The sequence below is a fragment of the Phodopus roborovskii genome, unplaced genomic scaffold, assembly GCF_943737965.1.
Source record: "Phodopus roborovskii unplaced genomic scaffold, PHOROB, whole genome shotgun sequence".
NCBI lineage: Eukaryota > Metazoa > Chordata > Mammalia > Rodentia > Cricetidae > Phodopus > Phodopus roborovskii.
Window position 1 is genome coordinate 49,417,263 of NW_026126480.1, and position 60,729 is coordinate 49,477,991.

At 46.9% G+C, this 60,729-nt stretch overlaps 1 protein-coding gene across 2 annotated transcripts; it reads right to left on the bottom strand.

Annotated features, from left to right (window-relative positions):
* Positions 1-3,668: 3,668 nt before the first annotated feature.
* On the bottom strand, positions 3,669-54,930 carry Mob2 (MOB kinase activator 2). Of its 2 annotated transcripts, none has more exons than XM_051193429.1 (5): positions 54,820-54,930; positions 9,943-10,103; positions 9,676-9,769; positions 4,867-4,991; positions 3,669-4,219 (listed from the first exon to the last, which is right to left on the bottom strand). In XM_051193429.1, the coding sequence occupies exons 1-5, from the start codon at positions 54,834-54,836 to the stop codon at positions 3,909-3,911; spliced, it is 708 nt and encodes a 235-aa protein (XP_051049386.1). In that variant the 5' UTR covers positions 54,837-54,930; the 3' UTR covers positions 3,669-3,908. The 2 variants fall into 2 exon arrangements, with proteins under 2 accessions (XP_051049386.1, XP_051049385.1); XM_051193428.1 differs by lacking the exon at positions 54,820-54,930 and adding an exon at positions 18,042-18,202.
* Between the last annotated feature and the right edge of the window lie 5,799 nt (positions 54,931-60,729).

The window sequence follows — 60,729 nt, forward strand, 5'->3', positions numbered from 1 at the left end:
GCACCCTCAGGAAGAGATGTTCCTCTACTTTGATGAGCCATCTCCGGCTTCATGCTGCCTTCAGCTGAGCATGGCACAATTCCTTGAAGAGAGGGTAGGGCCTCAGAAGTCCTACAGGCCACTTGCAGGTCAGGCTGTTGTACAGCCCTGCCAGCACTTCAATGCCAGCTCACTATAGATGGCCAGCCTGGCTGATGGCTCCTTGTCAAGCATCCCATTCTCCTGTGACCCAATGCCCACTCCTCTACTGACACCATTCCATACCCACTAGCCTAGTCTCCTGGAAAGAGCAAACAGCAGCAGAGTGCCAGGGGATGGTGGTGGCCACCAAGGGTGTGATGCTGGAGAAAGACAAACTGACAGGTGAGGGAAGAGTGCTCCTACCTGGGGAGGCAACCCAGGAACTCCAGGCTGAGTCTATTCTACTGGCTGTTGTCCCTTCAACTGTTATGGACATTGTTTCAATCAGAGCCTGGGTCACCTCCATGACCATATTAGATGATTACAAACTTCATTCTACCTGTAACTCTATATCCTCTCAGTGCTAACATTCACAGGTTCCAGGGGGGAGGACCTGGGCATGTTTGATGTGCTAGGCATTGTTTTATCTCAGCCTGCCCATGGGCTACACTTAAACTTCCATCTCATATGCAAAATACTCATCACACCCCAAAGTCCTAATACCACAGTATCAAGTCAGGCCACAGACCTCATCTTCTTTGAACTCAGAAGCCTCAAATTACATTCTCTAAGTCAAAGCAGGGTGTTGTGTGTGATCCTATAGAAGCGTGTGCTCTATCCTAGGAATAATCTTTCTACACCTGCAGACCAATGAGCCAGACAAAGGCACTCCCAGCCGCAGAAGGGCAAACAGGTAGCCATGGCAGGGATCCTCTATGGCTTAGGGGTCTATCCCTGTGCCCCACCCAGTTTGTAGGGAAAGCAACATCCACTCCTTACTGCACTAGTTAGCTTCCCACCTGAGAACTTCCTGACTCAATAGCCTTTTGTTTCATCCCATCTCAGGACTTCTGATGAGATGCACTGTTCTCAAGAACCTCACTGGCCTTCTAAGTCTATCACAGACTCAATCCCTAAGACAAAAGCCTTGTCCACAAGTCCTTCTTTTGGCTTTTGGCCAGGGGGCTGACCAAAGGTGTCAGTAGCTGCAAACAGGCCACGCTAACCTTTCTGCCTTGCTGAGGTCCAAACAGGACCTCCCAGATTCATCTGAGCCCTATCTCTGGAGCATATTTTCCTGACAGTGAAGCCTGAGTGTCATTTGTCATTCACATAGCCTTAGTACTTCCCAGTTACTGTTAGCTCCCTGGTGGGCTACAGCTCTTCTGTCTTCTTTCCCTCAGAATACATATTGGCCTTTCATGCTGTTTGGAAACCTCTACCAGATACTCAAGTTGCCTGCTTCCAAATCCTGTTTCCCACACAGCTGTGCAATAGCCCAGCTACCTTCTGCCACATCTTATCTTTCATTCCCAGTGGCATGTCTTTATCCTGAGCCCTCACTAGCAGTACTGCTCACATTTGTATTTCTATTTATGAACAAGTCATAGCAAATGGAGTGGGTTTTCTTGGCTGCACCCTTTCCTTCCCTTCCCAACTCTCACTTGGTGGGTAGCACCACTGACAGCCATACTTCTGCTACCATTTAGGGAACCTCTGGGCATTCCACATGTGCCTTTCTATCAGCAGTCAGCCTTTGTCTGTTGCCCCAGGTTGGTTCAGTTCAACTTCACCAAATGTTGAATCCAAGATCCTGCCTCAAAGATCCACTCCCTGTACAGGTGAGAACACTACAGCAGGGACAAGGAGGCAGCAGAAGCCATCCACATGGTGGAGAGAGAGCACACAGAACTGCTCTGTGCCTAAGAGCATGGAAGCTGGACCCCAGCATACAGCCCAGCAGGTTGGCCGCCCTCACTTCATGGACAGCCTTCCAAAGGCTGTGATAACACCATGTGCTTGGAGGTCCTGCCATGCCTTCCTAGCAGACCAACACATACCAGATGCAAACCCCACTACTATCACAAGGAGAGGTGGAGGCATGCTCCACACAGCAGCTTCAGCTAGAAACCCATCTTCCTAGCAGCCAGCCATAAATCCTGTCTGCACTGGGCACCCTCCCCTCCACTGGGTGGCCAGGGCTACGGTAGCTTTGTTTCCCTGGGGAGCTCTAGTCCAGCTTCCTGCACCTGGGAGCTGAGGACAAGGAATTCTTACAGGGCCAAGCTCCACTGTGCCTCTATTGTCACTCCCCCCCCCCCAGGAACCCTCACTGGCACTTTCAGCCAGCTGAGGTCCAACCACAAGCTTCTTTAAGTCCTAGACATACAGTTGCATGAGCACCCTGTGGTTTCCACTTCAGGAGTCTGTGCTGAGACAGATGTAGTGGGCAACACCCAAGGGGCAGAGGCTCAGGTAGCTGGTGGGCTCCACTCCCAGGAACTAAGACAAAAGGCTTGGTCCAGGGAGAGGTATTTGTTCGCTTGTTTGAAACAGGAGCTCCCATGTGTAGCCCTAGGCTGGCCTCAAACTTACAATCTTCCTGCCTCAGGTCTAGGAAAGGCCTATGGAGAGGGAGTAGGACCAGGCTGAAGTCTCCATGTAGCCTGGAATTTTCTGGTAACCATCAGACAGGGAAGATGGTTGCTGAGAATGCCAGGAGAGGGCAGATGGGGTTGGTCCAGGTGTTCACAGGAACTAAGTTAATACGAGAGCCTCCAGTCTCAAGTTCAGCCTCCAGGGGCCACTGATGGTGCAGTAAGTGAAGAGCCAGAGGCCAGGCGAACACCAAAACCCAGGGAGGCCCCACAAGTTAAAGGAAACCTGTCTGGCAGAGCATCCCAGTTGTCAGCAGGCACAGCAAGTAGGCCGCCAGGATCCAAAGGCCTGAGTTTGTTGTCTGTGAGGACCAAGCCATAACCATGCCTGTCTCCTGGCCCCTATCCCTTTCAGTCCACTTGGGGCCAGGACCAGCTTGAGGCTTGAGCTTAGGCCTCATCCCCATTGAGGCAGCAGTCTGCCTCCTCCTGGACCCCCAATGTTAAGCCTCAGCAACAGGTCTGAAGGCCTCCATCCTCACTAAAGGAGTGAGAACAAGGTGCTTGCATTCTTCCCTTCCCAGGAACCTCAGGGAGACTCAGAAGAGCGATATGGAACAGCAGGCTGAGAGGACACAGGCGCTGACCTGAGTTCGTTTATTATGACTCAACAGATGAACTAAAGCAGGTTCTGCCTTTCACTGACAGCCCTGTTTCCACACAGGGCCTCAGCCAGGTCCTGGTGCTGCCCTGGCCCCTATGCACAAATGGGACCTCCGTGGGCACTGAGGAGGCAGCAAGAAGGGGTGACAGGGGCAAGCAGCAGGTATGGGCCCTCATGGGTCACCCCAGGCCTCTCTACCCCAGGGACTCCGAGCCAAGATCCAGGCAAGGGCTAGGGAGGGAAGCTGCGGGGCAGGCCTCTATAAAAGCCCATCCCCAAAGCACAGCAGAACTCCAGGTCTACAGAGCAAACCCCATAAGGGGAGACACCTCTCACAAGGTGCTTCTTTCGCCGCAGAGGTCCCCTGAGAGGGGGAAGGGGAGGGCAAGAGCCACATGGAAGACCCAAGAAAGGAAAATCCCACAGAAGAAAAATCAAAACATCAGTCCAATAAATGTTTGTTGAATGAATGAATGACTCCAAAGGCTCTTCACTACAAATAGCACTCATCCATCCAACAGGGAAGTCAGGAAACACGCCTTGACTCCAGCGGCATCCATGGAGCCCACACTCTGCGCAGCCCAGGGACCTCAGACCTTGCCACCAGCACGCCCCGGGGCATGTGTGCGCACACACAGACACACAGTTGTCTCTTTGCACATGTGCACCCATCTGGCCCTGGAGGCTCATCTCTCCTTCACATGGTTCTGTGCTCCAGAAGCTCCACTGCTGGCCCCATCCCCAGTGGCACCACTGTTACCCGGGCTGCTGCACAGCACCTCAGTGAGGTCGTCCATGACTGCGGTTTCTTTGGGGTCAAGCAGATTGAACTCTCTGGCAAAGAGGATGAAGTGCACGTACAGTGTGTTCAAGTGTCCGTGCAGCTCGAGGGCCAGGGTCTCCTTGAAGTGGGCCCAGTAGATGTGGCCCAACACATGAAACAGATACTTGCAGATCTTCTTCACCAAGGACTCGAACGAGCTGGGGAATTCTCTGCCTAGGGGGAGGCCACATGTCATAGACCTGCAAGGAGGTCAGGCTCCTACAACTAGGCTTTCTTGGATGGGCCTGAAATGCTCACACCTGCTACCATTCCTCCACAGAGTTCCCAGCAATCTGTCCCCCAGAGTGGCATGTGCCCAGAGTGGCAGGCACTGGCTAAGCTATGCTGGTCACCTGCACAGTAAATGGGCCCTCAGGTTCCATGCTTCCTCCAGCAGATACCCCAGGGCTATCTGTAGACAAAGTAGAGGAGCAATAACAAGTACATAGGAATCCCTGTAGGTCAGTGCTGGCCTTTTGCTGTCCAGGTTTAGTTTTGAGCCCCCATCAGGACCTTGACAGGTCTGGAAACACTAACCCCAGCAAGATGGACTGTGATGGCCTCATTGTGCAGAGCTGGTAGCAGGGACCAAATGGGGTTCCAGAGTGTAGGTGCGTATTTAACCGTAGCTGGGCTGAACCCTGCATGAGAACCTCCCTCCCTCATTAGCCCAGGTCCCTCTTGCTAAGCGGGAGCCAGAGTTCCAAAGTTGTGGCCCTTCTAGACTCACTTGCAATCATACCCCAGAGACTCTCTAGCCCAGTGCTGAAGAACCTCCTGGCTTTGCATAAGGATTTGGGTACAAGCTGCAAGAAACATACCGTATTTTGTAGGGAACACATCTTCATCAGTTACCAGCTTCTGCACAGAGCTCATGACAAAGTCAACATACTGGGGGGCGGTGCACTTGACCTTCTTCCCCCGCTCGTCATACCAGTAGTATTGTCTGTAGGGACAGAGACTTTGGTCAGGGTGCCAACCCTGCCAAATACCCGCCCCAATTCAGGCTCCCACTCATACAACACAAACGCAAATGCGGTAGAGTGAGGCAAGCTACATACAACTATTCCAATGGGACACACAAAGCACTCAGAATAGCATCTGAGGAGAGCAAGGGCCTCATGTACAGAATTGAGAATGAAGGGAGCCCAATGTGACACCTTCATTTTGCTTAGTTCTGCAGATTCTATTTCTTCTAAATAAATCTGTATTTATTTTAAATAAATCCCTTAAAATTAATCAGGCATGGGTATCTGTCTAGGAGATGGCCTGAAACTAGTCAGAGAGCCTAGATCCTTGGTGGTGTCCTAGTCCCAGAATCAGAAATCACTCTTTCCCCATGGGGAGTAGTGAATACTTAATCAATGAAGTGACCTGACCCTGGAACACCCACCCCGAACTCTTTAGCCTGTGCATGGGGTAGCCAATCCTCATAAGAATGCCAGTTCCTAGAAGACCAGCATCAGGGATGAGGAGATACTGGGTATATAGAGTCCCTGGGTCTTAACCATGTGCAGAATTACAGTCACTGTGTTCTTCCAAGAGGAGCTGGTGCTACACTTGGTGCACTGACTGCTGCCTCCTCAGGCATCTTCTTGGGAGAGCTTAGATGAAGGACTCATGCATCTCTCACAAGCCTCTGGTATCTGGTCTACTGTGGGGATGTCACACCACCTAGGTGCTCTGGATTCAAGAGCACAGCATGCTCTTCCAAGCTCCTGCTGAGGGCCTGTGATTCCTTCCAAATAGAGACAATTATAGACCACATTGTTACATATGTTCCCATGGTGAGGGTAGGGAGGGGTGTTCTGTGTAAACACAAGTTTTCATGTCTCTAAAGCAAAAGCCAAGAACAGGTTTATGATCACAGCAGGTCTGTGCATCATTTCATGAGAATGTGCCACCTGTACCTCACCAGTATGACATGTGCCTCCCAGCTCCTAGCATTCTGCAATATCCCATGTGGGTTTCATTTGCGCTTCTGTAACACCCCAGTGCTGGGTATCTTCTTAGTGGCTCACTGCCGTACTGTCACTGTGCAACCAGTCCTTCCCCATTCTTGTCAATCAAATGTCTACTTGTATGCTGCTGCACTGAGAGTTCTCTGCATGTCCTGGATACTAGTTCTCATGTATCAGATACCTCCCAGATGTTTCCATATAGTCTGTGTGTGTTCTTTCTCCTCATAGTTGTCTTTCTTAGAGTGACAGTTATGGATCATCATAAAGTCCAATAGGCTGAGTCCTTTTCATCAGTGGGCTGCTCCCTTGCCGTAATGTCCAATAGCCTAATGCTAGGTCAGATAAAAGCCTTGTATTTTCCCATTTCTGCATCAGGTGTGAGGCTTAAAGTTGAGGTACTTTTCTTTTCCTCTGTGTAAAGTTGCACTTCACAGCAGCAGTTATTGAGAAACAAAACAAAATTTCAAAGTACATACATAGCTTTTCATGTTCAAACTTTCTCCACTCAGTTTCATTGGCCACATCAAAGACTGTGCTTGAGTTTCCTTCTGGACTCTGCTCTGACCCACTAACTTTTGTCTCACCTCTGGGCAACACAACACTGTCCTGTCACTGTGGATTTTCAAATTGTGGGCCCCCTCCAACTACCCACTTCCATATAAATTCCAGAACACACTAGTCCAGTAGCTAATAGCTCTGAGGAGTTTTAATTGGGGATACATTAAACCACAAATTCGTTCAGCATAAATCTGTACATTCAGCTTATTGTTTTCCAATTCAATGTGGCTGTTCATGTGCTGTCTTTGACTCATGTCCTAGACTTCTGTGGTCTCCAGAAACAGAGCCCTGTGAATGCTAACTTTATACCTAAGCATTCTGTTGCTTCTGGAGCTATTGTAAATGGTTCTGGTTAGTTAGGCTTTCAATCACACACAGCTAGCATGCAGACCTGTGACTGTTTCTGTGTGCTTATCTTGCAATATTTATTTTGTTGCTGGACTCCTTCAGGGTCTCACCCCCCCCCCCAGAAGCCTAATTCCTAATACCATGACCTTGGGAGTGAGTATTCATTAAGTATTTGAGGATACACACACACACATACACACCAAAGTGTTTATTTGGATTGATTGGTGAGTGGCTAATTAATTTATGCTGAAATTCAACATTATGCGTGCTAGCAACTGCTCTGCTACTGAGCCACATCCCCAGCCCTGTTTAAAATCTTGTGAGACAGAATTCTGCCATGCTGTACAACCTAGAGGTGATCAATCCAGAGTAGCAGAGCTCCCATGGCCAGTACTCATGCGCTTCAAAAAGAGCTGCTCTTCATGAACCAAGAAGCTCTTCTCAGAACCACGAGAAATATACCAATGCTGTTAGTAGCCTCCATTACCAGCATTTGGCTATGGCAGTACAGACTGATAATGGTGAGTGTTTCTCACAGTGAGGCTCAGATTTAGTTCTACAAGAGTATGTTTATAAAAATCTCTTGGAAACTCTTATGCTCACATTGTAGTAGTCATTCATCTACTGGATTTACATTACCATTATTGGTTTTCTGCTTGCTCTGTTTTTATCTTTATACATCTATGGTCTTGTTGTATATGGGGCTATACCTCCCCACCCCCGACCTTTTTAACTATTCCATTTCAATTTACCCATTATGGTTCTGACTGTATGCTTTCATATCACTTTTGGAGTTGCTTAAAGAATTTCAAAGTACATACATAGCTTTTCATGTTCAAAATTTCACTCTGAATGTGGTATCAGCTGGGGAAATTGGTCACGAACAGGGAGTAGGCACCTCTCCCCTCTCACCACCACTGCTCGCACGTCCCTTCTCTGAACCTGAGAATGTATCACACTATACTTCCTTTCACCCTCAAATAACTTCTGAGAAAGAGCCCCAGAAAAAACTCTGTATTTCTCCTCCTCTTGCTGATTCTTCTTTTATGCTGTCACACAGCTCAAGAACTGGTTGGAACTCTTCTGCAGTAGATCATATACCTTGCAGTGGTCCATTCACTTGTGCTTCTGAAGGGCATGGCTGCTGGATGTGAAATAATGTGGAGTAATGCCTCTTCCCTGTGCCATGTGAAACATGGGATGCTTCCCCAAGTCCCACACAGCACTGCCTTGGATGCCACAGGGCCCTTACAGTGCTTGGTGTCTGAGCTATTTCACAGGAGTCCTTAAGGGTTCACTGAGCTCTGTCAATTTAAGAGTGTCTCTGAGGGACCTGTTTGGCCATGTTTCTAAATGTGTCCTGGCTCCCTAGATCCCAATGCCGGCCTTTTGGGGTTGTCCTGCAAGTGCTGCAAGAACAGAAATGAGATCTAGCCTAATGCAGATCCTCTCCAACCTAGGCTGGTGCACAGCAAGGAGTTCTGTGGATTTCTGACTAACCCACTTTCCCTTTTAAACTGATTGTGAGTTCTCAAAATCCCTTGGTCTCACATGATTCCTGCAAAGGGATTATAATAGGAATTATTAAGTGATTCTGAAAAGTGAGCAAATGGCAAACTTAGCTGCCCAGGTTCTCCAGCATGCACTGAATGCAGGTCTGTACAACACTAGCTCCTATGTTCTCAAGAAAGCTTTTCCCAAACAAATTCAGTTCTGAGAGGCACATGGGAGAAGCTGGGGAGGGTACCATGCTGTTTGATACTATTTAGGCTATGCACATGCTCTCATGTGCTATCTCAGAATCTGACATGGGTCTGTCCTTCAGAGGCCACACCTCTGTTAAACACACACACCAAGTTTGTTTCCAGCAAGGCTTCTCACCTTCCCTGGCAATGCTTAGCTGACACCTGGCCCTCCTGCGGAAGAGAGCTGGCTTTATTCCCCCTACCTTGCCACAAACTGAGCTATAGCCACTAGAGCTGTGTGAGCAGGCCTGAGACAGAGGGACTCCTGTCACCTGCTATACCAGGACTTACAGCAGACTCCTGAAAGCAGAGCTGTTATCTGGAGAAATCTGTACCTACTGGGAGGACTGTTTGAGTGTACACACACACACACACACACACACACACACACGTAAGTATACATGCGCATTTACCTGTGTCCACAGCATCTCATTTACCTGTGTCCACAGCACCTCGAGAAGTCATCATGAAAGATCTTCCACCTCCTTGATCACATTCACCCTAGGCTGAGCCCTGCCAAACTCAGCCTTCTGCCTGCATTAGCACAGCCACTCTTACCATCAACCCAGAACTGCTGGCAAATGTGTGCCTCCCAATGGCTTTCCTATGCACAAAGCAAGGTGAGTTTTCTTGGAGACCCTGAAGAAACCTGTATACTACAGCACTGAATGTACATATATATCCAGAAGAGAGCTGTAAGCACTAGACCTATTCAGAAGTTGTCAATAGACACCTCTACTAATTAAATAAGCCTGCTCACTTAGCTGTGTAGCTCCTAGGACACTGTGCACTCTGCAGGCTCAGGGACCATCTAAGCATGGTCTGCCTCTGGCCTCTGATGGCTCTTAGCATCTTTTATGTCCCAGCAGAGATACTCATGCTGGGCACCTGCCTAGCCTGAGATTGTGCAGGGATTCCAGTTAAGAATGGAGTCCAAGAAGCTAATAGCCAGGACAGCAAGGTCAACCAGAACCCATCCCACACTCCCAACTGGTGCTATGGCCAAGCTGCTACTCACGTGTTGCACACAGCCATTGTCTGACACGTCTCTCCTGTGCAAAATTCTGAGATTGTGCTATACTGCAGGTTGATGTGGTGAAAAAATGTTGTTGCTGGAAGAGAAGCAAAGGGCCAGGTGAGTAAACACCCCTGCTCCAGCTGGCATGACAGGGAGTGGGTTCAGCTGAGTTCAGCCTGTCCATGGACCACTGCTCTGGGGGTACTTGGAGATGGGGGAGGCTCCCTGCCCTGCAGCTGCTGCACCCTCCTCCCCACCCACACGCACTGTTGCTGGCCAGCCACTCGTTGAGGTCGATCTCCCGGGGCAGCACTACCAGCTCCTTGAACTCAAAATCAGTGATCCTGGACTTGGTATGCTCTGGCTCCAGGTACACTTTCTTCTCCTCTGAAGCAGTTTTCTTGCCGTTTGGCTTAGCTTTAGATTTCCTGCCAAGAAAGAAAGGATGTCATGGATGACAGAGAGACTGAGGAAGGACCTGCACATTGGGCTAATTAAGTCAGATGCAGGCAAGGAGAGTGACCACGAAAGGCCAAACTGCTCAGGGCTATTGGGTAGCCAATCCAAATGGTCATGACTTTATAAACATCCTGGGAGAAAGCACCATAGATGTGGGCTACAACATGGGTGTGACAGCAGGGGGCAGCACCTGATGCCTAAACCATAAACCTCTTTCAAAATCTGCTCTTTCAAGGTTCTTAAGAAAGTTCTGAATGTATAAGGAAGTGATTTAAGGTAATGAAAAAATGCTCCAGATTTCTCTCCCCCTCTATGCTATTGTTATATTAAGATTTCAAAGGTTCAGGAAACCTATACCCAACAGGTCAACCAGACTACTGGAGACTGTTCACTAGCAGGCTTCCAAAAGGAGATACTTTTCCCTATAATACCTAAATCAATTTCTAAAGCACTTGTCTTCTGTGCTTGTTTTCTCTATGATTAAACTAGAGATTACTGTCGACACTGGCCAGATACTTAGGGAGACTGGCTTTATTGGTCCTGTAGGAGACATGATGCATATTCAGAATTCGGAATCTTTTATATGTTAATTAAGAACACATGGCACCCTAGATGGGGGTCACTGGTAAACTTTACTATAGTATTTATCACAGCTGTTCATCAGGCACCATCAAAATACAGAGGGTACACACCCCACTCTCAACCCATAGGTATAAACATAGTAGAAGAAACAGTTCAAAGGTCCTCAAAGGTCCTTATATCCCTAATATCACCTCCCTTAGACAATACTGATCCCACCTTCCTGTCACACTAGCTTTTGTTTCACACCTTAATCTAAATTATCAGCTACTGAATAACACTCTATCTGACAGCTTTGAAGAATGTTAGCTGTGTGTCCCTCCTGGGTCAAACTCACAACCACCATTTGTGGCCTTGCCCATTGTCTTATTAGACACTCTCACTTTGCCACTCATGAACTGCTCTAAGCCAAATATTTCTACCACATCCCTAACATCACAGATTTAACTCCTCAGGAAGACACTGGATTCCTCAGAGTGCAGTTATATCTTAACCCTTTGCACTACCACCCAGACCCTATGCCCAAAAATATCTTGATTATCTGCAGCATTCAAGTTTCCTACCCTCTGGGGTTGTCTGGGAATTGAGCCCTTGCTTCTTTTTTCCAAAACTAGGGGTGGTAGTACCCAGTGAAGAACCTTTGCCAGTTCACATCGCAGGGAGTGATTCAGGTCCTATGCTTTCTCAAGTCCTGGGTATAACTACTGGCACTGCCACTGAGGGTGGTGGGAGTGACTACTTTCCTAGCTATTTACCATCAGTTTTCCCCTAAAGTTATCCCATTATCTCTATTGAGTGGCTCAAACCATCCTTACCCTCCAGGGCCACTGTAGTGCTACAAAACTGGCAAGGGTTAGATTTACTAACTTCAGAGAGAAGTGGTCTTTGTCCCTTCCTCAGGAAGGAATATTGCTTCTATGTCAACCAGTTGGGTATAGTAAAAAATAAGATCTGGCAACTCCAGATGGATCTCCAAAGCTGTAAGAAACAGCTCGATGCCTCTAGCTAATAAATCATTAACAGTCCAATATGGAATTGGACACTACTCTTTTTAACCTCCTTTTCTTAATCATGCCTTATAAACTTCTTGTCTAGATTTCAGCAGATCCAAAAAATTTCTAATCAGTCTTTGAGTCAGTTGCTATTACAAGATTACTGGCCCCTAGCTACAGAGCTAGAGGCCTACAACTCCTGATTATACTCTGATGGTGAAGATCAAGCTTGCCCAAGGACTTAGATGCCCCCATTCAACAGGAAGTAGTCTAATAATGTTAGGCCCCTTCCTGACCCGTTTATCAATTGTAAACAAAGAAAAGGGATATGTAAGCCCCTTGAGGTACATGAGTGCCAGGTCCTGCCCTTGTGGATCTCCAATAACTAGGCCCCACACCAAAGAATACTCTAAGGGCTGAGCCCAGCCCCTGAGATCCTCCAACCAACAGGTTCTGCCCAAAGAACACTCTAATTGCCATGATGGCTTGACCTGAACCCTATAAATGTAGGTGGCCAAGCTTATTCCTATAGAGTAAAAAGCCCAAATTCAGGGCTTGAAATCCCACCAATCCCTGAGCTTTCACCAAGCTCAGAACTTGAAATCCCACCATTCTTCACCTTGAAAAGTTCTGTTCCCCCAAGAAACACAATATCAATAGTTGCCAACCTTCCTAATGCTATGAACCTTTAATAAAGTTCCTCATACTGTGGTGAACCCAACCATAACATTATTTTCATTGCTACTTCATAACTGTAATTTTGCTACTGCTATGAATCATAATCTGATGTGCAGGATATCTGACATGCAACCCCTGTAGAGATTGTGGCAGCAATGAGTCTGTGTGCCTTTGGTTATCGGTGAACAAGCTTCTAGGTAGACACTGGGATAAGGTGTGCCCCATTGGCAATGACTACCTGGCAGAAGACAGATGTTTCTGCTGAAACCTAGTTAAGTCCATGCCTAATCAGAAAGGCTCCCTGGTGAGTTCCTCAAAGAGTCTGTAGCTGTTCCTGACCGGCCATGTCAGACCAGCACACTGGACGTCAGGTGAGCACTGACCACACAATGCTAGAAACAAAGGAGCCTCTAAGATCTCTGAACTGCCAGCTGGCACCCACACATGTCTGACATGTTCAGGCTCAGGATGAGAGTACTGGGTGAGAAGTCTGAGAAGCACAATGACTGTTCCCACAGCAAAGCTTAGTCTTGTCCTCACATAATCAAAAGAATTCTTCAGTGGTGAACATTCTGACTTTTAAAATGTAAGCAGTAAATTGATACTGGCATGAACTCTTATGATCAGAAAAGGGTGCTTTGGATCAGAAACTTTCAATATGGGATTCAGTGGGAGGATCAAGGACAGGAACACAAGCCTTCTTTAGTAAGAAGGAGCACTGGGCTATACAGGGCCTACAACAGACCAGGGGATTAAGGGGAGGAACAGATACAGCAGAGGGGTCCTCTGTCCCAGAAGCAGTCTCCTTAGAAGTGCCCATCCTGCTCCAAGGGAAGAGGGGAGCAGCCAGAGCACCCAGCAGGAAAGAATAGTGTGTTAAAGGTATAACTCTAGGGTCATGGCCTCCTAGCAAACAGGAGGACTGGTAGGGGTGTGTGCAGGAGTTGGCCTCTGGCTTAGATTCCTACCATGCCCACTCCAGGTTAGCCCTGCCTGTCCAGATGCAATACAATGTAGGCTCCTAGCCAGGATACCTCTTAGATACCTTTCTTTTTGACTTGAGAACATAGGCAATTAGGCCAGCTACCATGCATGGCATCAGGAGGCAGCCTGGCTTGGCTCTGAATCCTGTCTTCCACAGCCCTGGGAGGCTAGATGGGGGTGGGGTGAAAGGTCTTTCTAACTGGCTGTGACCTATTTTTTCCTTTCTTTGCTGATGGTTTATTTAAGAGAAAGAGGAAAGAAAAATGTTCCCTGAATGCCAGGGAAATGTTTTCCTTTCAGCTTCTCATGGCAGAGCTTGGCCTTAAAAGGCGATGTGAGCTTGGCCTCCGGGGCAGGGCCAAGAGCAGCCAGAACCAGGCAGTGGACAGGGCAGGGCACAGCTCAGCCTTGAGGCTCCAAGCACAGCACAAGTTCTAAGAGAAACAGCATGGAAGTCTGTTAGGGCTGAAACACAGGTGTGGATGTAACATACGGAAAGTGGGCACTTCAAGCCCCTCTGGCATGGGTTTTCTGAGCTTTGTAGCCCAGCAGTGTAAGTTCCTGCCTCTCTAGAAGTTGTGGACAAACCCCAGGAGGGGCTCTGACATTGTCTCTGGGACATAGCCACTCTTGTCCTTGACCTTTCTCTGAACCCTCATCTTCCCTACAGATGTGTGCTGAGTTCACCAGCTATTCAATCAGACAGCAGAGTTGGGCTTCTCTAATGCTGAATCAGGCCTGTAGTGTCCTCAAAGGTTAGGTTTTCCTCAAGACTACCTTCTGTCGTCTGTGTACCCTGTCCTGGAAGCTAAGACTACAAAGAAAGGGGCTGGTGAAAGCACCAAGCTGTCAAGCCACTTCCATGTTTTGTGTCTTGAATGATCACCTGCAAGCTAAAGGGAATGAAAACAGACAACTAGGAAGAGCTACTGATAGGAAACAGCCATCACCATGGCTCCTGAGCACAGTTCAGGACCCATTCAGGGAGGGTGTCTTCTAATAGCATCCTGCCCTCACTCCCACTCACAGTCACAAGGGAGCAGATAGTTCTTTCATGCAGAAGCTACTCCCCAACCCTCATAGGGAAAAGAGTTCCTGAAAGGTCTGCCTCATTTTGTAATGGGCCACAGGGGCTTACAATGAAGTCACAAGGCGGCAAACAGACACAAGCATGTGTGCACCAGGCCCTACACCTTCTCTATTTCAGTCACATCCCCCATTTAGCTGCTGTCCCCATCACAAAGGGCCAACCTGGGCCCAAGCATAGTGCACTCTGGCACACTCTTGCCAACCTAAGTTCCTCAGTCCTAGTCAAGAGGCAGCCCAGGGCCCAGGTTCTGCTTGAGGAAGAATGTGGTAGATGCTAGTGGAAGGGCTTCTACAGGACATCAAACTCCCCTTTCCCTAAATGAGTGGGGCTTTAGCCAGGGCACTAGACTCTTCTAGATGACCAGTTCTAGGTCCTTTGACAGTGTTTATGTTTTCACCTGGTAGGATGAGCAAACAAACATCTGGGCTCTGAAGCAAGCTAAAGACACCATGGCATCAGTGGCTGGCCATGCCTGCATACTAGCTTGAGGCTCTTCCTGTTTCTCTTATAACACTCACCACTGTTACTCACTCATGTGTAGGGAGAACTACACAGAAAAGACCTTGAGTGTGGGCAGCACAGAAATTATTACAGGAACTAGGAAGTCCAGGCATCACCATATCCACAGAGCTGCTATGAGCTTCTGGGAAGACATCCCCAAACCCCCTCAAAAGTGAGGCTTAGGCTGGTCTCCAATGAGCAGGGGGGCTACTCATAAAATATATAACCCATATTTTATCCTTGTCCTGTGCATCATAATCTGTATATCATTAATATCTACTTTAGAGGTATCCAGGCTCTACCAGACTCATACACCTGGTCCTAGTTGGCAGTCTGACCTCTGAGAAGCAATAGAAACTTGGAGATGGGGGGGGGGGGAGGGAGAGGGACAGAGAGAGAGGGGAGAAGAGAGAGAAGGAGAAAGAGAGAGAGAGAGAGAGAGAGAGAGAGAGAGAGAGAGAGAACACAACCTCTGCGACACCTGTGGTGCCAAGCATGAGGCTGGGGTGGTTGTGAGTGTTAGAGTGGGAGCCAGGCTAGCAGCATCTTTCTGGGACCAGGATGGTAAGATGCTATGTCTCTTGCCCTTAAGTGAGGCTTAGCCCCCATTTGGCATGCCATCCAGGTTTCCCCAGCCTCTACCTCAACATAGACGCTCACAAAGTAAAGTGCTTCAGGAAAAGGATGCTCAGACTTGGGAGAGGCATACATAGCAAGGCAAGAGGATGGTGGGAAAGGGATACAAGAGTCTTATGGCAAAGTGCATCATTCTAAGGAAGTAAGAAACATTAAGTGGATATCTCAGACCTCTAGGGAAATTGAGGACGTTTTTGTTTCCCACCCTGCCACCTGACCAGTCCCAGCTGGGTTAACATTGAGGAGCTAGAGAGAGTGAAGATTTAGCAATGAGGGACCAGAAGTTAAGATCTAGAGGCCTGTGATCAACATTAAGGAAGGAGATGCTAACACTGAGGGCTAGGCAATAACATCAGAGAAGAGGATAGCAAGGGAGGAAGGGCATGAGGAACTTGAAGATAACAAGCCCTCCCAGGCCAGGACTGAGAAACATTACTATTAAGGCAGAGTGCAGCTTGATGCTAAGATGAGAGTAGTTTGACTGGGCACTCCCACACTCCTGGTCATGGCAAATGTCCGTGCTAAAACCTACTCAAAACACCAACTCCAAGCCTATAATGATAACTTTTCCCATCACTGTAGAGCCCCTCACAGCCAAGCCAAATACCCCCAGGCTTTCCCCAGCCCCTCAACAGCTGGTCCCTTACCACTGGACTGTGAGTATAGGAAGAATACTCACCCCCTGAATGCCATCTCTTCTGCAGCATCTATCTGGGCCTAGGTCTCTGCGGGACCGGAAAATTTCATTTCTAATATTGGGAAGCTCATATGTGGACCAAGTCCTCACTAATTCCACTGCACAACACTTGGCTTCAGAAACCAAGATGGGAAGACCCTCCCAGTCCCATCTTAATCCCTTAGCACCACCTCACTACACAGGTTGGGCTAGGGTCAGGGAAAACATCCCTGGAGCTCTTTCTTAAAGAATATTTGTGTCCCCTATCCAGAAAGGTTAGTACCCCTAGACAAGGCACACTTTCACTAGTGTCCTTGACCCAGTAAAAGACCCACTCACTTGGAGAAGGCAGAAGAGAGACAGACACATCAGGGCTAATGTATGCCTAGACAGTACCTACTTATCCTACTGAATTCAGTGTGATCCTCAGGAAAGTCAGGCTAAGATGTCTCCCAATGGGACCTTCTCCAGTGTAGGCAGCCAGGAGTCACTGGCAGGTGAGTGACATTCTTTAGCCTCCCCTGGAGCCGATGGTGGTATCTGCTATCCACACACATTAACATGTACATGGCTCTCCATGTACTGTCAAAGTCAATAACATTCTAAATTAGGGCAAATGATGCCACCACTTTGCTGACATTCCTGTTCAGATACTCAGGTAATGATGTGGTGGCAATGGCCCAGGGGAGCAGGTAGGGTCAGAGATGACCAGGGGAAGGCAGGTCACACAGGCATCCCAAAACTCATCAGCCACTTGAAAGGAGCCACCATAGGCTGGATTCATGTCAAAAGCCTCATCAAGAGTTCTGCTTTGGGAGCTCACAGTTAAAGTAGGCACTGGAAAAACAAATGCTATTTACTTTCATTTTAAATAATTTAACAGCCCTACTTGGCATGGCAGCACACATCTTTAATCCCAGCACTCAGTAGGCAGGGACAGGCAGATCTCTGTGAGTTCAAAGCTAGCAGGTCTTCATAGAGAGTTCCAGGATAGCCAAGGCTATATATTAAGACCTTTTCTCAAAGAAAGGATAGGAGGGAGGGAGGCAGGGAGGGAAGAGAAAAGGGGGGATGATCTATTGACTTAAGAGGTAGACGTAAGATTTCTGCACTGAATGAAAACTGATTGGACCCTAAAAAGGAATGCCTCTTCCCTTGTGGCTGGGGAATAGCCTCAAACTGCCTTGAAACTGTCACTCCACCAACAACTTGCGCACACACCCTCTCACCCATCCACTCGCATTACACACACACCCCAGGCTTGGGGAAAGTATACCACTGCAGGTCAGAAGGCTGAAAAGTTTCCTGGCAACACCAGTAGCAGCTAACATACAGCAGGCACCTGGGGTATATACCATGTCACTTCTCTTGACACTCAAGGACAGGCTCCAGGAAATCCTCGCTTGAGTAGACAAGGCCCATGCTCAAGAGACAGCCCTGGCCAAAAAGACACAAGCCCAGCCAGACACACTTGCTGGTGATAAAGGCCACTTATTGTCCAGCACTCTCCAGATGAAGCAAGGCAGAACTCCAGTCTAACACCAAGAAAGCCACACATAGCAAAAGTCTAATGCAAACAGCTGCTCCTGGGCAGCATTCAGTAAGCTCAGTTGCTAGGCTGGCCAGGCTACATCAACTACCCCAGCACCAGGCCCAAGGGCAGCACACCCACCCCATTGCAGGCTCAGCACAGCAGGCTGCTTTGCTGAAAAGGCAATCAGGGACACAGCCAACTGCCTCCCAGGCAAACTGCCTTTGGGCTGGCTGTTACCTGAGCACTTTGCTGACAGCCTGAAGCACCATTTTGCAGCGGAGTCCAGTTTTTGGGGGGTGGCTGAGCAGAGTTTGCTCTGAAGGGAGACTGCAGTGCTCTCCAAACATGATGTGGGGAGTGCAGAGCTGGTGAGGGAAAGTGAAGGCCAGGCAATGCAGCTCTGGGCTCCCTCCCTCGGAAGTGCCCTCCGCCCTTGCTCTAGGCCAATGAGGACCACAGTAGAGACAAACAGCTGCTCCCTTTACACAGCAAGGGCCGCCCAGGCTGGCGAAATAGGGGAGTGCCTGAACTTTCAAAGTGGTAAAGAGCTGGCTGGGCAGGGTGGGATCAGCAAAGCCAGAAGGGAGGAGACAGGGCAGACACAGCAGTGGGAAGGGCCTTTCAGAGAGACACCTGGAGGACCTCCCTTGCCACCTAGGCCTAGGGCTGAACACAGCCCTGATGAGTGAAGCCTGGAAACTAGCAGGCAGGCAAGGCTTCTTCAGCAAGCACATGCAGGGCAGGGATCAACAGGCCATTAGGCTTCCTCCAGAGTAGGCACTACTGTTTCTACTCTGCAGGTGAGTTCCAGACAAGTTTTTTTTTTTTTTGGATAGGGCTGCTCCTTAGGCCAGGACCACTGACTATGGCATCAAAAATATCTGGAACGTTTCATGGGTACCCAAATTGTGTAGCCAAAGCCTTCTTTATGGCTGTTCTGTACATAGGAGACTGCCAAGCCTTAGAAATCAAATACCTGGGAGTGGTACTCCCACCCCATCTCATCCTGGATTCCACTGCAGTGTCAGAGTAGTCAATATGGACTGATAGGAAGGTTCTGCTCCACAAGCTCCACTATGGTTTGGGTATGGGCCAAGCTCCCATGCTCCTGCCAATCAAGACAAGGGCACTATACAACTTTTCCACATCGGTGACAGGTATGAACCAGACTTGAGTGTTTTATGTTTCCCCCAGTGCTAGACAGAGGCTGTGGGATGAGAAAGGAATACGGCCCTCTCTTAACCTCCCACCAAGGGTACCTACATGACCTGTCTCTGAGCCAGGAGCTCTGGCTGTCTTGGCTGGGATCCCTGCAAGGTCTCCACTGCACAGCATCTCCCTCAGGAAGGAAGAGGCCATAGGTGAGTAGGTGATTGCTGAGAAGCTTGATCCTCCTTCCTGGAGGGTGGTCTGGTTACAAAAGGCTGAGCTGTTGAATAATACACTTCCTGGGAGTAGTATAAAAAAGTGCTGGATATGTAAAGAAGCAGAAAAACAAACCATGACCAGAAAAGAAAGCCAGTGCAGACTCAGAGATGCCAAGGATAGTGAATAACTAAACCCCATAAGCAGGTTATGTGTAGATTTTTAAAATTTAAAAACAATATCCAAATGAACAAGAACACACAACATGTAAGTCAAACAAACGGTCACACTGAAATGAGACCCTAGTGACACTGAGAAGGCAGGGCAAGCCAGTCAACTAGCTAAAGAGCAGACAGAAGGCCAGAACCCAAAGGGGCATCCATGGTATGTAATAATGAAGACATGAAAGAGGATGGGCCAATGGTGCAAGGCTTAAAGTCCTGGGAGGGGATTGGGATAGAAAAGCATCAAAAGATTTACTCAGGGTAGTGACATGATCCAATCTATGCTCCTCACAGGTTTCTCTGGTTCTCTGGTGGCATACTAAATGGGGATAGAACAAGAAATCGGGGCTAGCAGATTCTGCAAACATTGAGGATCGTGGGGTGGCTAGAAGCACTTGCCCAACATGCTCTGGAGATAGCACCAGGGCCTGACAGTAAGCTTGGTATAGATAATGGAAGAGATGGCATCCAGTATGGCTTCTAGCAACCTGTATCACTTTATTCTGTCTTACTACTAATAATAAACTGAAGTTGGGTAATCTTTTTTTTTAACTTTTTTTTATTTATTCTTTGTGTCTTTCATGTCACACATCCCGATCCCACCCATTTCCTGTCCCCTCACATCTGTTTTCTATTCCTACAACCTCCCCCTCCCAAATAAAAAATAAAATTTAAGATAAAAAGGGGGGAAAACCGAAGAAGAGGAAAATCTCATCATGGAAACTGTAGTGTGACACAGTGAAATGCACAGTAAGTCCCTTTATCCATACATCTTTACATGCAGGTATTCATTACAAAGACTCATTGGTTTGGTCCGAGGCCCCTGTTCTCTACTACATTATTGACACTGGGCCCTAACTGGGACTCTTCCTGGACATCCTGTTGCTGCCCTGTATCATGAAGATCCTGTAGCCCTGGGTGTCCAGGACCCCAACACCTACGCTCCAACAGTCCAGCAGATCAGATAGGATGGATATTGGGGTAGGCCAACACTTAACTCTAGTTCCAGGCCTAGGTAGTTGCAGGGTTGGACAGTCTGAAAACTAGGTAATCTTAAAAAGAGGGTTTGTTTAGTTTACAGTTCTGAAGTTCAACAGCCCCCCATTTGGCAACTGCCTAAAAATAAAAAACCTAAAATATTCCTTTTTATTTTTATTACTTTTTTGTATGAGTGTTTATCTATATGTATGTCTGTACCATGTGTTTATCTGGTACCCATGGAGGCCGAAAAAAGGCATATGGTTCCCTGGAACTGAAGTTACAGATGGTTGTGAACTGCCATGTGCTGGGAACCAAACTCTAGTGTTCTGAAAGAGTAACCAGTGCTCATAACCACTGAGCCATTTCTCCAGCTTCATATCAACAACCTTTTTACTGACTGAAGCCCAAGGTGTCATAGGGTATCACATGGCAGGAAATGGGGAGAGTATGTCAGTGTGGCTTCTATTCTTATTTAGTCAGTAGAACTGTATCCTAGGGTTCCAATCTGAGAGATTTCTCTAATTCTAATTACCAACTGAAGCTCCTATCTCTGAACACCATGGTAAGAATCAAATCTCCACTGATGAACATCTCACAATGGAGATTGAAGTCAACATATAGGCTCCTGGGGGGCATACTCAAACCATATGCAAACTACAGCAGTATCTATCAGAATGGCTAAAACAAAGTTCTGGTATACCAGGCCCAGTCTGTTGGGACACACCTGGTCAGGCTGTAGGAGCTATTTCTCACAAATCGCATGCCTGGGGAAATGACCTTCTTAGAAAGAAATCCAGAGTAACCAACAGCAGTATCCTATTATCCTCTGCTCAGTCCTGCTGGCTTCAATAGCTCCCCATTCCTTCCTGAGTTATGAGAGCCTGCAGAATTGGAGGCAACTCCCAAGCAGTGCATCCAGAGCGCCAAAACTGGGCAGAAGGAGCACTGCCTGCCCATTGCCAGAGAGCAAGAGCTCCTGGGGGAGTGTGTTGTCCCAGTCTCCTGGCAGGCACTCCTCCAGAACCCAGGCGCTCGAAGCAGTGAGTAAAGATGAGTGTCCGTTCTGCTTACTTCCAGAACAAACTTTCAGTGTTATGCCACAAGGTACAAAACTACCACAGGGGGCTGTACCTTTCCTGCTGGGGAAGGAGGGCTCCCTAAGACCCCCACTCAGCCTCCTCTATGCCTCCAACCTCACCTTCATGCAAGTACTTCATCTACCCTATGTGACTATAGTGAGAGATTCTGTATAGCAGACCATCCCACTCAGGGGCTTGGTCTGTCAGCTCTCATTAGGGGGAATGGGTAGCCTGAGTAAATGGAAGGGTGGAGGTAGCCAAGATGACTACAGCAGTAACTGGAGACCCCCATGGAACTTCAGGATATAGGGCTTCACACCTGCTCTGCTAAATGGTATCCTTTAGATAGAGGGTATTGGGCCAGACCCAAATCCTGCTGCCAACTAGTTGCCAATACCAGAGTAACTTTAGGCTGGACTGTGTAGGAAAGCAATGCTCTCTGTAGGGGTCAGGAAAGGACACCAAGCAGTTGCTTTCTGACAACTTTATACAAACTGCAGGTTGAAGTTCTAGGAAAGGGGCAGAAAGCCACTCCTTGGGACCCCTTCATATGACTGGCAGCACAAGAATTGGCACAAGGATTAAGAGATGGCTTAGCAGTTAAAAGCATTTGTTTTTACAGAGGACTTGAGTTCAATTCCTAGGACCCACATGGTAGTTCACAGCTGCCTGTAACTCTAGTTCCAAGGAAATCCAAGGCCCTCTTCTGATCTCTTTGGGCACCAGGCATACATAGGAGGAAAGTGATTGTATATAGAATAAAATAAACTTAAAAAGTAATTTTAAAAATCAGCTAAATCTCATCTTGGGAGGGAGGGAGGGAAGAACAAAGAGGCACAGACACATTAGTTACTAACATAACCCCCAAGACTACTGGAGAGAAGAGGGCTCATACAGGACCCCTGGAACAGACTGCTTTCCTTTCAGCCTGCCCTTGGCAGAATAAACAAACAAACAAACAAACAAATTTGACATCACCAAAAAATAATTAATGGAGAAAGCTGTCCTCTTTTCAGAGCAAAAATGCACTTTTGTGAACTTAGGTCCCAGAACCCCCAAATGGCTCCTGATGCCAGCAGACACCTAGGTGGGGGGTTCAACAAGACTGCCTAGAAAGGAGCTGCACACACCAAATGAGAAGACTCTACCTAGCACCTGTCCCAAAGAAGAAATGTAAGGGCTCTGATATGGTTGGTGTTCTTACAGACATTGTATAAACACTGACTCCTAAGGTTCAGGAAGGAAAACGGAAAACAAAGATCTTTTTCTTTTTCTTTTACCAATAGCAGCTGGCACAGAGCTAGAGCTGAGGAGAAATATGTGCCCATCAGAAATGCATACACAGATCCTTGCATCTCAGCGCATCTCCTTAACCCTGTAAGAACATCAAAGCAGGTATTTCCATACCCACAGTGGGTACTTTAAAAAAAGATTCACTGCTGGGCGTTGGGTGGTGGAACACACCTTTAATCCTAGCACTTAGAAGGCAGAGGAAAATGGATCTCTGAGTTTGAGGCCAGCCTGGTCTACATAGTGAGCTCTAAGACAACCAGAGCTACATAGAGAAACCCTGTCTCAGAAAAACATAACAAAACAAAAAGACCTACACAGATCTTTTGTCCAAATTTCCTCTCCTGTTGCTGTGCTAAAATACTGGACAAAAGCAACTTTACAGGAGGTGGTGGTTTGAAAAAAAAAAAAAAAAAAAAATGGCCTCCAAAGAGTGTGGCAACATTGGGAGGTGTGGCTTTGTCACAACAGGTATGGCCTTGTTGGAGGAAGTGTGTCACTGTGGGGGTGGGTTTTAAGGTCTCATATATGCTCAAGCCATGCCCAGTGTCCCAGACCACTTCCTGTTGCCTACAGGTCAAGATGTAGAACTTTCAGTTCCTTCTCCAACACCATGTCTACCTGCATACCACCATGTCTCACCATGGTGATATTGGACTGTACCTCTGAGAATGGAAACAAGCCCAATTAAATGGTCATGGTGTCTCTTCACAGCAATAGAAACCCTAACTAAGACAAAGAAGAAAGGGTTTATTTGGCTTGCCTGGTTACAGTCCATCACTGTGGAGGAGGTCAATTCACAGTCACCTAGTCACATCCAGTGAAGAACAGAAAGAATGAATATGTGCACTATTAACTGCTTAGTTCACTTTCTCCACTCTTACACAGTTCAGGATCCAAATCCACTGCCCACCATCCACAGCAGAGAAAGGTATGCCTACCTCAGTTAAGATTATCAAAATAACCCCTTATAGACATGCTCATGGGCCACAATGATCTAGAGAATCCCTCTTTGACTCTCTACCCAAGTAAGTCAACATTGTGTCAAGTAGACAGTTACAGCTATCACACACCCAAATTTTCAAATTCCTAATCACACAGAATAGGGCAGTTGACACATGTCCATGGCAGGCCATCTAGAAAAGCAGTGTTTTAACTATAATCAACCAGTCCCATTATAATCTTTTTCTCAAAAGTGTGGCCTAACAGAACAGGATATAGTTCACCTTTCTTCCATGTGGTATTCACGGAGGGATATACGTGGCAAAGCTATACTTATGCCCATGTGTGTCTTTCCCTCTCAGGTTCTCTCCACAGCAGACAGACACAGAGCCAGGCTAAGACCCCAAGTCATTTTGCTCTGAAGGCTTTGTGAAGGCTCCCTCAGAACTGAGGTTGGCTCAGAACCATTTCCTCACTTCATCTTGAAGCCCCCTACACTACAGTCACACACTCAGGAGGTGCACACTATCTGTCCTGCCCCATCACCCCACCAGTAAGTCCCAAGAGGAAGTGTATTACCTGTTTCCTCCTAACCACCCCAACACCTACAGTGACAGTGGGAATGGGGTGGTGCCATGAGTGTGTAAACTGATTTTACTATACTGCTCGCAAATTTCTTCATTCAGCTTTTCACACAGTGATGCTTTGGACACACTCTTACTTCTGGCCCATGTGCATGACTGTCTGGGCTTCTGTCAACTTTCCTGCTAAAGAAGACAGTACTGACAATGTCAATGACCAAATTTTCATTTGTTGTTGGCCTACTTTTTCATTTGTACACAACTGACACAAGAAGCGCAAGGCTCCAGATCACTGGCTGTGACCAGTTTGCCCATGCAGAGAGAAGAGCACCTCAACATGCCTCCAGGTAGGCTTACAGCAACTATAGGCATAAAGTGCAAAATAAGCACCAACTGTATAGCCCAAGCTGAGGCATCAAGACCAAGGCAACCCAGGAGCCCCTTTCTATGACATTTTCAGCACAAACAATGAAGTACTGAAGGCAGGTGGGCAGTGGCTAAGGGAGAAGCCAGGAATGGCTTCAGAAGCTCTTACTACTCTACATTGTCTCCTGGGGTGTGGTTCATGGACATGGTTTTGTCAGTGTGTGTGCCCAAGCATATGCCTTAAATTGATGAGTTATTCTGAACATATATTGCACATCAAGAGAAAGGGCACTCAGCATAGCTTCCACCAGGGGACAGCCTAAATAGAGAGTGGCAAGTGGAAGGACAGTATAGAGAGTCCACTCAAGAGTCTAGGATACACAAGGCAACCCCACAAAACCAGATTTGCAGATCTGGCTCCTCTGAGGCTGAGAAAGGTCACTGAGAGATCAGGGAGTGAAATCTGGAACTGCACACAATGATAGTGCTGGAGCTATGGGATGGTGGCTTTTCTGCAGTGCTAAGAGAGAGCCCAGGGTCTTGTATATACTATGATCTACTTCTGAGCTCCATCTGTAGCTATATGCCCCATTCTTCTCTAAGTGATTTTAAAGATTAAAAAAATTCACAGTAACAAAGATTAAAAAAAAAGAAGAAGAAAAAAGAAAGAAAGAAGGTGTTGAAGATAACGGTACTCCCTCTAGGTTATACCCTCTGTGATGGTTTGAAAGAAAATGGCCCCCAGAGGGACACTATTAGGAGGTGTGGCTTTGTTGGAGTGGGTGTGGCCTTAATGGAGGAAGTATGCCATGTGGGGGCAGGCTTTGAGGTCTCCTATATGCAAGATATCACCCAATGTCTCAGACCACTTCCTGTTGCTTGTGAAACAAGATGTAAGGACTCTCACCTACTACTCCAACACCATATCTGCCTGCATACCACTATGTGGCACCATGATAATAATGTACTAAACCTCTGAAAATATAAGCCACCCAATTAAATGTCTTTCTTTTACAAGATTTGCCTGGTCATGATATCTCTTCACAGCAATAGAAACCCTAAGACATCCTCCAATGTAAACATGCCCCAGTGGGTGGGTGGGACATCCTATATCCAAACACTAATACTCAAAACAATTGGGCTAGCTCCTGAGTGAGAAATCACTGTCCCATAGATGGAAATGATCCAGAAGCAACCTAAGAAAAGCCTCAACTGTTTACCAACATCCTAGACGTCACAAGAAAAGGAGCTGCCATACAGGCTGGAGAGAGATAGAGGGAGAGCTTTTAGAACTAGCTTACTTACCAGAATCTTACATCAGAGGAGAGGAAACTTCCCAATGCAGAGGCTGGTAGCTAAGGCAGGCCCTCCCTTACACTGGGGTCTGACCCAGCCTTACAACCCAAGGCTGTTCCACATGGTTCCTATACTGGCAGTCCAGCACTGGAGTCTTTATCCTCGACCACCTCCAAGGAGATAAGTGTACAAGGAAAGAAAGGAGGCGACCATATTTGCATCCATGTGGCCAGAGTGATGCTATTGTACCAGGACTCCGTAGCCCTTCATCAGGAATCTTGTACTTAGCTCAGGAGACAAGTTCACTACTAATTAAGATGAGGTATCCTGCTCCTTCTCCAGGCTACAGAGGAGAAGCTGCTATAAGCTCTACCCTTAAACACAACACTGTTCCATAAGCCAGTCAGTAATGTTGGAACTCAGCACCTGTTTCTTCACTTGTTGAACTAAGGAACACAAGGACAAGGACATCCTTTCCCCAGTCAGGAGGAGCCTCCCTTCCACAGTTGTCAACCTGGGACCTGGAGAAGCCAGGCCAATATAAAATATGGAAAAGAGTAGGCAGCAAGCCAGAGTACCTTCAGCTCCAAGAGGAGGCCAAATGGAACCTCCTATATGCCTTGCAAACTGACACAACTCAGCCACAAGAAATCAGGAAGAGCCCCACCTTCAAGGCAGCAAGCAGAGAACTCACAGGGGTCGGGCTACAGGCCAAACACCCTCCTAAAGGTGAGGCACTGATTGTGAGGAAGCAGCAACAGGGTAAGGCTGGAAAGAAAGTACTACCTGGCACAATCAAGAGAGAAGAGGAGGAAAGCCAGAATTTTAGGACAAATGTGAAAGGCAGAGAAATGCACCATCATGCTACCCAAATCCTTCTGTTTCACGCTCATGTCTCACCAAAACCTAGAAAATTAAGAGGCTATTGGAGGCTACAGTCATCCTGTCTGGCCCAGCTGATGTATCAACCAGAGGGCAGGAGTGTTAAGGGAACTTTGCATCACTTCCTTTCTGATGCCCTACACTACCTACCACACATGGTGAGAGGGAAGAAGGTCTAGGGAACAGGGAAGATTTGTGTTCGTGGCTAAAACATACCCTATACTGGAGAGGCACAGAACCAGCTCTAGGATCATCTGCTATCATAGGTGGGCTCTACACCCACCAAGCTGACTGCTCATTATTCCAAGAAGCTCATAGGTTCCAAAGTCAAGTTCATTCACAGCAGGAAGACTGTAACATCCTGCCTATCACACACCCTTGGCATGTCACCAAGCTGTACAGGCCCTGAGCACAGGCAGCCAGGAAAGGGTGATGGCCAACCCTGCCAAGCTGCCCCTCCCTGCCTGGTGGTATAAAAACCTCAGCTGCAAAATTTAGCCCAGCTCAGTACACAGGAAGGAGGCAGGGAGCCCTACACAAGAGGGAGAGAGCAATTCTGACACAACTGGCCAGATGGATAGAGTCGTTCAGAGCCTACCAGATACCTACTCCCTGAGTACTGGGCTATGATGCCCCTCCAGTCCTGTCCTTCCACATTATATGCTAGGCAAGGAAGCCCTCACAGAGGCTTCATTGTGGTACTCGAACCAAAGAACTAGAAATTGATAGGGTTTTGGTGGTTTTTATTTTTTCCAAAAAAAAAAAAAAAAAGTCTGAAATACAGAAACACAGGCAAGTAGGACTTTCAGAGAGAAATACAGGGAAACTACATACCAGAGGAAAATGAAAGTGTACCTCCATGGAAGGATGAGAGGCATCTCCATAAGGGAGTGCAGAGGATTCCAATGCAGAGAGCCCCACTGAGGACTGGTTACTGTCTTATCCCATCAGGAACTGGACCTGATGCAGGTGGGAAAGCCCAGGCCTGCTGTTGCAGAGATGCAGCTTCAATCACACAGCATGATATATACCCCTTCAAGGACTGTGCCTGGCCTATGGCTCTGAGGAGGAGTCACAAACCACCAAGTGGATTCTAAGATCTGAGAGGTTAGTTCAACACCTGGCATTGTCCTTGTTTGTTGTGTAACAAATACCAGGTGAGAGGTGCCAAGTACAATCAGCAGGCGTTGTAAGGGCTTTACCAGTCTTAGCCATTTTGTACAGGAAAAACTTGGTGGGAAAGACTTGGTGGGCAGAACAGCAGAAGGCTCCAAAGACACAGAACACTGGTCCTTCATTGGCCACCTGTTCCACCAGCTGCAGGTCACCGGGCAGGCAGGCACATTCCTCTCTAATTAGAAATGTTTTTGTTTTTAAAGATGGAGGAAAGGCATTAAATGTGGGAGTTGCCTGTATTCTGAAAGTGAGAGGAATAGCAGAGCAGATGCCAGGGACTATCCTTCACATTCTTCAAGAAGGCAGCAAGCGAAACACTGTGGCTTCCGGGGGAGACTCTTGGCATACAGCACCTGTGGAAAGGGCCTAATAACACTGCCAGCCACCTCACCAGCCAGTCATGACAGGGCAGTTTACCAGTCACCACCTTGCTGACCCTGGCACAGCAGCCTTGGCCCTTGGCCAGAGAAAGCCTTCTCAAAGTCAAGCTTGCTCAAGTCCCTCTTGGGTCCAAGTCTCCAAAGCTCATCTTGATCCTTCCCATACTGATGTAACACACTAATACCTGGGTGGGAAATTTATAATATCACTCAGCTCCCCATTCCTGAGTCCAAGAAGCTGGCATCTGGTGAGGCTCTCCATACTATGGCATTCTTAGCAGAAAGTAGAAGAGCAAAAATGGCAGAAAACAAGCAAAAGTATTGCCTGTGTATAGTACTAGCATTAGGACACTTTAAACCAGAGCAGTCCTTGTCTTGCTCCGACTACTCAGACTCCCAAGGTTCTCTAAGACCTACTATAACATACATGTGCTAGCATACACAGACCTTCTTCAAACCCCATCACTTGCCATGCCCTCTGCCTAGAAGGCTCCCACTTCCCTCCTCTATGAACTCCCACTTCCCTCCTCTATGAACCTTCCCAAAGCTACCCAGGATTGCTGTCCTCCTTATCTTGCCTGGTCTGTAAGTAGTCACCTGCATCCTAGAGAAGGGACAAAGCAGCAGGGGGACAATTCCTTAGGTTCAAGTGTTTGCAAATCAACACCAAAGAGATGTCTACTCCATCCAAAAACAGTAATAAAAAGCAAGGAAGAAAAGGATAGGGAGAGCAAAAGGCCAACAAACAAAAGAAAAGAAACAACTAAAGGCAATGGCTACCACTATCTTCCATTATAGCAGGCCAGACATTCCCTGCCTAGGGGCCATTTCACAGATTGCTTCAGCATGCAAAACATGAAAGCCCATGACCCGAAAGTCTGAGTTTTACCAATTTATCACAAATATTCAAACTCAGAATAACTTACAAATAATGAGGCTAAATGAAGTGCTGATTACAGAATGTTACACCAGAAAAAGCAAGATAGTCCTTCCCCTCATGAAGGCTCCAAGTCTGCTTCTTCTCATGTATAGAAGGTAGTGAGGAGGCTGTGGCATGTGGTAGGTGGGCTATCAGGGACATCCATCCCCGCTCAGGTAGACTCTAGGGCATCCAGGGGAAGACTGTTATGCATACTCCCATGGCAGATGGGTTGGCTCCACACCTGCTCCACTTCCCAGTCAGCAACAGGCCTAAGGCAGAGATTTTGCTCCAGGCCTATCCCATCATAAGTGCCACTATTGTGACCCTGGAGGTAAGGGACTCCACCCTGTCCAAGTTCAAGGACCACATCAAGAGTCCTGGCTTAAGGCTTCAGAACCGATGCACTTGGGCTGAGTAGTAGGGTACTTTCCTAGCTTTCACAAGGCTGTGGGTTCCACCCCATATCCCAGCACCAGAAGAAAAAAGAAAAGAAACTAAGAAAACAAATAACCTTTTTTACCCACTGAATTGTCAAAGATGAAAATACTAGTGTCACCCTAAGCTGGCATAGGGAAGCACTCAGACTCTCCCACCACTGCTGGGACAAGGCACAGGTCTTAGGGCCTGGCTCCTGGGTCACATGTGCACACAGGTATAGACACACCTAAGGGTGTAGGCTGCTAGGCACTGACCCCAATGACAGCTCCATATTTGGTATTGGATATGCTCTCACTATGCAGAACTTCCTCCAGCCTTCTCTCATTAACCCCACAGCAACTCAGGAGCAGCCACTAACCACACTGAAAAGTCATGTTTCAGTAGTGAGGCCACAGAGTAACTGTTCTTTGTACTGTGAACAAGATCACTGTGGGGCTCTAAGTGGTCAAGGGTGCCCTCTAGTGGAAACAAGGCCCAGCCTAGCCTGAGTGCAACTACATCCTGTGTGGGAGTGGATGACACACATAGGGATAGGACATGCTGACATATGGGTAAATAGCCAGTCCCTTCTTAATCAGTTTTGGTGGATTCCACATGGGCCACCCTGGTCGGGACCAGCAGGTTCCAGACCTACAATCCTTTGAGGACTTCATAGAACTGGAGACCACAGGCACTACTATACATTGTTTACAGGGTTCTGAGAGAAAAAATAAGTTTGGATTAGCCATTTCTTAGACACTGCCTGAATGTTCAGAAGCCCTTCATGCAGGCTGGGTGGGCTCTGGAAAACCAGATTTCCTGGGCTCATCAACCACTGCCACTTGTGAAGTGAGAACAATGGCTCAGGTGTGTTCAAATGAACAGAGTACAGCAACTTTCTAGAAATCTGGCAACAGCCCTGGATACCGTTGGCTGCACCTGGACCTGGAAATGGAAGGCCATCAGTACTTGAAGGGTTTCTGGGAAGACTGAGGTAGTGTTTCAAATCTAACAGAAACCTAGCAGAGAGGACTTGTCTGGGCAGCTACCTCCGAATAGTCACATGAAGAGGAATCTTCCAGCTGCCAGATGATGCCAAGCACTAGCTGCATTGAGAGGGCCATCCCTGTCCTATCTCCAAGGCAAGTCTAACCCAATAAGCCACCTCTGTACCAGTAGCCAGTTCTTCTGCTTGCAGAGACACAACCTATGAAGCACTATGGATCACCCGCTAGCTCTTATCTTCTGTCCCTGCAACCTACTCCTGTCCATGCAGGCCTTCTTGTGTCCCACTTCTCTGTGCACCTTCTCTACCTCACCCCTGCTCATCTTACTTTTGCTTTAGAACCTGGCTGGACCTAGCCTATGCTCATTACTCAACTGGCATCACCCTGCCTAGGTATCATGCCACAGTGAACAATGACAGGTTGCCTCCCAATAGGTTGTGGAATGTGATCACAGTCCCAACACGTATAAGGTAGAACTCTCCCTGTAGCATTTTGAAAATATGTATCTTATTACGTTGAACCCATGAAAGCTGTTGTTTTAGTGCCTGCCAAGATATCTGAAGCCCTCTGCACGTGGCCTTCACTTGTCTTGGAAAACTGTATCTAGCTTATTTTCCTCCCTATACCTCCCAAGTTTCCCTGTTTCAGGCTTCCGTTTTCAGGAGGGTTAAGTGATGAGCCTTGATGATGTCTACCTACATGATGCCTATCTGTCTACATGCATTACCAGCACCCTGCGGCACTGAGGCAAGGCTTAAGAAACATGCTGGGACCACTTTGCAGACTGCAGACAGCAGCAGGGAGCCTGGGCAGGGCCAGAAAACAGATACATGATGGCTCCAGTAGGCACTGTAGCTGAGCAGGAGACCACAAGCCTGGCTCAAGATGGAACAAGGTGTTCATAAGTATAGTGAGAACCCTAACAGGTAACAGACCTTCAACCCAAGAATGCTTAGAGATATATGAATCTTAAATTGGCATTTCTGAAAAGCAACTAGGTCTCATTCTGAGAGCTGGAAAACTAAGAGAAAAGACACCATGTACCCTGACTTTGGGGGGAGGGGGGCAGGCAGCCACAAGAGGTACTTCTTCATAGATATCTACCTAGTGAGAAAAGCAGACAAGGGACATATCCTGTGGCATCCAGGAGCATCAAAAGACTTCATGGATCCTGCCAATGACCAGTGGCTGACAATGCCACCATAACTGAGGAAGCACCTACACTGGTGAAAGAATCTGGGCTTTTGCCAAAATGCCTACGGACAGTTAGCCCAAGCAAAGAGAGATATGATAAAAAGCACAGTACAGGTGGCAGTCATACAGCAAAACCAATTTCCTCAACAGAAAAGTGCAGAGGGTACTTCTACAACTCAGAAGGCACCTGGCAATACCAACCCATGGGGTTTTCTGGGTCTCAGATAGAAGGGAGGCAAGAAGAGAGTGAACACGGGAAGGGGGGATGAGTGAAAAGAAAGAAAAAGGAGTAAAAAGCTGGAAGAGAGAAGGAAAGGGTAGATACATGGGGGTTCTTAATAAGATGTGAACACTGAAAAGACTTCTTGTGACTAGAGTGTTGGCACACATCTGTAATTCCAGCACTTAGTAGGAAGAGGCAGAAGTTAAAGGCCAAGCTGGGTGACAAATTGAGACTCTACTTTAAAACAAAAATAAAAACCACTCTTCATCTTTCAGAGGTGTACACTGAAATACACTGAAATATTAAGACTTCAATATGTTTGGGCAGAGGGTTGAGGCACTATCGTTCAGTGGTAAAGTACCTACCCTTCTTGTAAGGCTCTGAGTTTGCTTCCCAGCATCACATTCAGAAATAAACCTCATCAAATGCTTGGACAGGAAGGGAGAGCTACAGATAGGAGAGCAGGAACTGGGCCACAAGCTGATGCCATCAACACCATCCTCTGATTCTGGGCAACACACTCCACATCAAGGGTTGTGCCCTTCAGCTTCTTGGGCTCCATTAAAATCCCACACAGCTATGGTCTGGACATGATTAGAAAGGGTGGTACTGCATCAAGGGAGGAGAGGAGAAAAAGAGGGCAGACCCAGAACTCTCTCAGGCTCACCCTTCCACTGAATCATACACCTTGACACAGCTCTCCTGAACCCAGAACACCCATGCAGTGACTTTTGTGCCAACATAATTAGCTCATGACAGACTTGAAGGCCCTGACTGATCTGCCCTGTAACTAGCCTTGTAATGAATGAGGCCACAGCCACTTCCTTCCTCACAAGCAGCTTCTACAGGAGAAAAGACCCTTCTGAGCTCCCCACCCCCACCAACCTCAGGGCACAACTTAAAGTAGCCAACCACATCCACCACACTTCCTGAACAACAGCTGTGGAAATACTTACCATGGCTATATGTACAGAATGACAAATCTAGAAGCAGCACTTTCTTGCATTAATGTATTCCCACACCCATACACACACAGATGAAGTCATTAGAGCTCTCATTAGAAAAATGTGGCAACCAAGGACCCAAAGGTAGTCCCATGGTAGGTGTGCAAAGGCCTGGGGTAAAATATGAGCCTCCTGGAGGTTCTCCATCTTGTGCAGGTAACTGGCCTAAGACTGACAGGCTCTCACTTCTGAAGAGTTCCCAAATAGCTCCCTGGATCTTCTAATGCCACCCAGGGGGAGGAGCTTCCCGTATGCGATCTAATACACTTTAACCAGTCCACATGTGCCTAGTACTCATGAAGTAAGTTCCCTTTTATTTTCTCACAGGTTCTGGTCTATAAACATACCCGCCCTAAGATGGAGTCAGAGCAGAGGGTGAGTGAAGGCAGGAGTTGGTGTCTAGAGTTGAGGAGGTTTGATAGGACAGTTCAGGTGTGTAACCCCTACCCAGGAAGGAGAAAGATTAAGACATGAGTAGAACCAGGATTAGCCTCAGGTTCCTCCTGAGCTGACCCTTAAGTACACAGAAGAGACCACAGCACCTATGGCCAAGCCCCAGGATCTAGACAGAAAGGCAAAGATGGAGAAGGTAAAAGATTCACCTGCTTGCTCTCTGAATACAGAACAGACCAGAGACAAAGTGAATGAGAACCTGAGTCCAACTCTGACCTGGGAAGTAAGTTGGCTAGATTCCTAGGGGAGCTGTCTTGCAGCCCCAGCTACTGCAAAAACTTGCCATGGCTTGTCACCCATGTGGACAGAGATCTTCAGATTGATGGAAGAGGAGGTGGCCAAGGTAGTGACCTGTCTGTCTGCTCTGTTCCAAGGCTAAGAATTTGTACACCAGGCAGTGAGCAATGAGCTGCAGCAGCGAATAGTGCTAGCAAGGACGGACCTGGGGCCCTAAACTAACCATGGACTACAGATGGGACAAAGTCTTTGTACACCATACCCACCGCAGGTAGCAGAATCTCTTCTAACCTGGTAGCTTTGATGCCCCGGAGCCCATTTATATTCAACTTCTGCAGTGGGTTGGTGTCTGTTCAAAACATTGAAGAAAGCCCCTAACTCTTATTCACAAGGATTTATAAAGAAGGTAGCCATGAATTACATGTTTAGAGTCTAGTTACCAGAGGCTGGCATGGATCGCCTGAATACCTGAGGAGCCCTCTAAGACAAATGGCCAGACACCTTGAACAAGTTACATGTATGGGAAGGGCCCTTTTGCCTCTCTAGAGTGCCAGCCAGGAGTCAGGCAATGGTAACAGAGGAAGCATTGATGCAGTGTCTTCCTCAGGCCAGTGCCATAAGACAGTGGTACAAAGAACCCAAAAATTAACTGTTTCATCCAGTTTCCAGGGGGAAGCTGGCATGTGAAACCCACAGGAAGAGCTATTACAAGTACAGGCTCCAGTATTAAGGAGAGAATCAGAGCACACAGTGGATAGAAACAAGCAAAGGAATGTAGAGCTACATCATTTCTAGACAGTCTCTAGCCAAACCAACAGAATAATAGTAAATACAGATTATGGCATTAGCCCATGACACAGGTTAGAGGGCAAGGGTAAGCTGCTATCTAACACAAGTGAGTACTGTGGAAACTGGAAAATGTTCTGGGCTGTTGCCAGGCTAAGGGACACCAGAAGATTAGTATGGGCTCCAGGAGTACAAGTATGTCACAGAAGATTTTTAAAAGTTACATAATATTTGGGCATGATGCACACTCCTGTAATACCAGCAAGGAGGAGGGAGAGGCACAATTGGGTAATTCTATCTCAAAATAACAAATAAATGTATGTTATATTAGGCCAAATGAGGTAGCTTATACCTGCAATCTCAGCACTAAGGAAGCAAAGGCAGGAGGACCACCTTGTCTCAAAACACAAACAAACAAAAAGTTATACTAGGCCATATATGGTGACTTATGCCTAGTCACAGCACTCAAGAGGTGGAGGCAGGAGGCTCAAGGCCAGCCTCAAATGCATACCAAGTTTGATGCCAGTCTGGGCTACATTAGATGTTGTTTCAAAGAAAAACAAACAAGAAAGGTCTCACTGAAATCAAACTTCAGGTCAGGTACAATGGCACACATGCCTTTAACCATAGGCAGAGGTAGGGAAATCTCTATCAGTTCCACAGCCAGAACTACATAGAGAAACCCTGTCTCAGATAAATGATAGACAGACAGACAGAACAAACCAGAACATCAGGATAAAACTGTGCTGGAAAAGGAATCTCAGCTAGGACAGTATCTAGAAAGTGATTTCAGAACCATCGGCCTCACAGTTAACCATCAACGATGCAGGAGAGCCATGATTCACACGAGCAGCAAAGGTGGCCTAGGGTCAGTGTCCAAGCACTTGCACATCCTATCTTTTTTCTCCCTTCTGCTCCATTCTCTTTTCCTGTCACCAGAGAAGGGATTGGTCTCCAAGGTCTCAAGTACTTGTGTGTACAACATTAGTGTAGTGCAGCTTTCAGGGAGCAGCTGTGCTTTGCCCTTAGCTACTGTAATGGGTGTGCCCTGAGCAGTGGCCTATAGACCTGAGAGCAGAGGTCCCTCTTGTCCCTTCCATTCCCAAGGGCCCCTGCTTGCTCTTGCTCTCCCCTCCCTCCCTCCCTCCCTCCCTCCCTCCGTGTCTCTCTCTCTCTCTCTCTCTCTCTCTCTCTCTCTCTCTCTCTCTCTCTCTCTTGGTCTTCAACCACAAATACAGACATACTGAGGCTATCACCTTACCCTAACACCATACCTACCCTCACTTGTGAGCCTTCATTTTCTTCTACTATTCATAAAGAGTGATTTCAGATCTAATTCAAAGCCATTCGGGGAAACAGAGTCTGATCCCTTAGTTACATCCTTCACTGTCAAGTCTCTCAGATGTCACACACCAGAACATATTCAATTCCATGTTGGGCAAATAAACAAGTCGTTCCTCAAGCTTAGGGAAAAAAGAGCTGTTTATGTGTGCACATGTATATGTATGGACACCAGTTTCCTTGACTTCTAACTCCTCAATATTAATACTAAAGCCAGGAGACAACAGACTGACACCTAGAACAAGCTGAAAGAACATCACCCATGACTGCAGCTTTCAAGACTGGAGGACTGAGGGAGGCCCACCAGCAGATGGTCATCAGAAAGTCATGGGAAACCTGCTGAAGATAGAGAGACTCCAAAGATATACCAAAAGTCCAGAAACAGAGATTCCAGAACATCTATATAAATGCCAGAGAAACTAACCAAGACTAACATGGAGGGATGTGTGTGTGCAAATGGTTGTTTTATTATTGTTAATTCATTAATAATTTTGTTTTTGAGAATATAATTAAATCATTTCCTTTCTCCTTCCTCCCTCCAAGCTTGCCCATATACTCCTTGGTCTCTTTCAAGTTATGGCCTCTTTCTTCATTATTACATGCATACACATATATACATACATATTCCTAAATATAATCTGAATTTCTCTATGTATCCCTGACTGTCACCAAACTTACTATGTAGACCAGGCTGGCCTCAAAGTCACAAAGATCTCTCTGCCTCTGCCTCCTAAGTGCTATAATTAAAGATGTATGCCACTATACCCAGCTCTTCCATAGGTTTTTTAAAAAATAATCAGGAGATAATATGCCTAAATGTGCTTTCCTATCCCAGAAGCCACAGAAAGGTAGACATGCTATTTACTAAAATGGCTTTTGTAGGTTCAGGGTGCATGGCCAGATGGCTACAAAAAGACAAGGAAGTACACAACTTCAAAAGTAACAGGGCCTAAGAAAGGTAATTTAATAAGAGAATCAAACTTGGGGGCTGGAGAGATGGGTCAGTGGTTAAAAAAAACCAGCTACTCTTCCAGAGGACTGTTTCAATTCCCAGTATCCACATGGAGGCTCATAACCATCTTTAACTCCAGTCTCAGAGAAAGTAATGCCCTCTTCTGGTCTCCCTGGGCACCAAGCATGCATGTGGTACACAGACATGCATGCAAACAAAACACCAACCACAGTAAATTAATTGATTTTTTAAAGAGAGAATTAAGTGAAAGGGATTGAAAGGCAGTATAAAGGTGTGGCAGAAGCACAGAAAGATGGGAGGACACTCTTGAACTCCAGCAGTGTCATCAGATATGAAAGGCTGTAATAGGAAAAGACAACCGTGCTCCAGTGACCAACTGGTCAAAAGACATTCAATAGCACATGGGTTCAGTGTGTCCAGCTTCCTTGGGCTCACCCTGAAATGTGTGAGCCATTTACATTGCTGCTTGGAGTCCACTTTCCTAGGATGCTCTTGCTTCTGTTTAAGCCGAAGGAGGACAGGATCTGAATACCCTCTTCCTGTGGTTTAGAGTTAGGGACTTCCACCTTGTGAGTATCGTTTGATAGATAGTTGCCATCTATCTATCACTTAACTTCAAGCTATATATGAGCCACAGGTGTAATGTTACACTTTCAAAAGCCACATTAAAAAGTAAAAGTTGCCAGATGCAGTAGCACACACCTTTGATTCCAGTACTTGGGAGGCAAAGGCAGGCTGGTTGTTGTAAATTTGGAGTTAGCCTGTTCTACATAGCAAGTTCCAAGCCAGCCAGGACCACATAATGAGACCTTGTCTCAAAAGAGGGTAGAGTGATAAATATCTTATTTAACCCCAGATACCTAAAATAGCAACAGCTATCCAATGTGAAAAAATGCTGATAAGATTTTACATCATTTTCTTAAAAGTCCAGTCATTTCTATACCAGAGCACCAGTCAAAGACTATCCTGAACACACCTTTCAGTTCATCTTTCAGTGGCAGGAGGCTGGTCAATTTCTTACACGTGGACCTCAGAGGCACCGGTGAGATTTTCCAGCAAGTCCAGTGTCTGTGCATCCCTTTTCACTTTCTTCCAGTTTCTAGAGTCAGCCTTTGGCTTTGGAGCCTCACAATTTGATTCTCCCTGAGAGTCTATTCCTGCCTTGACATCCACCCCACCCCACCTCCACCATGCCCAATTTCTAACCATCCTTCATCCTCACCTTCTCGGGCTGGTGCTGATGCTCAGTGAGTCAGAACCTCAACTTTCCTCTTGCACATGGAAGCCACCGAGCCACCTTCTGGTTTATCTGCACTCTGCAAGTCTGGGCATGTACTATACATGTTATCTTCTGGCTAAAGACATTTCCTACTTCCCATCACTGATCCTTTGCCACTTGGATCACTAGGAAATGTACTTGGTTTCTTATGTAAATAGTTTTTTCTGCCAAGTTTTAGATTAATGTTACTTTGGTTGGAACCCACTCTGTATGATCTCGGGTCACTGAGGCTTGCTGAGGTCTGGTCCATTTGGGTCCATGCTCCTGAGTACATGAAGGAGTGTGGCCAACAAGTTGTCAGTTCTTTACCAACTTGGAAGAGGATCTGACTGAGCTGCCAAACAAGGCCCCTCCTAAGCAGTGATGTCCTCTACCCTTACATCACTAAGCAGATGGAGTGCTTAGCTCTCCAACATTTTTCAACAGCCCACCATCAGGGCAATTCTGCACCTCTTCCTAAGAGATGCAAGACACAGAAAATAGGAAGGACAAAGTTGGGACAAATTTCAACTCAGGTGCCCTCTTTTGTCTTGGTCCTGTGGCTCCTGGCACAGAACTGGAGGTAAAGCAACTGTGAGCGAGAAAAACCTACACAGGGTCTTCACTCATAAGGCAAAAAGGGCTAAGAACACACATGAGCACAGATCAGGTGTCCTGACAGCAAGGCTGTAGTATGATTAGAGCATATAGGATAGGGGTGGAGGAGGCAAAGGGATTTACCAAAAGTCTTTTAAGTAGGAAGGAGGTGTGTTTAGTTTCCTCTGGTGGCTTCCTGAATCAAAGACCAGGACAGAGGTCCTCTCTACTCCAGGTGTCTGATAGCCTGGATCCACAGAGTGGGTCATCTCAGGTAACAGAGGGCCTTATAGGTTTCTAGCATTGGTCTGTGGCTTGGACCCAGCCCAGGGCAGGGAGGGCACTATACAAACCCAGGGACCTTCCCACATCTAGAGTCCCAATCTTAAAGGATTTGGCCCAGGACTGCCTAAATGACAGCTCACAATCACCTGTAACTCTACTTCCAGAGGATCTGAAGTCCTCTTCTGGCCTCCCCAAGTACCAGGCATACACATGGTGCACAGATAAGCATGCAGGTAACATACCCAAACACATAAAATAAGTAAGTTAATTCATTAATAAGAAAAAAATTTACCTCCTGACCCTAAAGGAAGGAAGGAAGGAAGGAAGAAAGGAAGAAAGGAAAGAAAGAACAAAAAAATTTTAAGGACAAGGTGAGACAAGACCATACCCATATTAATATCCCTGTCAGCCACATCTGGCAGAGACAGGAGCTTCACAAGTGTAGGACCAAGGGGTTTCTATCTTCCCCTGCTTGGCCAAAAACATCAATGATACAGAGCCAGCAGAGAGCACTAACAGAGACCTAGGACAGCTATAGGTGCCACCTAATCTCACCTTTGGACTATTAGCTAAAATGCAGTAGTTGGTCTGTAAGCAAGGGAAGCTGACTTAGGAATCACCAAGCTGAAGTGCACAGAGAGGTCCAAGAGACATTCATCTTTCTGAGGCAGAGCAGGGCAATAGCATCACTGCAGTGACCCAACACCTCATGTCACTGTATCTGTGGGTATAGCCAGTCTGAGCACAATACTTCCACCATCACTCCCAGAGCTGACAAGGAGTGCACCCCCAATGCTGCCCCTCTTTCTCAGCCACTGTGGAAACAACAGTTACTGAGGCCTTCATTGTCACACCTATCTCCACAACCAGGACCCCTACTAGAATGACAGCAGAAATAGCCACCATTTAGCAGCTAAGGACCTACAAAGCAGATAGAGGGAGAGAGACCCAAACCCATCCCAAAAGCCCAGCAGCCCAGTTCACGAGTCACAAGCAATTGCAGCTTCTCCAAAGGACAGATAAGGCAGAATTTTTGTGTTCCTAGACTAGGCCTGATATTCCTCAATGTATATTACTTGTGTAAAAAGAGGCAGACACAGGTGGAATACACCAGGAGCTGCCCTGCCCTACTCTGCTTGTGCATCACTCCAACACATGCCCCAGGCAAGGGCTGAACCACACTCTGCCTTGAACACTGAGCACCAGGGCACACAACTGAGCCACTCAACCCATAGAACACCTAGGACAGGAAGGAGCCTACTGGGAGAAGACAGCTGTGGGTCCCACCCAGCATTGTCAGACTGCACTTTTACTACACAGTGTATCATGGGCACAGACAGAATGGGCTTCCTACCCAGTCCTTCTAATGGGGGCTCCAAGCCCAGGGCAATTGTTCTAGATCCTGTATGAGCAGAAATGTGGGCTCTAAAGGCTCCTGGTGAACACCTAGATGGCAGTAGAACCTGTGCCATTGTGGTTTCTCATACAGTCACGTAGAGGGACAGGGAACACTTGGCTAGGGAACCCAAGGCCCTGCTACATTCTCAGGAAAAGTACTTGGGATCAGTGTCCAGTAAAACAGAAGCTGATTCAGCAAGCAGACTGCTCTCAAATCAGCTGCTTCCTCATGATACACAGACCATTCCCCACAGAGAAGAAGACAAGCGTAAGCACCCATGGACCAATGACCCTACTAGCATTTAGTCAGCCATCAAATATGGTGGTCCTGGAAGTTCATGACAGTCACATGGCACAGCCAGACATCACTGATTTCCCCATGACTCTCACTGTGAATGGTGGAAACAGATGCCCTCAGCCTAACCTACCTATAGTATCTACCTTGGCATTCACCTGTCTCTTAAGAATCAACTTATGAATAAATCCTAATACTTGGAACTAACACTCTACCATACAGAGAACCCATACCTAGACCTGTAGCAGAATTCAGGGTGTCAAGCATCACTTCATTCAAGACAGAAGACATTCTCACAGACACAGCAGAATGTACTGTGACCCTCCTCCTGCTGAGGAGGCTCTGACCTTCCCTTTTGGATAAGGAGATGTTGCAATAAATGTTTCTGCATTTCCAAGGTATAAAAGGAGACAAGTCTCCTGACAATGCAGCCCTGCTGCCTACCATCAAGGTGGGTAAGCAGGCAGGCAGAGGACTCAAAAGGTACCACTCCCTGCCTCACAGCAATAGCACAGGCTGGGTCTGAATGTGGAAGAAATAAAAGGAAATGAGTCCAAAGAAAAGGCAAAACAAGCAAGCAGAAGACATTTTATCAAGATGAGGATGGTACAGAAAAGGGAATCGCAAACAGTATTGCTGCCACAACAGGAGAGACAAAGCCAATGCTGGTATGAGTCCAGCCAAGTACAGAAAAGCAGCCAGAAACTTGCTTCAGTTCAGAAAGCCCTGTGACACTGACCACCACACTTATTTACCCAGGGAATAAGAGGAAAATCACTGGGTGGTCAATGCATAACAACCTATGGCAAGAAGTAGATACTTCTGGAAGACCATTGGGGGAATACCCAGGCTTTACCCCTATCTGTACCCATAAGCACAAACAGACAAATGGGAGGGTGTTTGTGTGCTATGCAAGGCCCTGAAGATCTCTTGTCCCTTCTACCATTTCAGTATCACCTCCAATGGCTAAAAGGGGGATAGGGACAAAGGAATGGGAACAGAAAACCCTGACCCTTGGGTGGGAGTAAATGTCAGTGGCCAAAACAGATGACAGAGTCAAGGAGCTGGAGTCATTGGTTAGAAAAAAACTTGGCTGCCCTTCAGAATGGCTCGGAGCCCTACTACCAATTAGCTTCCTAGACTTATCCAGGGCCTACTACACTCACCTGGTCATACCAGTTGAGAAGTATTGCCTGAAAGAAAATTTGAGAAACTGTTGCAGGCCTTCCTTAATCTCCTGTACCCAATGCTTTCTCAAAATTCCCTGCAGCCTCAGCACTGAACACATAAGGGCAGTGTGGTGTTAAGAGCAAATTGGCCTTGAATTCCTGACGGAGGAACTAACAGTATACACTTTCAACAACTAGGGGGAGGGAAGCAGGTTGTAAGGTAAGGTACAACAAAGGCAAGAGAACTCCTCAAGGGTCAACGAAGGAAAAGGCAGACACAGGGCCCAGCAGACACCAAGTGTGCCGTGGCCTATCCCTGTTATCCCTTATCCCTACAGCTACCATTGCCTGGCCCCAGGCACCTCTGCCTTCTGGTCTAGATCCTCTGCTTTACTGCAGCTCTGAGTGGCAGAGATGCTTTGGCCCTATTCCACCCCATGGTTCCCGCCTTGTTTCTAGGAACCTACTCATGGCTAACTCCTCATACTCAGGACCTTGTCCATACAGAGAACTCAATGCCCATCACATAAAGACAGAATCAATCAAGGTTAAGTAGGCAAAATCAAAGCAGATGATCACAAAAGAAAGCCATATAGTGCTATGGAATGACACTATTTTGCCTATTGCCTATTGCTAGCAGGGAAGGTGGAAGAAACATGGAAGAATTACTGTGGGGTATGCCAGCAGCTACTCAAGAACCCATGGAAGCATCAGGTACGTTAGTGTGGACCTCAAAAGGCACCACCTTGTCTGGAAACATCCTAAATGCCCAGCAGCACAGGAAACGGGACAGAGTGCAACAGCTTGGGCTATCTAAGAGGTGTGATCATTAGCTTTTGCTCTCTGGTTTTTTGATATGCTTCATCTTTCTACAACAGACACATAATACCAAGTTTCACAAGAACAGATCCTGCTCCCTCTCCCATGACACCCATACAAGGCTTCAAAGCCATACCTATCAGAATTCCACTAATTCTGGGCTGTGAATCCAACTGAGGGTTCTAAACATGACTGTGTATGCAGTTCCCAGGAGTGACGTGACTACCAGTAAGTCTTCACTCCAGAGGTGGGCAAAGAAACCAATACTGCACCTAGAGTGAACACCCACCAGACCCAGTCCTGCCAAAACCCCATGGCAGCATCCAGGACCACCAGAGAACAGTTCATCAGGACAGAGAAACTCACATTTCCAAGGAAATGCATGCCTCAATCCTGCCCTCCCAAATGGCCAGACCTGACCCCATTTCTACCCAGTACTGGCAGTGGCTCCCAGGCTCCTGGCTCAGATTCTTCTCCCTCTGTGTCAACACATAAGCAGGGTCCAGTGCCCTTCCCACACCCTTTGTTCTTTGTCTTAAAACAGCAGCAATGCAACATGACAAAATGGCAACCTAACTTCCCCTGCTGGCTTCCCAGGTACTACAAACAGTGTGGGGTACCACTACCAAGGACTGACTTGTCTCTACCCTCAGTAAGGCAAGGATAATGATTCATTCTCATTTTATAGGAGAAATGCAGGTCAGAGAGAGAACACATGTTAGAGACAAGAGCTAAGACTATGGTTTGACCCCTCCCATCTCAGCCCACCCACTCAGGTGACACCAGAGCACATGAAGTGACTGACTGGCTGCCTGCCATCTGTGGTGTCCTCTGTTGTACTATAACAGGTCCAGCTCAATGATATAGTCTCTTATGCACCCCACCCTATCCTCATACACAGTCCTATGAGGTCTGCTATTGTAGAGAGTGCAGCAAGCCAGTAAAGCCTATCATGTGCAAACCCATAGCCAGGGTGAGCAGCTCCCAAAGAAACCTGGCTAGATACAGTCACTAAGTGGAGGCATACCGTCCCACAGGAGCCAACTGCCTGCCCTGATTGTCACAAGTTCTTCCCTTCTTCAGTAGCACCACTCTGCCAATTACTACTGCCAGGCAGCACAGCCTGTAGGTGAATCAAGACTATGTAGGAGGCTCTAAGAATCCAGACCAAGGATGGGGGCTCAGGAACTCTTCTTAAATGGGCAATCCCAGCACCTATCTCTAGGGGCAATTCCTGGCCTTGGTAAAGCCCTGGGGAGATGACACTTGAGTGGAGCCATATGGAAGTCAGAAAATCTCTGCTTCAAGACTCAAATCAGCCAGGCCAAGCCCCAAGCAGAGTAAATACTAAATGAGACCGGAAATAGACCCCATACCACCTGTACAGCACTTAGGCTGGATGATGGTGGTTTCAGACTACATGCCCATCTCACCCACTGACAGGCACTGGTTGGCAGTACCCTTGCTTCATGTTACATATAGCATGTTATTGCCTTCTACAGCAGTAGGGCTGTGATCACTTCTCATTCTAGAGCAGTGTTTCTCAGTTCCTAACACTGCAATCCTTTAATACAGTTGACCCCCAGCCATCACATTATTATTTTATTGCTTCTTAATAGCTATAATTCTACTGTTATGAATCATAATGTAAATATCTGTATTTTCCTGTGATCGTAGGTGACCCCTGTGAGAACTGCTGTTCTAGAGTAAGAATAAAGGGCAAGGTTTAGAGCGTCAGTGAGGCCCATGACTTCATTGCCCTCAGTAGTGGTTAGGAATACAGAGGTCCAGGTATAAAGACAGGGTGAAACAAGGTGGTAACTAGCCCTCCTTACTCTCTCCAGATACTGAGAAACAACCTCACAAAGAAGGGAAACTATTTCCCCAAGGCAGGCTCATGAAAAATGAACAAGGGAAGGAGTCCCTCAAGTAGGCTCAACCCTAAGCAGCCTCTGTGGTTCCAATGGCACTTCCATCTGGCATATGGTCCCATCATCATATGAGGTATCTCCTTGTAGAAGAGTGTGAATAGGAGAGCAATAGGCACAGCAGCTACTCATGGACCCACTGCCTTGCACTGCTATTGTAGTCACAGGAACCTAGAGGGAAAATAGAGAGAGGAAGAAAAGAGGGAGAAAATAAGGGGCAGGAAAGGTAAGCAGCCACACCCTGACCAGACAGGGACAAGAAAGGGGACTTTGGGCATTAGAGAGGCCAGCCAGATACCTGGATGAAACCATGCTGAGTAGGCCAAGGAAGCCAGAATAAAAGGAGTCTATCTGCATTAGGCTGAGAGGCCAAATTGAGGGAAGTAGTAGCAAAATCCCAAAGGAAGACAGCAGGAGACAATGACCCTAGAATGAGAACAGAATGAAGGGCAGGTTCCATATAGGAAGTCTTCCCACCAAAAGACCAAAGCAGGTCAGCACATGGAGGCGGCCAAGACCAGAGGCAGGGGGCATTGGCAAGAGAGTGCTATACACACAAAGGAGGATATTTTTTAAAGCAGCCCACTAGAAACTGAAGAGATGGCTCAGTGACTAAGAGAATGGCTACTTTTCCAGATGACCTAGGCACCCTGGTGGCTCACAACTGACTGTAACTCCAGTTCCAGGGGCTCTGATGCCCTCTTCTGGCCTCCATAGCACCAGGCATGCATGTGGTATACAGACATTCATCCAGGGAAAGACCCATACACATAAATAAATAATTTTAAAATTGTTAAACTTTCCACTAAGAAGCAATCATTTTGATAAAAGGCAAAGCCCAAGGACAGACAGGCTAGGGATGGAGCAGATTCCTATTCTCTGATCATCATGGATGCTTCTATGATTCCCCTTGCTAGTTACCGAGAACACTGGACCTTAACTGGTCCATAACATCCTGTGATGGCATACAAGGACAGTTCACCACAAGGTCACAGCAAAAAGATACAGTAGGGAGAATGGACTAAGGAGAGAGCCCAGCCACAATGCTGAGGACAAATTAGTATGAGAGTTTGTCCCTTCTGTTCCCAGCAGTAAGAAGCTCAGGTGTCAGGCCTCAGAGGCTCTCCATTGTTTACAGCAGAAATAACTCTACAGACTACAACTGCAGGCACAAACCAGAAGATACTAGTCACTTGGCCATGGGATTAGGATCAGGGTATCTAGGAAGTCTATCTCATCCTGCCTGGAGGTCAACTTGAAGCTACCCTGCCACAGAAATTCACCCACCCACCAAGGAAAGAGGTGTCACCATGGTGATCCTTAGTATCTCTTGACCAGTCTCCTCTTAGAGAGAAGAACCAAGGGCTAACACAACCAACAATAATCTCACTTCACCTAAAGACCAGCTTCTCCTCAACCCCCTCACCGCTACCCCCTCCCCATCTCCCATATATGAGCAAATGTAACTCTGATCAACAGAAGCTGACAAGAACACTGCTCTCCCCTTCCAGTCATTTCCCTGTGGTGGGAAGCTTCCCCAGGGAGGACAGCCCCAAAGCTACAGAACCCAGAGTAAGGTCTAGGCCCAGAAGTTAACCAAAAATCCCTCTCTGTCCCATGAATATGACTTACCTCTCACACCTTCACCACATTAGTGTTTAAAACTAGCTCTACATAGGCTTGGTAAAGGCCAAATCCCAGCAGAACCAACACAAAGCCACCCTGGAACCCAGCTCCAGGAATGATAAAAAGCAAGTCTGTTCTTGCCAGCTTTCCACTTTGGAAAACAGTTCTTTTTCAGTTTAAAAATGTTATTAATGTTTAGACTTTATCCTTTTTAAATGGTTAAGGATATGTCTGTTTAATGGCTAAAATGGTAAATACTGAAAGCTACAACTAACCCAAATCCAGTCAAGACTTAAGGAGTCTAAAGGGGTCCTAGGAGCAAAGAGTTTGAGAATACTGCTCTAGGCCAAGGAGGAAACTTAATGTAAGAAAGGCTACATTGGGGAAACAAGCTCTGTAGACAGCCAGCACCAAGACACTCAAGAAAGCAAGGCCTCCCAGAACAGCCACTGATGGAGGCAGTACAGGTGACCTGGAAGAACTAGGGCAGGTTGTCTGAAGCACAAGGTTCAGGCTCAACAAGCAGCAGCAGCTGAGCAGCCCCCCAATCCTTGCCCCATCTGGAGTTGCTGATCAGTCAGAGATGCAGAGTCCCAGGCACTTGTCCCAGGCACTTGTTACCCTCATTGACTGTCCCAGTCACAACAGAAACAGTGAGTACAATGAGTAGACAGCTGTGGTCTCTGATGAGAACAGACACTGCTTCAAAGAGATGTGGCCAAGAGCATCATGGAAAGAAGAAAGGAGGGCTCTGGAGAGGACTTTCTTTGGTGATGGTTTTGGCAAAGCACCAGAAAAACCTATAATGCTCCTCGTGTATAAGCAAAGTATAAATCATAGCCATGAAACAATAAAGTGATCTGAAGGATCCATGATTCACCCAAACAAGGGTTAAAAATAAAGCAACCATTTTTTCAAAATTCTATCTGGAAGGGACTAGAAAGATGGCTCAGCAGTCAAGAACACAAACTGCTCTTGCAAAGGACCCAAGTTTGATCCCCAGCACCCACATTCAATGCTTCACAACCTCCTATAACTCTAGCTTTGGGGAGATTTAACTCCAATAACTTCTGTGGGCACTTGCACTAATGTACACGTAGCTACACACACATATTTTTAAAAATGTATATGGTGTTGAAGATGTGAGTTTACAGCACTTATCTAGCATGCATGAAGTTCTGGGTTCATCCCTCACAAGGCATAAACCATGTATGGTGGTATATTCCTATAATCATAGCACTCAGGAGGTAGTAGCACATTGTAGACCAGCCCAGGCTACATACAATCCTGTTTCACATCAACCAAGAAACAAACCAACAATAGTGTCTGCACTGAGCGGGTGACAGACTTTGTCATTATTTCCTAAATAATACAAACTTGCAACTATCTACACAGCAGTTGGACCTGTCATATGCTAGAAGAAAATCTAGAGATGATCTACAGTACATATCATGGTGGCCATGTTCCATATAAATATACTACTTACATAAGAGACTTGAGCATTTGAGTAGCTTGGTACTTGAGGTAACCCAGGGACTACTAATCTCAGGATATTGAGAAATACCTGTACAGAACTGTAGGTGCATAGAATCTCTTGATAAAACATTATAGGGGTTTTCTGTTAGTTTATTATATTTCATACTGTTTTTTATTTTTTTTTCTTTCTCATCAAAAAACTTGGTAACAAAGCCAGGCATGCTCTCAGACACAGTTCCACTACTCGTGCTAAAGCTGGTTGAATGAAGCAAGGCCTTGACTCTAAAAACTAGAAAAAGCAGAGGAGGAAAAAAAAAAAAAAAAAAAAAAAAAAAAAAAAAAAAAAAAAAAAAAACTACCTTGTTTCCTGATGACATTGATACATGTACTTATTTCAATCCCCGATATTCAAAAGACAGTTGCCAAATCATGAGACAAAATAGCTTTGCCATTATCCCCTAGAGCAGTGGTTCTCAACCTTCCTAATGCAATGATCCTTAAATACAGTTCCTCTTGTGCTGTGGTGAACCCCAACCATAAAATTACTTTGTTGCTACTTCATAACTGTAATTTTGCAACTTTTATGAGTTGTAATATAAATACCTGATATGAAGGATATCTGATATGCAATCCCTGTGAAAGGGTCGTTCTGCCTCCAAAGGGTCATGACCCGTAAGCTGAGAACTGTTGCCCAAGAGTGTCATACAGAGCCTCCACCCTCCAGCCACCTCTCCCAATCCCTTTTTCAACTCAAGGGATCAAAGAGTTAATTCAAAAGTACTCCCACTAGCTAAATTTGGGGCAATCCACTCATCAAAATAAAAAAGGAATAAGAGTAATAAATGATAAAGACTGCTTGATTGTAGTCTACTGAATAAGTCTATGGTGACCTAGGAAAGACAGCACAGACAGCCCTTCTGTGCAGATGTCCACCTTGTCAGCCCTCCTTGAGTCCAGTCACCTTGAGTCCAGGCATCTTCTCAAACCCTAGGATCTCTACTAAAATTACTCTCCTGCCCTACATCCTCCATACCCCAGTTCCCTTCCTGTCCCCCTTAAGGTGCAAGCCACTTTCCTCTATCCATAAAACACTTAACTTTGGCAACTCCTTGATTCTACTAGTCTCTGGCTCATACTCTGTACCTCACAATACCAGCGCTCACACAAACTGCCTTGTCACATACAGCATCGGAAAAAAAAAAAAAAATGGTTAAAGAGCAAAAAGGCAAGTATGCTGGGTGGTACAGCAGCTCCCACTGGCCTACAGAGAACCCTGAGACAGGCCTGGGGACCCAGCCAGGACTTCACAAGCTAAGCTGTGTGTCACACCAAGCCTAGACTAACTTTACATTCCTGGGCTTGCTCCCAAGGCCAGCCTCAGGCTCAGACATCACTTCCTTGGGGCCACTTGGCATTGTCAGGCTTTTTCAAAGACTGGGGACACAGCCCCACAAGGTGAAGGTTGGAACCTTGAGTAGGGACACTGCAATCCAAACCTGTCAAGGGCTGCTGAGACTGTGTCCCTAGTGCCACTGAAAAGGCAACTGAGAGAAAGTGCCCAACCTGAGAAAGCCACAAGCAAAAGCCAGAGGCCAGGCCTTCCCTCCTTTTTCTACCTGGCCACTGTCCATGACTATGGGGGACAAGCTCATATAGAGAAGTGAGTACTGATGCGTTCCCGACACAGCAAAACAACGAAATACTCCAACCAAAATCACTGGGCCCAAGGTAGAACACAACATAACCACATGGACTTAACTACAGACAGCCCATGACCCTGCAAAGGATGTGCCCACCAAGGATTGTGGGAGCAACTGGATGAAAACTGCAACCCAGATAGTCATGCATCTGGCAAAGGGAACCTTCAAAGAGAAGAAAACTAGTAGGTGTGGTCATAGTCCATGGCACAGACACTGGCAATGCCAAGTGGAGGGGCCACGGGCCACATGTGGCCTAAATGCCCTATTGAACAACCTCTACCTCCTCTTTTTAACCTTTTGTTTTTATTTCAATTGTTTCTACTTCCGTGTTCCCAGGCACCATCCCATGAAGCTACAGTGAACACCAGTGGGTGTGCCCCAGCTGAGAAATCCTGTGCAGAAAGAAAAACAAATAGAAGGTAGGCACAGAATGGGAGGAACTTCTGGCAAGACAGGGAGGAGGAGCTCACACCTTCTTCTGCCAGATTAGCCCACAACAGACAGGGTACACAGAAATCCCCAGCAAGAAATGCCCAATGACCTCATCCCAGCACTCTTTCGGTTACTCAGTAGAGCAGTGGAGGGCAAATGGTGCCCACTAGGATCTGAGTTTGTCCACGATGTCAACAGGCTGAGCTTCCTTCAGGGCTGTACAGCATGTCTACACAAACACAGGAAGTGGGGTTTTAGTGTTTCTGTTTCCATGGCCACTGCAAAGAAGACACAGGAAATGCTGGGCTACCAGGACCACTGATATGGGCGTTCCCCACTGAGTTGGCCTTCAATACATGCTATACCAGATGACCATGGCAGACCACAGCTCCTCCTGAGAGGAAGTCTTGCAAGTAAGTACACTCTCAACTGTCATCCCACAGGCAACAATGATAGCAAGGTCTGGAGGCAGCCTGGGAAGATGCCTTGCTGGGAAGGCATAAAGCACCAAACAACAGGGGATTGAGGACCCACTAAGGAGAGGAAGCACTGGCTCAGACACACCTTTAATAGGGAAGCACAACCATGCCATCTGAATGCCCCCAGTCAAAGGAGAGCTCTTCTCTAACACACCATTGGTCTCACCTTGCTCACCGCTGGCCAGCTTGAAGATGCTTGTGCATTAGCTCCTAGGGAACTCTCTAAGCAAACAAGGGAGAGATGAAGTGTTCAGAGTGTCCATACACAGCACTCGTGATCACTTTTTTTTTTGGGGGGGGGGGGGAGATACACAAGAGACCCAAGCAAATACTTTTTCAAACCCAACCCAGATGACTCCCTGGGCAGCCCCTAAGGGAAAGAGGCTACTCCTGAGGGTTTTCTTAGAATCACATCTTTCAGTGATCCATTAGAGAGCCTGGCTGCAAGAGATGGCATATCTATCCATCATGCCTCTAGGCCTCTTGCAGGCCTCTCTACTTGCTGCACCACAATCCTTTAGGAAGATCCCTATACTCTACTTCACATCTCACACTCACTAACTCAGATCCTTGATACTTCCATTGTGCTTGTCCTGTCCTTCTTTCCAGCCTTGGCATTCAAAACACTGACCTTGGAGCTACTGGAAGCCTTACCCTCAACATAGGTGGGCTCGGAATACTTGACCGGGGAAGGGAGTACAGTTCACTGTCCTAAAAGACTAGGTTACAGCATCATCAGTCATGACTGCAAACTTTCCACAACCACCTCTACCCACAGGTAAAGGGAGAAACCGAACACGCCAAGTCTCCTCACAATGCAAGTCTTCTCACAATGCCTGCTAGAGCAATAAATGGACACCTATCACTGAATGTATCACAGAACAGATCTCATAACTCCATTTACATACTACACTGGAACAGAGTGGACTGATGCTGCTTCTTGTGGAGGTGGAGACCTGCAGCAACTACAGGGCTATTCAAAGAATAATAGTAATGTTCCATATTGGGCTGAGGGTGGCATGGCAGGGGGTTTGCCCAAGATGCTTAAGGCTGTGGATTCCCTAGCAACACACACACACACACACACACACACACACACACACACACACACACACATGCACGCACGCGCGCACACACACACACACACACTTTAAACTAAATTAAATCATGGCCTTAGTAACAAGAGTCTACAATTTTACTAAAAATTACCTAATCATGTACTTAAAACAAGCAAACTTGGTGGTATGTAAACCATACCACATGAGGCTGTTCAAACAAAACCTACAGACTCTGGCAAGCCCCATCAGATTTCAGTCACCAAAAACACTTTCCCAGGAGATAAAGCATTTTACATGAATGTGAACCTTGCAGACACCTACACACAACTGCTCAAAGTACAAGGCAGCTGAAGGCTGCTCCAGAGAGGCTGGAAAGCCCTGAGGCCATTTAGTTTTAGCCTGTTAGCTGAGCAAGAGCAGACCTTTGAATGCACACTGTATGAATGGCCAACACCAGGTTTCATCTCTTTCTGCCTGCACTAGAGAGATCTAAAAGCTCCAAGGCCTGAAAAATAACAGGAGAGCATGGCTAGGAAGGCACCTGTAGCTACACAAGTCAAAACACCCAGAAAAGGAGCCACAGTTGCAAGCTGTAGAGGAACTACTGAGAAGGGCAGAGCAAGGGGGCTAATTCACTATCATCAGCGGGAAAAGGAGAAAGTGTGTTCTTCTGACTCCCAGGATCTCAGCAGCTTCTAGACTGCTTTCTGCTATGTAAAATCCAAAGTGCCTGCCCCTGACAGGAAAAATTCAAGAGTTTCCTAAAGTATCACACTGCATGTTGAAGTTCCCGCCTCCAAATCCTGAGCAGCTTCCCCTTATGTGTTACCCCAATCTTAGTTGTGTAGATCAGAATAAAAATTCACTATACAAAAGCTGTAACCCTTTGTAGTAAGGACTGAAGGCAAGGACTTAACAAGAAACTCAAAGCTTCTCCAAGCAGAGGAAACCTACAGCACAAGAGGCAACTAAGAGCCACACCTACAACATTCTCCAGAAAAGTCCCAGCAGGTCCACAACCAAGTCCCAACGTGCCAAACTCTTGCTCTGGCTATCCCAAGCATGTTTCCCTGCAGGGCCTCCCTTCCTCTTGAGCAGCTGAATGCAAAAGATAAGGCTGTGAGATGCTCGCAGTTCCAGCTTAATCCTCACCCAGCTAAGAGGAAGATGTGGTTTTCCACTTGCATTTTTGTAGACAACTCTCCAGTTCTAACAAATGCTGGAAGAAAACACTACTCTCATACTCATACTTGGTCCACCCAACATGAAACAATTCAACAAAACCTTTACTTTAAAGTAAGCAAGCAAGCAAGCAAACAATCCTCAAAACATGAGCACTGTATTCTAAACTGTTCATAGACAACGAATGGTCTGAATTCAGAAAATGACCAAGACACAGGAAAAGATGATAGGTTTTTCCAATTCTTCCAGATGAAAAGCTAGTTAAAGGGTTAGCTGCAAATAAAGCTCCAGCCCTGAGCAAACAATGGGCATTTGGAAGGAAAAAATGGCTTCACTTCCTACTGACCACCTTGCCAGATCTCACCCGGGGATCAGAAGACAAAATGGACAAGATCTCTCTCTCTCTCTCTCTCTCTCTCTCTCTCTCTCTTTGTGTGTGTGTGTGTGTGTGTGTGTGTGTGTGTGTGTGTGTAATGGGGAGGGGAATCTCTGAGGCTCACTCTGAAACTTCCATGTATTCCTACTTTTACAGTAATAACTATGGAAAAAGGGTGAGGAATACTGGAGCTTCTTGCCTTTATTTTCCAAACACAACAAGGGGGAACTGTACCTAACCACTGGGAAAAAAAGATTTTAGACAGAAATTGTAAAGAACGTATGACTGCCAATATCTGTTATGCAATCCGTGACACTTAAGAACATGACACAAAGATAGTTACCCAGCAGCCAGATCCCTCTTTAAAAATCTCCACTGCCCTTTGCAACCACATCTCTATTTTTGACAGTGAGGCTGAGATTCCTTCCTTTCCTAAAGGCCTCAAAAGCAGAAGCAACTCCCAGCTATACTCTAGAGCCTGGACTGACCCATCCTAGGGTAAGAGATAAGGGTTCAGCTGTCCTTTCCCACAGAGCTCCTTGTTACCAAGGAGTCACAAGAACCAGTGCCTCCAAAGACTGATGATGGTTAATGTCTGCCTATTTGCAATGATGATTCAGTCCACAAAACACAGTCCTCCCTCAGTTTAAAGACTGGCTTCTGGTCAGTCTGCAGGGAAAAAAAAGCACCTGCCACTCATAGATAAAAACAACACATATAGCAGTGGGCAGCTTCCTCAATGTCCCAGCAGACAGATCTAGTTCTCTTGCAGTGAAACCATATTTGCAGGTAGGCCAAATATCTCCAGTGTTGGCCATCTCCACAAATGCACAAAGGGAGGATGATTTGGAATAGGTTGAACACAGCTGTTTGTCCTGCACTTAAAACCCCTGGGCTTTAGAAACCTTGAAAATGACCAGGATATATCCCCTGCCAATGCTTACAGCATGCCAAACATGTGCTAGCCCTTATCTCAGTTTATCCTTCCATATACCTGTACTGCACATTCCACAGCTTCCATCTAACAGGCAATGCTTCAAAGTAAGTCTTTTAGGAGCACACAGCTAGTAAGCAGAGGGGCGCCAGTGACAGTGCTGCTTCTTGGAGAAACCAGATGGGCCTACGCCTGATCCCCTGTGTCACCCACACTATTACCCTAAGTGGCACAATGTGGCTCCCAGCCTCCCTTGGCCTCCTGATTACCCCTGGGGAAGCTTGTCCTCTTGGTCCGCCCTCTCCTTAGGTTGCACGCACTGGGGGCTCAGAACCTGTCTCAGTAGCCTGTCAACCACTTATGCTGCCCTCCGCAATCTCCCGGTTTCTAACTTCAGGGTCCCGCGCAGCCCTCGCACTGCCGAATCAAAAGGCGGCATGCCCTCTGTGGCCCAGCATGGTTACGTTGAACCCGCAGCAGGGCCGCGGGCACTGCCACAGGGTCGAGAACCGAGAAGCTGGGAGAGCGCGCGCGGCCAAGAGCGCTCGCCTCTCACTCTCCTCAAAAGTAAATTGGAAGAAAGTCATTTGGGCGTAAGAACTTTCGCAGGCCCCGCGAACACCGACGTCCGACTGTGCCCGGCGCCCGACTCGGGGCCCGTCACCCCGCGGCGAGGGGCCGCGGCCTCTCGGGACAGCGCCTTGGGGACCGGGCCTCGCTCCCGCCGGCCGCCCTCCCACCCGCCCGGCCTCCCGGCGCCCCGCGGCGACTGGCCATGCTCCCGAGCCCCCGCCCCTCCTGGAGCCAGCCGCCCGCCGCCCCGCGTTCGCTACGTTCGCCACCGCCCCGCGCAGCGCCGCGCTGCGCCGGCAGCCGCCACTCACCCCATGAGCCAGTCCATGGCTGCGCGGGGCCCGCGCCTCGCTCGGCCTCAGCCCCGCTGGAGGCCGGAAGTAAACACTCGATGGCTCCCGCCCGCTGACGGAAGTGACGCGCGCACGGCTTGCTGGGACGCGTAGTCCCAGTAGCCCCTGCGGCCCCACCCAGGAGTACCTGTTCAAGAATGCCAGAACCCCGCAGCAGCACCGGGAAACTCGGGGCGCCGGACCACTCAGGACCGGATGACTGCTAGGAATCTGGGGAGCATCGGGATCCCCAGAGCGCGTGTAACTTCAGACCTCCGCGGAAACCCAGACTGCCCGGAATTCTAGAGTGCCCCAAATTCGCAAAGTACCTGTAACATCACAGTGCACTAGACCCTGGAGCACACCCGACCCTGGTATTGCACATCCTGGAGTACCAGGACTTCAGAGTGCCTGAACCCCAGGAGTGACCCTTCCCCCCACAGTGCCAGAATCCGCGGAATGCACAGACCCCTAGGAGTCTGAAATTCCTTTGACCTGAGTATCTCTGACCTCAGTATTCCAGATCTGTAAGTGCCCAGATTCAGAAGTGCCTGGAACCCCAGAGTGGCCCCAAACTTGTGTCCCAGAGCTAGGAATCCGATCCCCCAAGATGGAACACCAGAGTGCCCCCAGCAAGAATGTGCTCCTATCCTCTGCAGAGTCTCATCCCTGGCGTTTATATCCCTCATGATGGCCACTTTAACCCTATTGTAATCTTTTGCCCCACTTAGTGCCTCTGCCAGAACTATTCTGACCACACTGCTGCTTCCGTGTCCCCACGCTTTGCTGTCTGCTCCTTTTCACCCCAGCTGTCCACCCATGTGGACATGCTTGTCCCCTTGAGTCCCCAGTTGTCCCTTTGCTCCATGGGTTGTATCTTCTGGCTCTTGGGTGACCCTCTATGATCCAGGATACCCATAAGTCTTCTCATGGTCCTGGGTATCTGTCCTATTGGCTGCTCTTTCCAGAGCCTGACCAGTACCAGGAACGCAGTGAGTACCTATGAAAGACTAACTCTTCATTCTCCTCTTCACTGAGAAAATGCTTCCAGGAGCACACACTTGAGCAGAGGGATCGCAACAACCCAACTCACTAGTGTCTTCAGTGGGTATCATGAATGGCAGGCACCAAACAGATAATACCTTCAGGCCAGCTGCCCATTGTAATACAGATATCATATACTTGATATGATACTCACTTCTCCCAAAAACCATTCCAGGGTGCAAGTGAATTCTGGTCTATTCCTCCTTTATAGCACAAAATGTAAGTCACCTGGAGGGGGTGGGTGGTAGTGGCAACTATTATCACCAACAAATACCCAAGATGAATCAGTGAGGAAGGAAATATCTGGAGAGGGAAAAGTCACCTAATCAAGACTATGTCAGGAGGAAATACGGTCTGTGCTTTCCTCTATTTCTATTCCCACAGGTGCCCATGGTCATACTGAATGACTCCCCCACCCCCATAGCCACCTTGCTAGCCATCACTGGTTGCCTTACAACGTTCCCTTGTCCACTGCTTCTGAGGAATATCTGTCCTTGGTTAGCCAGCCTATTTTTGACTGCCACCATCTGTGTGTGTGTGGGGGGGGTGTACCTGCAGAAGCCCCAAGAAGTCATCAGATGCTCTGAAGCTAGAGTTACAAATAGTTGTGAGTTACCCAATGTGGATGCTGAGAACTAAACTTCATTCTTCTAGAAGAGCAGCAAGCACTATTAACCACTGGACATGCCCCCAGCCCTCCATTTCCTTTTCATTGTAATGAGACTAATTCAGTCATGGGTTGCTTCATAATGGAGATATATTGTGAGAATTGCCTAGTTAGGCTGTTTCATCACACAAATGTCCTGAAAGGCACCATCCTAGATGGCGTGACCACCTAGGCTGCATGCTGTAGGGTATTACTCCTGAGTAAAAAAATCTGTACAGTGTGTTACTGCACTGTAGGTAATTAGAATGAAGTAGAATCTGTGTATCTAAACAGATTATTTGTACCAATACCACCACAAACACAAGTGATGGATTATGTAAGATGCTGTAACATATCTAGACAGTAGGAATTTTCAGCTTCATTAAACTCTTATGGAACCAGCATCATATATGCATTTCATCTGTGTCCACAACATTATAGATCACATAAACATCTTACAAGTGTCTACCAAACGTGACATAAGTAATCTTTTATGAGGTCATTGTGTAGGTGGGAAGCAGGGGACAGTAAAGTGTGACTGAGCATACTGGCTGGTGCAAAATTTCCAGGTTCAAGTTTGGCCCTCTTTTCTCTGGATGATACTGTACTATAGAGCACAAGCAATGCCTAGTTCAAAGGGGGAAATTCTGATCAAACACTGTGTGTCAGGACCTTACAGACCATCTGATTGGGAGCCCTATGTCACAGTGGTAAGATGTTCAATCAACATGTAGCACTCTTTCATTTGCAGTACTAAGAACTGAACCCAGGGTCTTCTTCACACTAGGCAAGTACTTTACTGCTGGGCTGTATCGCCAGGCTTCTTTATTTTCAGAAAGTCTCATTGAGATGGTCAGACTTGCCTTTTCCCTTCTTGCTTCGGCCTCCCAAGGAGCTGAGATTAAAAGCCGGAACTATAAGGATGGCTTATGCTTCCCTTTGGAAGTAATGTTTTTGTTTGTTTGCTTGCTTGCTTTTTGTGTATGTGCATGCACATGTGGTTTTTGTTTAAAACTGATGTTTTATTCTTTGAAAAAAATTTCACACACCTAACATTCATCTTCATACTTAACTAAAATCCCCCTCCCCATCCCTTAGAGCCCCCTAATATTTCCCCCTCTCAACTTCATGTCTTCTTTTAAAAAAAAATAAACTGAGTGGTGTCTACATACAAGTGTATGTCTATGCATTGGAACATGTGTAACCTGTTACCAGCCATACTCCCAAAGAAAAATGATTCTTCCTTCCCTAGAAGTCACCAATTGCCAATAGCTCCTCAGCTAGAGGCACAGCCTCATGAGCTCTTCTCTTGTCCGTGATGGAATGTTGGCTGGCTTGATCTTGTGCTGAACATTTATAACTGCAATGGTTCTGCCATTTCCAGAAGACATTGTCTGTGTGCTTGAGACAGGGTCTCACTCAGCTAGACTGAACTGGGCTTCATTTGCAGCAACCCATCTGCCTTAGCCTCCTGCGTGCTAGGGTTTATGGTCATGAGCCCCCACACCTGGTTAAAGCTAATGTCTTGGTATTCCCAGACCATTGGAGCTCCCAAATGTCACTATTGTCTGAGTTCCTGGGGTATGTGGTATTATGGGATAGTTGTAAGCTGTGTGAAAATGTATTGCTGTGATTGGTATAATAAAAAGCTGAACAGCCAATAGCTAGGCAAGAGGTATAGGTGGGACTTACTGGCAGAGAGAGAACTCTGGGAAGAAGAAGGCAGAGTCACCAGCCAAACATGAAGGAAGCAGCATTAGCAGTATAGAGAGATGAGGTAACGAGCCACACGACAGAACACAGATCAAAATAAATGTGTTAGGTTATAAGAGCTAGTGGGACAAGCCTAAGCTAAGGCCAAACTTTCATAATTAGTATTAAGTCTCTGTGTCATTATTTCAGAGCTGGCTGGCAGGACAGGAAAAGTCTTGTTACAATGTGGTGGTTTGAATAATAATGACCCTCATATATTCGAATACTTAGTTACCAGAGAGTAGAACTCTTTAAACAGATTAGAGGGATTAGGAAATGTGGCCTTGTTGGAATAGTGTGGTCATGCTGGAGTACATGTGTCATTGGTGATGGGCTTTGATGTTTCAAACACCCATGTCAGGCCTGGTTGCCTAGGTGCTCTCTCTCTCTCTCTCCCTCTCTCTCTCTCTCTCTCTCTCTCTCTCTCTCTGTGTGTATGTGTGTGTGTGTGTGTGTCTGTCTGTCTGTCTGTCTCTCTCTCTCTCCTTTCTCTCTGCCTACAGATGAGGGTATAGATCTCAGCCACTGCTCCAGCATCTGCCTCCATGCTTCCTGGCATGATGATAATGAACTAAACCTCTGAAACTGTAAGCAAGCTCCCAATTAAATGCTTTCTTCTTTTTAAAAGCTGCCTTGGTCATGGTGTCTCTTCACAGCAATAGAACAGTGACTAAGACAGGATCGGGATATCCTTTTGGCAAGGGTATGTGTTATATATGTGTTAGTATCTAGCCTTTCACTAGTACCTTGGCTCCAGGATCTACCCATGGAACATCATCTATGTAGTCAAATTCTATGACATCCTGAACATGCTAGGACATGTCTATGTGGACATAACTTGAGGAGAACAACATTTGAACTAGTTTACTTTTGAGGCAAGATGGTTGGGACAAGAAGTTCATCCCTCCAAGAGACAGCATGTATTACTGGCACACTCTGTTTATTGAAGTGGGGGTCAAATGTTAGAAATTTAATTCCCAGGATGGTAGGAGTTGGTGTCAGAATCTTTAAGAGACATTTGGTGTAGGTCCTTTGACCGTTGCTCTTAAAAAAGACTAAGGTAATTCTTGGGTTGCTTTAAGGTAAGTGTTACAAACGAGGCTGGCCCTTCCCAGCTCTCTTTGCCACTAGTTTGGGATTTGACCATCTGTTTCTACACATGTTTTCATCATTACTATATACCATGAGGTTCTATAACCAAGAAGGACCTGTACCAGAGCCTGTACCATGTTGTTTGCACAAAAACTGTGAGCTGAGCAAACCTACTTTACAAAGTTAGCCTGGGGTCCAATATTTTATTATAGTGACTAAAAGCTCATTGATGCTGAAGGGACCAGTATTTAGCACAAGACACCCGAGATCAAGTTCTTTGCACAAAGGAAATTTATTTGCCCCAGAAGGATGAGGGACAGGGAATAAGAGACATAAACAGGAGACAGGATGAGAGAGAAAGGGAAATGAATAAGGAAGAGGGGCCAGTGATGTTTGTCCTAGAGGGACAAAAGATTGTTTCTGTATTTAAAGAAGACAGACTGGCTCATAGGCAATTTATAAAGGGTAAAGAAAAAACCCCATGTTAGGATGAGTTGGTTTGTTTTAATTGGACATGTTAATTAGGGTGGCCACAAGGGGTCTTTTGATTGCTGGACTTCAATACTTTGATAGCTGGAGCTTTGTAGTCAGCCTCAGGAGGAGGAAATGGCCAAATAAGACAATAGACCTTGGTGGCTAACTTTAGGAATGTGATCTAAGTTTTTTTTGCACAGCAGAGGGAATAGGGGAAAGGCAAGGCCTGCCATGTTTGCAGTGTTCAGGTTATCTAGAGTCCCTTCAGATGCACTGATGAAATGCTAGGTTAAAACTATTGATGTGCCAACAGCTACAATTGGACTCATTTATGTCTTCCAACTTATGACAATCCCATTTATTTATCAACATTCCTTGTCATGTTCAGGGATAAAAAAAACAGGAGTAAAACTGTAATGCTAGAACTCCCTCCTCTGTATCTGTCAGAACTGGGAGAGTGACAGTACTTCTCGGTTTCTTTGGAGATGACGTTTTGATTTGGGTTTACCATTTTACCTAGAAGGTGGAGCATAGGGCTTTCTATGTTGTCTTTCCTTCTTTGTACCCACCCATTCACCATTAACAAGTTTGGAGTGCCAAATACACACCAGGAACTTATAAGGTGCTTGGAAAACAGAAGTGGAAAAATACACATAAATTTTCCTCAGAAAATCAATTGACTGGCAGGAGTACTAATTGATGACAAAAGGGAGGGATATATATGTCAGAAAGTAATGGGCACACTGAAGAATAAAGCCACTGCTCACAGAGTGAGAGAGTGCTGACTGTTGAAGATTGATGCATAAAGTCCAAAACAAAACAAGACAAAAAAACAAAAACATTGTGAAGTCCTGACCCCAAGCACCTCATCTCATGACCAT

What these genes read in the sequence shown, in the direction of transcription:
- Mob2 (XM_051193428.1), bottom strand. Translation starts at nt 18,151, where the DNA reads ATGTTTGGAGAGCACTGCAGTCTCCCTTCAGAGCAAACTCTGCTCAGC. An exon ending in ACAATGGCTGTGTGCAACAC is followed by an intron (nt 4,992 to 9,675) that starts GTGAGTAGCAGC and finishes CTGTCCCTACAG; the next exon opens with ACAATACTACTGGTATGACG. An exon ending in TGTGTTCCCTACAAAATACG is followed by an intron (nt 4,220 to 4,866) that starts GTATGTTTCTTG and finishes GCCTCCCCCTAG; the next exon opens with GCAGAGAATTCCCCAGCTCG.